Source organism: Momordica charantia (assembly GCF_013281855.1).
Source record: "Momordica charantia cultivar OHB3-1 chromosome 4 unlocalized genomic scaffold, Mcharantia_2.0 BLBB01000004.1, whole genome shotgun sequence".
Lineage (NCBI taxonomy): Eukaryota > Viridiplantae > Streptophyta > Magnoliopsida > Cucurbitales > Cucurbitaceae > Momordica > Momordica charantia.
The window spans coordinates 8515821-8587909 of record NW_028275162.1 but is presented as its reverse complement, the minus strand read 5'-3'; the positions used below and the strand labels follow the sequence as shown (position 1 = coordinate 8587909).

The window sequence follows — 72089 nt, the reverse complement described above, 5'->3', positions numbered from 1 at the left end:
CTATAAACAACTATGTCATCTAGATATTCCACCACAAACTTGTCGAGGTATTCGTGAGACACCTGGTTTATTAAGGTGTAGAAGGTGGCAGGAGTGTTCGTGAGACCAAAGGGCATGACAAGGAATTCAAAGACCCCATACCGAGTGACGCATGTAGTCTTCGGTTCGTCTCCTTCTGCAATGCACACTTGATAGTACCCAAATCATAGATCCAGTTTAGAGAAGTATTTGCCCCATGAAGCTGATAAAAAAGGTTTGTGATGATGGGTAAAGGGTACTTGTTGCAGACTGCGAGCTTGTTCAATGCTCGATAATCAATGCATAGACGGATGAATCCAGCGTTCAATAATTCATCGAGTTGTTTCCTTAGCTCAGCTAACTCAGGAGGAGCCATCCGATAGGCATTCTTGGTCGGCAATTTTGCCCCAGGTAACAGCTCAATCTCATGGTCTATCCCCCGTCTTAGAGGTAGGGCCTTGGACAGGCTATCTGGCATTACGATCTACAGATACATCTAAGACCTGTTGGATTTCTCGGGGAACTGGTTCTTTAGAGTTTCTGTCTTCCACTACAGGAATGGCCATGAATGTTGGTTCATCATTAGCAAGACCTTTATTTAGTTGGAGCGCTGATATCATCTTCACTCCACTTGGTTGTTTGATGCTTGTCGGAACAACCGTGGAGTCGGAACCCGTTTCAACTAGGCACTTGGCGAGAGGCATGGGGATGACTTTGTATTCTAGAAGAAATTCCATTTCCAATACTACGTCAAAGTCATCCACCTGCACTATCATAAAATCGACTTGTTCACTCCATGTCCCTAGTTTTACTAAGACTCTCTTAGCAACTCCCATGATGGGGAGGGCTGCCGAGTTGATAGCTTTCATCTTTTTTGTGTTCTTATCTCGTCACAAATTCAAACGCGCTTCAGTTTCGGTCATGAAATTGTGTGTGTTGTGTTAGAATCTACCATAGTGCTCTTTGCAGCTTTCTGGTTGACCCAAGCTTCAACATACACCGGTCCACGTTCCAATGGTTCCTTCACCCCCTCAACTTTCTTCTGAAGAGCCGACAAAAATTTGAGTGCCCCATGCGGGGGTTGTCATTGACGTCTTCGAGAGGTGTATTTGTTTCGGGGCCTTCCTGTTCCGTCTCCTGATTGTTCGTCAATGTGGCTTGGAAGGCCTTGAAGGCGGCTCAATTTGGACATTCGTACACTCTATGTGGTGCTTTGAAAATAAAGCAAGAGGGTCTCGTCCGGTTGTTATTGTTATGTGGGTTCGGCCCTCTCCACGTGGTTCCACCCCTCTACTGGAAGGGTCTACGGTCTCCCCCTCCGTTTCTGTCAGCTCCTCCACTCTTGGGGGACCCTGATCTAGCAAGTTTGTTTCCACCACTAGAAGAAGCTTGGGTCTTTCTCTGCTCTTGCGACGTATCGTTGCTAAGATCAAACAGTTGTTGGGCGGTGGCATAAACGATAGTGATATCTTGCACTTTCTGTTCATACAGCTTAGCCCGGGCCCATGGTTTCAAACCTTCCACAAAGGCAAAGACCTTATCTTTCTCGGACATATCACAGATGTCCAACATCAATCCTGAAAACTGCTTTATATAATCTCGAATATTTCCTGTGTGTCGCAATTCAGGCAGTTTACGGCGGGCAAGGATCTCTATATTTTCTGGAAAGAATTAAGATCTAAGTTCCTACTTTAGTTCTCCCAGGTGTCGATGGTACACCTGCCCTCTTCGCTCTCCACCACAACTTTGCATCATCAGCAAGATGCATTGCAGCTAGTGTGACTTTCGATTCCTCTGTAACTGTGTTTGTCGCCTTAAATACTGCTCAAGGTCAAAGATGAGGTTCTCGAAAGCTTTAACATCTCAGGCCTTACATAAGGGTTGGGCTCTGGAACTTTCACCTTGTTGAACTGAATAGGTCCCCCAGCTAGGGCTTGGTTTCCCACTACTTTCATGGTGAGATTTACTCCGGTACCTAATTCGGCAATCTCCACCCTCACATCGTCAATGACGACTTTGAAGTCGTCGGTCAGCTCGCTAACCATCTGAACAATAGTCTTTTAGGAGGTGTCTAGTTCTCCAATACACTTTTCCATGTGGGTGATTGAGTTCGATGAGCTTTCGCCACGTTCAAGGTTATCAATTCGCTTAACCTTGCCTTCAAGGGTCTCAACCCGAAGCATCAACTCACGTACAACAAGCCCATCTATACAGGCATTCACGGCGTCAATTCTGTTAGTCTTGGTGAAGATCTGATCCAGCCGAGATTCCACATATCTAAGATTGTCAGGGATTTCCCTCAAGAACAACAACTGTTCTTCGATCTCGATAAGTCTGTCAACATGGGACTTGCCCAACTGCTTTGTCGCGGACATGGCCATTGTTTTCCAACTCAAGGAGCTAACTAAGCTCCGATACCAACTGTCACAATCGCACTTTAACGGGACTCATAAAGCGATTGTGCGGAACTTGTTAGTTAGCCAAGACGAAATCAGATAGCCGGCGACACAACAGCTATATGTTGCAACCTCCACCCCCATTCTCGAGAAAACGGTTTTGGAAAACGGGGTTAGAGAAAAAGGTTTTGGAAGACGTTTGAAAGCATTTTGGAAAGTTATTGTAAGCTTGAATGCAAGAGAATAGATTAGCGGCAAGACAATAATACAACACAATGTACGGAGGATGACTAGGTGTACCCTCCTATAATACATTCTAAGGTATATTTGATCTAACATGCAAGTACAAGGAAAAGTAAATAACATACAAAACTAAATACATGACATAAAAGTATGTGGAAAGAAGTTGCTATGGACATGCCAGTTACAGGCAAATGGCCCTGGACGAGCATGACCATGACACGCGGCAGGGGACGTGAGACAGGGGGTGTGGGTGCGCGGCAGGGGCGTGCCGTGTGAGTGGCAGGCAGCATGCACATGGCAGGTTAGCGGGACATGGAGGCGCGTGCAGCAGGGAGAGCACTAGGAGGTTGGCACGACAGGGGCATGCATTAGCGTGCGCTTGGTTGGGCGTGCATGTAGGTGGCCTCTCGATGGACTTGTTCTTGGAATGTGGCCATTCGTTTGGCTTCTCCTCCACTCCTCGCTTCCTCTTGACCCTTGTAGGATATTAATTGGCCTTCAAAATGGTTAAAATTTGTTGTTGGGTCCAATGAAGTCTCCTTCGTTTTGTGGGTCTCTCTAATCCTATCGTCTTTGTTGAAGTAGGTTGAGTATTGGAGCTTAGGGTCCATTGTGATCACATCATCTCCTCCTTCTTGATTTGGATTCGTCATCAATTCAAGTGGTTTACCTACATCGAAATGAAGCAAGTTAGTCCAATGCTAAGCATCTATAGTAGGACTATTACCTTGATGAAGTTGAAAAACTTTATGATATGCTTCATGCAACACACATTATGCCATTAGGGCCAACCAATGAAGAAGGAGATCTTCGCTTCAACATGTAGACAATCAAGCTTCATGAGGAAAGAGAATACGTGGAGAAAGAAGCTTCAAGGGAACATGAAAACACAAAACATGAGATATCTAACTTTTAGGGGTTATTTAGGGTTTGATCATTAAAGAAGTGTTTTCATGTAATTAGAATTGTAACATTCGCATTTGGATTTAATGTAAAATTTATGTAATACTCTCTGATCCAACTATAGATTATGTAACTTAGTTAAGCCCATTTGTAACTATTTTAGTCTAGGTTTAGTCAAAGTCATTTTCCTTTTATTTTTATGCAAATTCAAGATGCCTATAAATAGACTTCTTCTTGTACATTTGAGAGGTTGGATTATTGATGGATGAATGAAAATAGCCATTGAGCTTTTCTCTTTGCTCCCAAAACCGTGAGCATTTGGTGCATATTGATCTAGTTGCTCAAAACCCTTGAAACATGCAAGTTTAGGTTGGTCATCAAACTTGTGGAGTGTTTTACTTTGGATCTAGAACAAGTTCTCTCTATCCAAAGCCTTGACCTTCAAGGTAAGTCACTTCTTCTTCCCATTGGGTGATTCTTTGTGTGTGTACTAGGCATTGCCGTGTGTGTTTAGGAGGTGCTTGTTCTTCCAAGGGTTGCCTAAGCCACTTGTGGTAGGGTTGAGTACATCACTTTATCTTCTCCCTTTTTTCTCAAAGATCTCTACTTGGTCTTCATGTTGGCTCTCCTCTTCTCCTCATGTGGCTCGGCCTCTTGAGGTGTTTGTGATCCTTGTGTGGGCGGTTCAAACGAACTTCCTTGTTGTTGTTGTTCTTCTTCTTTAATTTTTCTCTCAAGGGTGGTAACCTCCTTGGCATGGCCTCGGGTAGTATCTCCTCAATTTCTTGTAAAAACTCAATACAAATACTAGGCAAAATATTTCTTCTTTCTTGAGTTAGAAGATCATTACCTTCATGTAGATATAGAAGAAGCAATTGTGTAGCACATAGAGCTCGCTCTATGTCATCACTTCTAGCCAGGAGGGTCACGACTTTCTCATTATTTTTAGGAGCCTTCTCTTTCTTTTTATTTTGAAGTTCAACAACTTCTTTCTTTTCGGCTTCCAACCTTCTTTCTTCCAATTTCAATTGATCAATATGTACTTCTTTTGGAGAAAGGGGTGCAAGTGTGATTTTCTTTCATTGATGATCAAAAGTAGATTTGTTAAGAAAACCATCAAAACTTACTTTTTTGTCAAATTGTCACGGTCTCCTTAGCAAGAAATCACTAGCATGCATAGGCACAACATCACAAGTTACCTCATCTTTGTACCTACCTACGTTGAATGGAACTTGAGCTTGCTTTTGGATCTTCACATCCCCACTATCATTTAACCATTGTAGACTATAAGGTCGTGGGTGGTGTTTGGTGGCTAATTTCAATCTCTCCACTATATCCTTACTAGCAACATTAGTGCAAGTCCCACTATCAATGTAACACTACATAAGATGGAGTTCACTATGCACCTAGTATGGAATAGGTTCTCTCTTTGTGCCTCTAAGGGTTCTTCCCTATATTACATATTGAGGTTCCTCCTAGCCACTAAGGTCATATCACTGGAATCCTCTTCTACTTCCTCTTCTTGACCACTCTCTTCTTTTTTCTCCTTAACATCTCCTTTTTCTTTCTCATCATCCGTGACTAGTTCTCCCTCTCTAAGGATCATGGCTCTTTGGTTAGAGTAATTTCGGCTTATGTGGCCTACTCCATGACACTTAAAGTATTTAATCTCACTAGCTAAGTCTTAGGAATTTCAGGATGGGTTTTGGACTTGGATGACTCTCCCTTTTCATAATTAGCTTTCGGTTTTGACTCTAGAGATTTGCTTTCCACTTTGCTACTAGCAGTTTTAGAGGTAGATTTGACATACCTCTTAGCTCTTCTTTGGTTTTGCTCCTCTATTTTGACGGTGAGGTGTAGAAGTTCCTCCATGTCTTCATAGTGTTGCAAATCAATCTTATCGGCTATGTCCGGTTAAGACCATCTAAGAATCGGGCCATGGTGGTCTCCTCGTCTTCTTCTAGTTGCAAACAGCTCATCAACATGTCCATCTCTTTGTAGTAGTCTTCAACTCCTTTAGTGCCTTGATAAAGCTTGTTAAGTTTCCTTGAATTCGCTTTATGGTAGTGTGGTGACACAAACCTCCTCATCATGAGATCCTTGAATTTGATCCAAGAATTTATGGATCCTGCGTTGCTCCTCCTTCTATGAGACATGACTTTATCCTACCAAATTAGTGCATAATCTCTAAAGTGAGTGATTGTGAGAATTACCTTCTTGCCATCATCACAGTTATGACATGTGAACACTAACTCAATTTCCTTCTCCCATGATTCAAACTCCTCGGGTGTAGATTTTCCATGGAAGGTTAGGATTTTCAATTTGATGCTCCCTAAGTAGTTCTCCTTTCTTGGGTTGGAATCTCCCTCTTCCTTGGCCAATTTAAGCTCTTCTTGGAGGTCCTACATTAAAAGGATATTCGTTAGCAAAATATTCATCTAAAGTTCTTACTTCTTCTTCTTGGTAGTCCTAGAATGCCTCTCTTGGACTCATGAGTCTCCTTTGGTGTGGCACTCTTTGTGGCTTCTCCAATCCTTTCATCATTTGTAAGGATTCGGTAAGATCTTCAAGTCGTTGTGAGAATCTTGCAAATGCTTGGATTTGGGCTTTTATAAGTCTTTCATCGCTCACGTTGGTCTTGTCTCTTTCTTCTTGTGAGTCTTGAGACTTTCCTCTTGTTGTCATTACTACACAAGCATAGGGTTAAAAATAATAAAGAAAAATTCTCACTCATTTCCTTACTTAATCTCTTGCTTTCTCTCCTTTGGTAGGGTGGATGTTGGTATGGATACCCTCTTGGAGATGCTCACTTGGTTGCTTGTGGCGAATAAGCTCTTGAACAAGCAAGCACAAGCTTACAAGTAACTATGCAAAAATTTCTTTTTTTATTTTTATTTTTACTAAGGGTCAATGATATAGATGATACCAAAGACAAGAAACAAATGGTAGGAAAGAAATACCAAATGATACTACAAAGATGAATGAAACAACCAATCAATATAAACAAAGAAAGACAAAGGTGCAAACATTGAGCCTAATGTTCTTGGTACTAAAGACTTGACAACAATGTACAACTTAAAGTCAAAGCACAATAAAGAAAGAACTATGCAATAAAAATCAATGAAAACAAAAATAACTTTAACAGATGTACAATATCTTACTCATAGTGCAAACACACAAAAAAATTTCTTACCACAAAACAGTGAACTTTGCGGCAAGAGGGGTAACTTTAGGTGAGGGGTGTGTGCTGTATACGGCTCGGAATTGGCTAAAAACAGTGACAAAATAAAGTACAAGTGGTGTAATTAACATGTAAGGGCTGGCAAATGGTTTTGAATTTGTTGGAGGGGGGCTGCTCTCTCAAAAAGAATTCTGCGGCTCTACTAAGGGCATCTCTCTGGTAGCCCAGTGGGCTAGGCGGCTGTCCTCCCTCTTTTGGGCTATTCTAAGTTGACAAAATAATCGACAAATATTTTTAGTTTAAAATTAAACCAATAAAGGGACTACTTGCAAAAAATAATTTGATTTGGACCCGATTTGACTGCCCAAAGAAATTCTCCAAAATCGTTCAGCTCCAAATATGGAAAGTTTTATGCCTGAACATCTTCTTTTCAAATGCCGATAACTTTTGCTGCAGACCATGGATGATTATGATCTTTATGTCCCTGAAAATTTCTTTCAAAGACCTTCAATTTGGCATCTGATTTTACTATAAATAACAAAAAGATCAGAGAGATATAAATCGTCGAAGTTGGGACTATATTCTCTCGGCGGCTGTAGGATTTTTCCAGAAACAGTGCTCACTAAAAATTCGATAACTTCTAGACCACAGATCCAAAATTATCGATTTCTCTCTCTGAAAAGCTAAATTAGAGGTATCAATTTCATTCAATTTTAACGTTGGAACAAAAAGTTATGAATTTTTATAGTTTGCTCTCGAATTTCTGCTCTCTGTAGGTTTCTCACAATTTCTCGGGTTTGAAGAAAAATTGATAACTTCGGCTTCGGAGCTCGGATTAAAGTGAAATTTGGTTTGTTGGAAAGCTTTTGAAGTGCTAAACACAAACAAACAAGATTTATACACTTTAAAGAAATTTTCGAAATAAAAAATTATTATGTAAGAATGATAGATCAAAAGGCATGCAAAAGACAAGAATAAGGGATGATATTTTTTTTGTATGATTTTCGAATGAGGGAAAAGTAAAAACAAGACAAGAATCTAAATGCAAGAAAATAACATATATCCCGATCTAGAGCCTCAACTCTTATACCAAATGATTATGCGACAACTCAAGTATATTAGATTACTCGAGCCACAAGCCACTTGAACCCAATCGTATAGATGGTTTCAATTCGAAAGGCTAAGAGTTTGATGGATTACCTTTGCAGTCAGTAATATAGGGGTGGAAGCCTATAACTCATGACCTTTTGGTAAGAGATAGGTGCCATAACCATTTGAGCTATTCTCGGTTTGGCCTTCTAAGTATAAATTAAACCTTTTCTTTCATCATTTATTACAAAAGAATAAGAGATAGAAGAAATACAACGTATAATGACGTTATGTGTTGAAATTAGAGACAATTATTGCATTTTTTTTCTTTTTTTTCTTTTCTATTATTGAGAAAATACCAAACTTTCATGGAAGAATGAAATATAGAGACAAGAATTGTTATTTTAAGAAAGTCGCCTATAATGCACACAATTTACCCACATCACCTACGTCGCACTCGATTTACCCACATAACTCACTTACAACGTAGCAATTTACAAACGATATGCACATTGTATCTCTGGTAGCGATCTACACTACTGATCGAGCACCAATTTTAAATATTTATATGTGTTATCCAAAACTCTTGTGGGATGTATAGGAGTTTTGACTTTAACACAAAAAAAAAAAGGGAAAAAAAACTACACTATTTTTGCAGTTTGTTTGTTTACCCAATAATTTTTTTTTTATTTAATCTAAATATTTTTTATTGCTTAAAAAACAACTCTAGTTTTAGAATTTGTCATTTAAATTATATTATTCTTAAGATTTCCTGGATTGTCACTTGCAATTTTTTATCTTTTTTTAGTAGAACAAATATGGGGATCGGGAATTAAACCTCCAATATCTAGAGGAGAACAACATGTCTTATTTGCTGAGCTATATTCCTATTCGCACAAATTTTTATTAATTATAATTGGTTGGTAGTCAATTTCTACATTTCCAATTGCATCTTATTTCTTAACTACCACAAATCGTTTAAAGAAAAATATTTCATTTATGATTCAATCATAGGGAGGATGGTTGTTATAAAAACTTAAAAAAGAGAATTACTCGTCTGCTTCATTCCAATTGATTTCCTTCTTATGTGATCTTTCTTGTTATCAGATTTTTTATTTTGAGAACCTTTATTAGATTTTGTGATTCAAATAATGAAAATTTTAAAACAACATTTTTATAGTAACAATGTTTTCAAAAACTTTTAAATATGATTACATTAAAAAAAGATGAAAAGATAAAAACGTTGATAAATATACTATTTTATGTTATAAATTCATTTTATTTTTATTAAAATTACAACAAGTAAAATATAATCTATTATAAGTTATATAATATTGTAAAATCATAATTTTATCAAATTTATAACATATATGTTAATAAATTAAATAATAAGGTTTTAAATTGTGATAACTACTAGTTTATATATATATATATTTTATTTTATTGTTACACAACTTGAACAATTTTTTTTTTAACAATAAACCATTTTTAAAATTGATATTCAATTTTTAAATCATCTACCAAACACATTCAAAAAAAATGTAACTATGTTTTTTTTCTCTTTTTCTTTTTTCTTTTTACATCAAAAAGCCAAAGAGGGGTACAAGTGAGCCTATAAGCCGAAATTTCTTCATTCATTGCTTTTGTCGCTAGAGCGTGAGTCGCACGATTTGATCTCTTTGACAAGAAGAAGAGCTTCCTCAACTGATCATTTGATTTTCGTAAGGTCTAAATCTTGTCCCTTTAGAAGATCTATTATTGCTCGGAGGGAATTAGATTCTATATGAACGGGAAATGATTTTCCATGATGATAGCTTGTAATCTTTTACAAATTGCTTTCATTTCTACCACTTTTATCCCTAGGATTTTTGATATTGTTTTTATCTCGAATGTTCATCGTTCTAAATTTCGCTCAACATGTCGAGCAACATGTCGACATGTTGAGGGGCTCGACGTCGACACGACGGGGAAAATCGTTTTCTCCCTCGTCGTCGACCTTCTTCTTCTTTATTTATTTATTTTTTTAACTTATAATCTAGAAACTGATTTTTTTTAAATAATTTGAAAAGATAACATTTCAGTTAAATAATTTGAAAAGAACGAAAAAATGAAATTGGTTTGTTTGGGTGAGTTAATCAAGGAATTGGTGTTTCTTTTTTCTTTTTTACTAAAGTTGGTTTCCACCACAACCAGATGATTATGCAGACTTTTACCTTTATTTTTCATTTTGTATTTTTCTTGCTACTTTATTTTGCTGCTCCTTACAAATAATTTTATATGTTTACTCATTTTTTATTGAATGCAAAAAAAAAAAAAAAAAGTTTGATTTGTTCATCTCTTATAGAAAATACTAAGAATTGGCAAACATGCTTAAAAAAAATAATTGAACCGAACGGAGCTTGCCCATTCAAATTTGGGATTGGCAAATTTGGGATTTTCTATGTTTATTTGAATGAAAAGAAAACATCATCTTTTATATATATATATATATTAATTAAGTTATATTACCATCATTTGTACCTAACAAAGATATTTCACTCCATAATAAAAACTATATTAGATTATAAATTATCAATAAAACATAATCAAAGCAACAACTAGATTAATTTAGAAATTATCAATAAATCATAATCAAAGTAACAATAACTTTAATTTATTAATTTAAATAATTTTAATATATGTATACATGATTCTGTTCCAACGTTTTTATCACAACGACATTTCATAAGTATATTACTTATATATTTCAATATGATAGTTAAAAGTGATAAATTATAGACTAATTAAACTCCTATTTACTAATTCAAAAAATTTACATCAATATCCATAATTTTCATGATTTCTCCTAAAATATTTGTCTACATGACATGCCCGGGAAATTGGGACTTCGACATTTTCATCGACATTTTCTAATCTGTTTACAAATTTCTCTTCTTTACTTCCTAATCTCAATTTATTTGAAGAAATTTTCATTATTTATGAAAATTTAAAAAAATCCATAAAGAAAACCTCTGCTATAAATCATGAAGATTTATTTTTGTTTGATAATTTTTATGTATCCATGAAAAAAAAAAATCCAAAAGCCACTGTTCCTTCTCAAAATTGAATTTTGGTTTTTCAAAATGATTTCATGAATTCAAATTTTTTTTTTTTAAGTCCGTGTATCATATTGTAATGTAAATTGTAAACACTCCTAAACTTCAAAGCTATATTTCCAAGAAAACAGAGGCCTAAAAAAGCTAAAACGAGAGAAAACAACACAACACAACCAAATGAAATTATTTCATGTAAAACTAACATAAACAATACAACTAAATATACAATTTTCAATCAACTCAACTAAGATTTCATTTCCAAATCAATTTACATAACAATTAATTAAGTTACCTTCAACAAGTTCTGAGTTCTTGACAATCTTCAGCTCCAGATGAAATCATCATCTTCATCTTCATCTTCTTCCTCCACAATTCCTTTCCCTTCATTAATTAAAGCCAAGCTCTCAACAAATATATCCAGAAAGAAAGAATCTGCAGCCCCACGAATCCCAAGGCCCTTCACAGTTTGGTTCTCTGGTTTGTATGAAACCAGCTCCCCATTTCTAGATGTCATTAGCATCTCCCCATTTTCCCTACACCCCAGAGCCATTCCCAATCCCTGAGATGGATCAACACTCAGAATTCTTGTCCAAGATTCATGAACATCATATTTTCTCAGCATCCAAACAGAAGAAACGTATCGATTCCCAAAAGGATACCACCCACATTGAAGAACAGAGAGTTCCCCTCCAAGAACTGCAACTTTCAAATTCTGAGGAAACTCATTCACCAGACAATCTGGAAGAGGAATTGTGCTGAAAAATTCACCATCCATGTGAAATCTCAGAATTATGCAGCGAAACCCCCTGTGGCTTCGAGTGAACGCAATCCAATGGACAGCTTCGTTCATAAAAATCTGTGTCCATTGCGATTTAAGGATTTCGTAACGAGGGGCTGGATGGCTAATTTGTCGCCAAGAACCAGTGCTGAGCTGATACAATTCAACTTTAGGAGGAAGATCATAATCGTACATGGACTCACCTTCGAGATACACCAATCTTACCAATTTGAAGTCGTTTGCGCGAGAATCGAAGCCAAATCCGAGGGCGTACTTGTAGGGCGTGGCGTAAAGGGCGAAGATATCCCTGGGGCAAGGAACAGCGACGAATCGGTGAATCGATGGATTCCACAAGAAAATATTCGGACCTACCAAACACAACAATCCGTTGCAAAACCCTACGAGCTTGAAATTCTCGTTCCAATTCACATAAGGAAACTTCAATTCCTTGCAAATCCCCAAGGTTTCGGTGTCGAAATGTAGCGAGTAGCGCTCGCCTTTCTTGCTGCCGGTGCCGTAGCACCGCCGGAGGAGGAGGAGGCGATCGCCGCCGCGGCTGCTATTGGATTGATTGAGGTGGGAGAGGACAAAGGCCGGATCGGAGATAAGCGAACGCCATGATTTGGAGACGCATGTGCAGAGTATGAGGGTTTTGGAAGGAAGTTTCAAGAAGATGTAGAACAATACCTCCTGCGGAAGATAATCTAACATCTGATGGAGATTCCGATTGAAGAATTCCAGCGAGAAGTTCCAGAAGAGAGCAGAATCTCTCGGATTTTCTCCAGAAAAGTGGCTGAAATTTCGAGAGCTTGGAGAAGAAGGAAGAACAGAAATAGTCGGCGGCAAGAGAGAGAGAGAGATAATGAAAATTTTCCAGCTGGTTTTGTGATTTTTATTTTTATTTTGATTTTTCGTCGTACGAAAGATACAGCAATCGATTGCTTTTCTATCTTCAACAACTTTTTTCCTCTTGTTAATAAAAATTCATGAAAAATACATCAATCTTTTACCCGGGTCAAAAATAACTGTATTTGGTTGTATATATATTCGAGATTAAGAGACCAAGATGTCTGAAAATAAATTTTATATATATGTATTTTATGTGATTACTTAGAAAATATAATTTTATGTTATTGTATACATTGATTAATAAAAAATAAAAAATATAAGTTAAATTACTTTATATTAGCATTCTAAATTTTAAATTAACAATTTAGCTATATTTACATATTTAGAAAAATGATATAGGTGTATAAAGCATTAAAATCAATCAAAATTAACTCAAGTACATTAATTTATCTTTATTAAGTTAAAATTTTTAATTTAAGTTTCACTCTTAATAAATATATTATAAATAATATATCTAAATTTATGTGGTTGATTTTTTTAGCAATCAATTTTAATAATTATCATTCTAGGTGTTTAACAAAATTAATCATTTTCATCTCATTAATTGCATTAACTAATTATATTTTTTATTAAAAAAATTAAGTATACACTTTAATAAATTAATTTATTACAATAGAATAATTAACTTAATACATTATTGGTAAAATTTTAATTTTGTTTTATTAATTATAAATTTAATTTAAATATTTTAACTAATTTGAATAAAATAAATAAATAATTAAGTTTAAAAAATAATTTATTTAAAAGAAGAGAGATAATAGTTTGCCACAAAATCCATGACAAACCCATGAAACTGGGAGGAAGGAAAAGAAAGCCATTGTCCATAGGAATAAGAGCTTTCAAGAAAAAGTTTTCGAATGTGTGTATCAAACAAGGGCTTTACTTGTCCATGTCAATTACGATCCAAAAAACTCCCTAACCAAACGGCCCCTTAAATATTTGAAAAAAAGAGAAAAATATAAAAATATATAATCTTTTAAAAATAATGAACTAAATAAGTCGTGGCGGGTAAAAAATTAAGGGCCCGTTTTATAAACATTTTAGTTTTTGGTTTTTGGTTTTTGTCGTTTTTAGTTTTTGGTTTTTAGTTTTCTGTTTTTAAAAAACAAAATCATATATATTTGCGAACAATTTTTTGTTTTTTGTTTTTAAAAAACAAAAAACTAAAACATGTTTGGTAACAATTTTTAACTTTTTGTTTTTAAAAAGTTAGAAAATTGAAAATACATAATAAAAAATTTTATGTAGGGTAGAAATGACAATAGTGTGGGTGTGAGTGAGGATGCTCTCCCCCATTCTTGTGCTCTGTGAAGATTTTTAGTCTTTATCTCCACCTCGTTCTTGTGTCGAGAGATGTTATCGAGAAAAATTATCGGTTTTATAATTGTTTTTAATTATTTTTAGAATTTAAGTATAAAAAAGTGTAATAAATATATATTAATTATTTAAAAAAATGGAATCGGGGACGGGGTCAGGAAGCATTTCCTATTTTTGGGACTCGACCCTGCGGAAATTTTTTTAAAATACAAGTTTAGAGAGATGTAAATAAACTTTTGAAAGATAAATTTTAGAGAGATAAATAAAAATATTTAGAAAAAACAATGAGAGAAAAGTTAAAGACAAAAAGAGAAAATTTTTGGAGAAAAAAATAAAGTCGAGAGGAATGATATGTTAAAAGAAAAAAAAAAGAAATTATAAAGAAATAGAAAAACAGAGTGGAAACAAGTTTAGAGATAAAAACCAGATTCAAAATATAATTTTTATAAAAAATAAGTAAATACAAAGATAAATAAAAAGTTACAGTGAAAGAAAATTGAACGAGAAAATAAAATATAATTTTTAGAGGAAAAAATAGATTACGTAGAGAAAGAAAAGTTATAAAATATAAAATTTTAGAAAGAAAAAAGTTAGAAGAAATATTAAATTTTTAGAGAGAAATGATACTGGTCTGTTAGAAAAAAAAACAAAAATACAAAAAAATTTGGAGAGAGACAAATAACCATAATTATTCAAAATATGAAAATCTTAGAGAGAAAAAGATAAAGTTTGTGGAGAGAAATTTAGAAATAAAAAAATTAGAGAAAAATTTTTTTTAGAGATAAATATGAGAAAGAAAAAAATTCAAAATATAAAAGTTTTAGAGAGAGAAAAATAAAGTTTGTATTAAGAAATTTAGAAATAAAAAATTAGAATGAAAAATAAATTTTTTAGAGATAAATATGAGAAAGAAAAAAAAGTTGAGTATTAGAAAAAAAATTTTGGTAAAACAAAAACCTATTTTTGAAAACTAATTTTTTTTAATTTACATAGAATTTCAAAATGGTTTTTGAAAAACAAAATAGAGAAAATTGAATTGGTTATCAAACAACCCTCTTTTTTAAAAATTAGAAATAAAATTATTTTTCATAATTCGTCAAAAATAAAATATATTATGGGTTTTCATTTTATTTTCATACCTAATATTCTTTTTAATACGTGTGCATACCTAATATTTCAGATTTATTCTATTTTGATAACTTATTTTAAATCTTAATTTCATTTCTTTTACCTAGTTGTTAGGAAAGAAAAAAAAGAAAAAAACATTCAAATTTTACCCCTCAAATTTTATCCTAAACTTTCAAACGTTACAATTTTTATCTTCTGTTTGACTTTCGTTCCATTTGCCTACCAATTTCAAAAATAAACGAAGGAATAAATGAAAGTTATCACGCATCAATGCCACTGACCAAGATTTGGTAGATGCTAAAAATTTATTGTCAATGTCTAATAAATTATAAGAAGAGAAAACCATAGGAATATTTTTAAACTAATAATATTAGTATTGTGTTTGACAAGGTAACCATGAAGTTACATGCGTGATGACAAATATGAATTGAGAATTAAAGAGTCCTAGAGCTGATTAAACAAACATGTAGGCAATATTTACAAAGGTATTAGATGAAAGAAATTCCAATGACAAGGCCAAAAATGCCATGATAGAAAAAAATAAAAATCTTAGTGTAATTTAACTCGGTGAGGAACCTATTTTCGATTGAATAATCGTGAATGTGAATTTGAATTTTCATCGTACTAAAAAAAGTTGAGTGATTAATGAAAAAGATAAAAGCACGTTTTAAACCAAATGAGGTTTGTAGTGATTCCAAACGATGAATGAGAAGAAAAAAAGGAGAAGAAAGAAAAAAATGAAAGTTATCATCCAAGATTTAATTGTCGATATCGATGGAAACATTGAGATCTCAATTTCATAGAAATGTCAATGTCAATAAATTTTGGAAACATTATAAAAATAAAAATTCATAAAAATGATTTAAGTTAACAAATTAGTCTTTCAATTTTTCTAAATGGGTTAAAAATGATTAATATTAATTAATATTATATCTATATTAATGATATTTTGTTGATATTTTTATATTTTATCCTTTTTGGTAATACTATGGAAATGTCGATTTACCTTTTATATTTGTTAGAGTATATATTAGTATATTTTATATTCTTGTATTAATATTAATTTGTCATTTACCTTCTCCTTATAGGATTAAGTCAACTTTGTATATTTGTCTATATATATATAGACTTTAATAATGAGAATACATTACATTTGGATTCTCTCCAATCTTAGTCTCTACATGGTATCAGAGCTCTAGGTTTTGTGCCTATTAGAGTTTTGATGCCCATTAGGGTTTTGTGCCCATTAGGGTTTTGATGCCCATTAGGGTTTTGTGCCCATTAGGGTTTTGTCCCTTAGGGTTTTTGTTCATTGCTATTCAACGATCACGACCACCGCCGGTTGCCGCCGACCACCACTGCCACCGCCGTCGCCGCCGATCACGACCACCGTCGCCGCCGTTTGCTGATTTGCCAGTTGTTTTTCCAATTGCTATTCGTGGGTTTCGTCTCGCCGTCCTTCGCACCTTCGTCGCGGTGCGCTTCCGTGACCGCCAATCGCCTTTACCCCTCTGGTTGTCGTGGGGGAGCACTTAGGGTTTCTGGTTTCAGAAAACACCTCATCCGGTTTGGTTCCAACCGTTTGATTCATCTGTTTTGTTTGGTTCGGGTGGTTTGGTCTGGTTCTGTCGTTTTGTTCAAATAAGTTCGCTTGTTTGTTATGGCTGAGAAGAAATCAATCGTAACTTCTGAGGTGATCCCAATGATATCAAAAAATCACAGAACACAAGTTGAATGAAGCACGAATAGATTATTTGTCTAACAAGTTGGGCATGATTAACATATATGCACCAACTTGAGGGGGAGTGTTAGAGTATATATTAGTATATTTTATATTCTTGTATTAATATTAATTTGTCATTTAGCTTCTCTTTATAGGATTAGGTCAACTTTGTATATTTGTCTATATATATAAACTTTAATAATGAGAATACATTACATTTGGATTCTCTCCAACCTTAGTCTCTACAATATTGATATCGAATTCATGGATACATGGATATGTCGATGGACATGTCGACATATATTTAATACCACGGTTATCATACATTAATGCCATTAACCAAGATGGTCTCTCTCTCTACCCTACGAAGCCAATCTCTAGGTATCCCTTGTTGGATTTAAAGGTGGGAAAGAAAGTGAAATTTAAAGAAACTTATTCACATATACGTTGTGAATATGTTTATTTTTTTAGTGGTTTTATTTCTTTATTTATTAAACTTGAAGTTATGTATTTAAATGGAAAATTGTTTCTTTATTTTGTTAAAGTTATAAATACATGTATTAAAGTTATCTATGTAACATATGTAAAAATATTACATATGTGTTTAATTTTGAGTGAGATGTTACTTGTTTGTACAACTATATATAGTGTGGACTTCTTTATTTTGAGATATCCAAGCATACCACAATTGGGTATTCTTCTCCTCCCACAAGAATTCTCTCTTCTTTTGAGTTGTTCTTCTTGTTTTTGTTGAGAGCAAGTATCTAAGAGTTCTGCCAGATCCGAGTAGTTCGAGGTTGCAGTTCTACCGGAGTTAGTCGTTGTATCCTACTGAGACGATCGCTGTAGTCTGCTAGCAACTTGTGCAGAGCGAATAATTGTCTTCAGATCAGCGCTATTGAAGTGTGCCTCAACTATTTTTATCAAGTTTTGGTGTTCATCAAGTTGTTCAAATTTATATCGTTTGTAGCCAGTTACGTTTTAATCTGTTTGTCAGTACTACACAGTTCATATATACAACGTATATTTACCCAACATCCCTATCCTCTTGGTAGATGGGAAAAATTATTGTTAATGTTTAAGATAAGAAAACCATATGTGTTAGGTGATGAAAAGTGATGTGATACGTGGAACAATAAAAAGAGATTATAAGTTGGAAGCTAGTCTCAGACCATTTATAAAGTTGGAAGCTAGTCTCAGACCATTTTATTTATATTATATCTCGGTCAAAAGAATACCTTGAGCGCCTATAAATACAAGAGGTAGACTCCATACGCAGGTATGAAATTATGATTAGCTCATCTCAAGAGCGATACGTCATACTCTTACTAATTAACTGGAGCGTTAGAGTGTCTAGCTACTCTCTTTGTACACATCTCCTTCCAGACCTTGCTCCATCATAGATCAACATCATTCTATACGTCCGCTCGTTCAATCAGTAGGTCAGAATTTGACATCGAATATTTTTCATCTAATATTAAAATTGTTTGACAAGGCGACTTTGAAGCTAGGGCGTGATAACAAATATGAATTGATAATTCAAGAGTAATTTCTGGATATGAATAAATGAATATGTAGGCAATATTTTTAGAGGAAAGTTATGAATTATAATGAGGCAAGACCAAAAATCATATGCGTAATGGATCATAAGGTAGCGGTGAGCGAATACCACCTTGTCATGATAGAGGGATCTTGTGGTGAACAGAGTCGAACGGTTAACGAAACCTACGTTCTTTAACACTAAACTCAAGAGTGTTGTGCAGACAAACAATTATTAATAGTTATAAGATTGGTTTTCACCAAAAATTAGACTGAGCAATTTGAGGGAGTGAAAATTTAAGGAGAACCTGAACCAAAGTTCTTTTTTAGTAAACTTGAACATAGTTGAACGTACACTTATCTACAATGAAGAAATCATGAGTTCAAATTTCCACCTGTTGTATTAAAAAAAAATTCTGATTGGTGTTAAATTATACTGTCTTTAAATAAAAAAAGTAAAATGACTTATAACAACTATCTATACCTAACCAATATTATTAATTTATAAAAATTGCTCAATCAGATTCTACTATGGTAGCGTTAGGAACAATTAAACCTACCTACTAGAGTTTAGATTGTGAAATTTGAAAATTCAAAGATCAATAAATATAAAGAATTGGACCAAATAAATAGAAGAGATAGAAGGATTTTTTAATTTAATATTATTTAAACTATGGTCCTTTTTTTAAATATTTAGAAAAATGATTAGTATTTAGAAAAATTGATCTAATATTGCCAACTTGATCATAATTCAACGAGTTAAGACACCTATCTCCAACCAAGAGGTTGTGAGTTTGAATTCTCGCCCCTACATAGTTGTATTTAAAAAAACAATTATAGATCAACATCGATTTTGACTGATTTTGTGGATAAATCATATATATACCTTTTGCTTTGTTTTTTATTTCACCAAAAAGACTTTATATGAAGATAATTGTTGTCGCCTGTATACCATGAGTTAATGAATTCTCTAATCAACGTGAAATTTTATTTGCACTCGTTGCAGCTCCAACATGGAGTATTTAGAATGGTTCTAATGTGACCAAAAACATGCGGGTCATTGTCCAAAAGCACTTCTCCCTCGAAATCAATGTATTTAGACTAATAAAAAATATTTGAAAAAAAAAAAGTCATGCTTTCAGCCTTCTCTCGGAAGTACTTCTAGAAAGAATTTTACTTATTCCGAAAGAATTATCCCAAATTCAATCTGAAGTGACAAATTTGGTTCCAAATTTTTCTAAAATAATTTACAAATATTTTTAAAATATAAAGTTACCCACTCAAATTTTCCAAAAAAAGAAAGGCAATTTGATTAGAATGAGAATGATTGATATATTTTTCAAAGAAAGGATAGATTGTAATTGAAATCGTTCCCTTTGCCGTTTTACCTTTTTAATGCTTTTCCACTTGATAAAGGGCAAGAAAGAGAGTTATCTAATTTGACCATACACATTTTTGGCCTTAACATAATTGCAACTTTGAAAAATTAGAATCTTACCTAACAAATGTCTTATTTTTACCTAATTTATTAATTTCACAAATCTTTTAGACCTTTTTTTTTTTTTGTTGGTCTTGTGAAATTTCTACTTGAGAGAGAGATCGACTTGAAGTCACATTTCTATGTCATAATATTTCTTAAATTTAATTACAATTTTCTCTTTTATTTATTTTTTGTTTTTTATTTTTTAATTTTAAGAAAATGTTGTTTCAATGGAAAGACAACGATGGGTCATTTAGACCTACTAGTGTGCTACCACGTGCATTGCACGAAGTATTTTTAACTTAATTAATTTTATAAAAAAAAATATCACTAATAATTAAAAAAATAATAATAAACTACGAAAAAAATTAAAATGTGTATCTATACCGACCTCATAAATAAATAAATAAGTATATATATACATTGTTTTCTATTAAGGATTTCGCTCAATATTTTGTCCGTTTTTAATTTCAAGTTTTCTACGAATTTTAAAGTTATCACTTAGTTTTCATATCAAGGCTCAATCCAACTAAAGTCATAGTGTTTGATGATTTCACCATGTCCCCTCTTTTAAGATTAGTTAAGATTAGTATCTTATTATTGCAAGATAAACGTACCTAATTTCAAAATCAAATTGTAACATTTGAAATCTATAATTAATAATATAGATGGACTCATGTATCATATTCACTTGCACACACCATCGTAAATTGTTTTTAAGTTTATGGATACTGGAAAAATGAAGGAAATGAGAGATAATAAAAATAGACAAAATAAAACGGGACTCAAATCGTGAGTAGAGCAATGAGGAAGAACTCTTTTTCATAAAAGAGAAAAAAATAGTAACAAAAAAATTCAAATCCCAACTATACACTCATCTTTTAGGTACATCCAACTTCATAAAATTGTAAAACGGTAACGTCGCAAGCCTGGTATTCAAGATATATAGATTTGGCATGTGTATCCTTTTTGCAACTTGATGAATAATGCCACCAACATCTTGAGATATTTTCGAGATTGAATAATCTTTGAAAGATGTTTTGAGAAAACTAAAAATAACGAAGCAGTGAAAAGTGTCGTGGAAAAAATAGTGGAAGAAACCTATTTTTATAGTACTAGAGAATAAAAAGTTACAAAAACTTTTGAAATCCTTAAACTCTTCCAATTTTAGTATGAATTACAATTAAAGAAAAAATTAATTTTTTTGTGGTAGAAAACTTTTTGCATCCTGAACTTCTAAATCATATACATTTATTAGTATGGATAATTAAAGAAAAAAAATTAATTTTATGTCGTAGAAAAACTTTTTGCATTCTAACATTTTAAATTCTATAAATTTATTAGTATCAATAATTAATAATTAATAATTAATTTAATATTTATAATAATGTACTAATGACATAGTTTGTAAATTAATAAATTTAGTAAGGAATAAAAGTGTCCAAAAATATTTTTTCTACGTTGTCCCTCTTTTATATCTAATATAGTATAGATATAGATTTCTTAAAGTTTAAATCGTAAATGTTTAAGTATTAAAAAAAATGGTAAACTTTTAAAATTTAGAGATAAAAGTCTAAAATATTTTTTTAGTAGCAATTCGAATCATTATGATACTTTGTAATTAGTGTTAGTTTAATTATAATCTATTCTTATATCCACAACATTATCATAATTAAAGTTGTCAAAATCAATGAAAACTAATTATTTTTGCCAAGTATAAACCCAAAATTGTAAGTTCTAACAAAGACAAGAAGCACCTCTTTAAGTTTTATTACTCTGCATACTATGAACCATCCACTCGTGCGTGTGGAGAAAAAATAAGTTTTTTCTTTTTCTTTTTTATTTATATCAAATTTAAGAGGGTCAAAAAATAATTTTGTCCCTGTACTCTCACTGAAGCAATGTTTAGTCATTGAACTACAGTTTGTAATCATTTAGTCTTTATACTTTAAAATTGATAACAGTTTAGTGTATGAATTTTAGTATGTAATAATTTAGTTCATATAGTTTGAAATTTGCAATAATTTAAACCATACGGTGAAAAACTTGAGCAAAATTAAATGTCGATTTTTATCAGACAACGATTCAGTTTTTGTAATTTATAGACATCGGTTTATCGATCTACATATAAGAAATTTATTAAAATTTTGATAATAAAGACTAAATCGTTACAAACCTTAAACGACAATGACTAAATTATTACATGCTAAAGTTTAGAGATTAAATTGTTATAAATTTAAAAGTATAGAGACTGAATTGTTATAAACTAAAGTTCATAGATTAGATTGTTACTTCACTGAAATTACATGAACCAAAAATATTTTTTTAATTTATTTTAAGAAAAAAATGACGTGGATTATGTCAAAATCATATTAAAATTTAGAAAACATATAGAGGGGACTTTGTTTAGGCACAAAGGAAAGAGTTTTTAGAAGCAAAGAAAAAGCCACAAATACCCCAAGGAAGCTTACCAAGGTAAAGAGTTTTCTTAAGCAAGGAAAAAGCACAGATACACGTTTATACCTTATAGATGTTTTAATTATTGAGCTATGTTTGGGATATTATTATTATTATTCGATAGAAGGGGGAAATATTTTCCCTCGACCAAAATAGGGATGAATCTGTCTTCGTCCTATTTATTTTTAATTTTCTAATATATATATATTCATTTCTTTATTTAGACACATGTTATATTAGATTTTTAACCTGTGGGATGGAAATTCGAGCAGAACTTTGAACTTTTGTTAGATATTTAGATTGAAATAGAATATTATATTCATGTTTATTAATAAGTTTAATAATTTTTCCCTTAAATATAAATTCATCGTGGAAACTTACAAAACTAATTGAAATTTGTAAAATAAAAAATATGAAATGGAGAATAATCATGTGCAAAATTTTGTCCACCGAGAATGAAATAGCTAACTAGGAGAGAAACGCCTGCCCACCTCATCGTGATAGCATCTCTACCCATGATTAAGTTAACATTCTCTACATTTCTACAATAGTATAATATTGTCTATTTTGAGCACAGATCATCGTAGTTAATGTGCTTTTCAGTCAACAATATATATCTTATTGTAGCTATGTTCAGGTTGGTCGGGCATTGACTTTAAATGCACTCCTTTAAAAAAAATTCCAAGAATAAGTCATGGATCTTAGATACAAGTTTTTGGAATTATTTGAACATAAAGGTATTTTGTGATTTGTCTTTAGATTAGGGTTTCCGCAAGAAGAACTCATCCTTCCCACTCTATCAACTTGTTTTATTATTTTCGTTAATAAATTAATCACGTAATGAAGACTTAATTACGAAAAAATTATTAAAAGACTCAAATTGGTCAAGGTAATTCAATAATTTAATTCCAAATTACTTTGGCATCTTGGCCACGTGATTCGTTTTTTTAACTTTTATTTTTCATTTATTATTTTGAATTCATTAAATTAAATAAATATCAATTCTTTAAACTTTTTTTTTTTTTTTGACAATGCTGCAGAGGTAACCATTTTTAGTTTCGAATGAAGTTATCAATAATTGTGGAAGTGTGAGTGAAGTCTGTGTATGTGTGTGTCTTCCTTTGTTTCTGGAAAATATTATATAATTTACTTTTACTTTTAAAAAATTATAATGTCTTTTTATTTTTCAATTTTTAAAAATCTGAGAAGAAACTTGTAATTTTTTTAAAAATTCAAGAACTAAAATAGACGCCAAAATGAAGTAAAAATAAAAGTAATGAAATCACAATTGAAAGCTTAAAAACCGAAATCAGATTAAACCTTCTATTCTTTTAAGTTGGATGGAATAATTTTTAAACCTTACCATTTAAGACTATTTTTAAGCCTTACAAAACACATGCAAGGCCCGTGAGTACTACTTAGTACCTACAAAAGACAATAATATAAATTTATGTTCAACTATTACAATTCAACTTGTTTGATCAAGAAATTAACCAATTCTATGAAATTCGAACTTGAGTGTGGCTGACGTCAATAGAACATGCATAGAAGGAAGAAAAGGCTTCAATGGTCAAGTAAATTCAAGTCCCGTCAGAAAGAGAATAGTTTCGCGTACCTGAAAATGAACATAGTCTCTCTATCTATAGGTTTAGAGCCCCAACATCGCTTATTGAATTGTTACGACCGCTCCATGGATCGCAACATGTTGTTAGAAAAGCAGTTAGAAGGTAAGCAATTCAAAATGCTTCTAAACGTCGGCTAGTCCTTTACAAGGATAGACCATTCAGAGCTATATTGGTTGACTCGACTTTTACAAATTTCAAACGACCAATCGTATATACTTCGACTCAGCCTTTACGAAATACTGAACTGTTTAGTTTCTTTCAAAGTTCAATCTTCAATTGGAACAATTATGATAACTCGGTGCTTTCTGTCCAATGAAATATTGACACATGATAGTTGAAAAATCACCTCCAACACAACCTGTCTAATGTTTTTAATTTACTAAAAACTATTCCTAATATTATCCTAGAAATTATATCAAACTCAACCAAAAAAATAGGATATAAACTCAATTTGTGATGTAATGTTTGAAAGGAAAAAAAACATTATAATACATTGACCATGAAAAGCCAAATGGGGGAGAAAGTGGAGTTGAAAACAAAGGCAAGAAAATAATAAAGCATTGTTGTGCATCCAATCTTGTTGGGTTAAAGAGTCAAAATGGGTGTTCCTACCTAATATTGGTAGGCCACTCATATCTACAAGAAGTTGTGAACATATAACTTACCTCTCTCATTGGCTGCCTCTACATATAACATGAACTCCAAAACCCATCATCAATAAACAAGTTTTTAAAACTTCCTTGGTCTAATATTTAGGGATGTTCCTAAACGGTATAGATAAGATTCTATGTGGTATCAAATTCAATCCACTAAAGCAAATTTTTAAAGTCTACCTCGTCTAATATTTAGGAATGTTCGTAGATGGCGTAGATAAGATTTATATTGCATCAAATTCAATCCACGAAAGCAAGTTTTTAAGCCTACCTCGTCTAATATTTAGGGATGTTCGTAGATAGCTTAGATAAGATTTTGTGTTGCATTAAATTTAATCCACCAAAGCGCAAGCTTTTAAAGTCTATCCATTGAGTGAATAATTGATCCAGATGCTAAAACAACAACGTTTTTAAACAAGCATGAGTAAGAAAATTAAAAAATTGCTCGTATAACATTTAGGGATGTTTATGGATGGATTAGATAAGATTTTGTGTGGCATCAAATTCAATCCACTAAAGCAAGATTTTAAAACCTAACTTGTCCCATATTTATGAGTGTTTGAGGATAGGTTAGATAGCGTTTTGTGATGCTTTAGGCTCCATCTAATCGATCCTTTGGGTCGTAGATTTTCTCTAATTTAAACTCTATGAACTCAGATTAAGTTTAAGTTAACCTGAAAGAATGGGGTTGGTTTGGTTTGGTTTCTTTTGGTCTTTTCTATCATGAGATCAGCAAAGAAATTTAGTGATATGAAATGGAAAGGTAGAAGAGTATGATCACTTATGCTAAAGAAAAATCATGAGATGAAAAAGAAAATAATAATAATTCATTGCCAAATTAAATATGACTTTTCTATAACAAAAATACAAAACCAACTTAAATTCTTATCTCAAACTATCATAATAAATAAAGTAACACACACTTTTATGGCGAGGGAGGACCTGTGTTCGAAATCAAATTAAAAGTAAGAAATTAAAAAAGTCGCCTTTAAAGAACAGACCAACTGCAGAGACTTGAAATCTCTTGATCATGTTAATTTAGAGGTCTCAAACCCCAAAGTCAAATTTCTCATACTAAACATTCAAACTGCCACGACACACAATATCAATTGAAATAACTTCAGAACAACAGAAAATTTTCAACTAATTCCACTAATTTCTCCTCTTCTTCAATTTCTCGGTCTTTTTTATTACCATTTTGTTTTTGTTTTTGTTTTTGGTTTTTTATGTTTCAAAATTAAGTTTACAAAACGTCACTTCCCACCTATATGTTTCTGTACTTTGTTATCTACTGTTTAGAAACATTCTCAAAATCTAAGCTAATTTTTAAAAATTAAAGTCTCATTGATAATTATTTTGTTTTTTGTTTTATTTTTTTTAAATTAAGCTTAGAAATATTACTTTTACCTATATGTTACTTTATTTTATTACATTATTTTTATACTTATTTTCAAAATCTAGGCCAAATTTTGAAAAAAAAAAAAGTAATTTTTTGTTTTTTAAATTTGGCTAAGAATTCAAATATGATTTCAAGAGAGATGAAAAACTTACTACTGAAATTGTACAAAAGCAAGTATAATCTTTAAAAACAGAGAACAAAAAATGAAATGATTATCAAACAACACCTAAATAAATTGTTTCTAAAACTTCTTGTTTCTTATTTTCATTTTCAATTTATTCAAAAGCATAAATTAAAATATAGTTCTATGATTCTGGAATCCATAGGTGTCAGAGACATACAATTTACAAAAACACGCACACAACTTTTGAACAACTTGGACTTACCTTGTTCTCCATTGATTTTCTTCCAAATTTCCATCAATCCAAGCTTTCCTAATGGAAATCTAATGAAATCAAACTTTAACACAACCTTAAAACTGTAATTATCCACAGAAAAAAGAAGAATATAAAGGCTCCAAACCTGGACTACTGTTCTCCAAAATAAAGGGCTTCAAGTAATCAAACCTACTACTGCATCTGATTTTTATTTCTTTTTTCTTTTTCTTTCTATTCTAAAAACTCCACTTAGTATCAGTCTTTCTCACAGCTGTTATTTGATCAAATTATATCCCTTGAAGCCAAAGCCTACTATAAACATAAAGAGTCTAAATTTTAGTTAAAAAAAAAAAAGAAAAGAAAAAGAAACATCACGTTTCATTCGTTGTATGTGTGCTTTTTTAAACTTCCAAGTGTTCAAACTAGTTTATATACATATCCATCAATTTCATTGTGACAATTGTCTACAACTTTTTCCTCTTGGAAAATCATGACACAGGTGATGTGACCACCATGGTTTAAATCTATAACCTCAAAAACATCTTTGCTTTTTTTTTCTTTTTTTTTTTTTTTGGATAATAAAGCTCCCCTATATCTAGGGACACTCACACCCGAATCCAGGAGACATTAAAGAGTTTTTTGTATTAAGCTCACCGAAATGTTCAAACTTGAGACCTCTAAGCCAGTATGACCAAGAAGCACCAAGCTCTTGCACCAAAAATATATTCGTTTCTAGGATGCCTCTTTTAACTACTTAGGTAACCCAAGGTGGTTTATTGTGTTGCTTTTTGTTTCATCTCTACTTCAATAAATAAGTTAACGAGTGGTGAATGATCACATTTTGTTTCCACTAGCTTACTCAAATAATGTTTTGATAAAAGTTTTCTTTAAGTTCATAAAAGAAAAAACAAATGTAGGAGTTTTTCAATTCATCACTTGTAACGCCCCAGGCCCAGGATTCGATATCCGGATTTGACCCTAATAGCCCTGACATTCCCCTGCATCCCGGCCGCGCCACCGTTTAGTTTTGAGCTACTTAGAACGCTTAACTTTGAAGTTCTTATAATTGAGTTACCGAAAAGAAAGGTGCACATTGTCAGTATAGGTAGTGACTATTATTTCTTTTAAGCCTTTCTTGACCATTCTTCCATGATCTCAGGATCCCTCTCATTCGGATGTGGTATCGGTTCATTCATGTACCCATTTTCTCTACTTGGGTGTCACATCACCAGAGCAATTCTTCACTAGGAAATAACTTAAACCAGTAATATGCCTTAAGCCAGACCTTATGGAAATTTAGGGAAATAATATTAAAATATTATGCATCAAACATCACCTTCCAAATAATAATTCTCAGCATATCAACTTAGTACAACTGAGATCTTGACAATAATTCTTAGCTAAGTTGAAGTATCGAAATGCATATACTAAATTAGGAAGCTTCAATAATTCAAACAAAGGTCACCAACAAAATCCAGAAATATTTCTAATGCTATAAAATATCAAGGTGGACGATAGGCATGAAAAAGGAAAAAGAAAAAGAATAATAAGAGTGCCAAGTCTCTAGAAAAAGCATGCCAAGAAGCCTTTTCCCAACTCAAGGGTCAAAAATACTTTTTCTTTACACACTTTCACTTTCTACGTCATTACTATCTGTCCGTTCTATAACTGATCGGTGTAAGGTTGAGCTTTACAATGGCAGTGATTTCGTAGTATGGAGACAACTAAGTTGCTCAACTTTATCACTACCTCAAAGATTTAGACCTTTTATTTTATTTTCGTGTCAGTTTTGCCAAAAACAATGACCACGAAGAACCATACAACATATTCCAAATTAAACAGGAGGCCAACAAAACATATGCAAGTTTACAGCATACTGAACCTATTAGTGATAACATAATATACATTCCAAAAGGAGTAAGATCTAATATTCATTGAGAAATTTGTTACCATTGTTATCAATCAGCTTGTAGCACACTGAGGACTTAATCATAAACTTCAGCCTCTTTCTCCAAGACTCCTTTCCCTACATTCAGTAAAACCAAGCTCTCAGCATAAGTATCTAAACAGAAAGAATCTTCAGCACCATAAACTCCAAGACCCTTCATAAGCTGGTTTTCTAGTTTGTACAAAACTACTTCTCCACTTTTAGATGCCATTAGCATCTCTCCATTTTCCCTTAGTCCCAACACCATACCAACCTCCTGTGATGGATCAAAGCTGATTAATTCAGTCCAAGACTCGGTTATGTCCTATTTTTGCAGCAACCAAACAGAAGACACATAATTACTACCATAACGATACCAGACATACAACATGATTGAAAGTGCTCCTCCTAGCACAGCAACTTTCAAGTCACAGGGTGAGCAATTAACCAAACATTCTGGGAAATCTATTATACTGAAGCACTCCTCAACTATATCAAACCTCAAAATGAAACACCTATAACCTGTGCCATTTTCCCTGTAAGCAACCCAATGGACAACCCCATTCACAAATGCTTGCCTCCATTCCGACTTAACCATTTGGCAGCAAGGAGCTTCGTTGCCAGTCACTCTCCATGAACCTGTTCCAAGCTCATATAACTCAACTTTAGGAGATTTTTTATCATCGAAATACAACAATCTAACCACCTTGTAGTCGCTGGCACAAGAATCAAAGCCGAATCCAAGTGCACATTTACCTGGGGCGCAATACTTGGTGATAATATCGCTAGGAAGTGCTACAACTCTTCGAATTGATGGGTTCCACAAGAAAATGTTGAACCCCAACAAGCAAACCAATCCATTGCAAATACCAACCAACTTAAAATTTCCATTCCAACTGACGAACGGGAATCTGAATACCTGGTATAGATCCAATGTCTCTGTATCGAAATGAAGCGAATAGCTGCTCTTTTTTATTGCTTCCGGTAGCGTCACACCGCCGGAGAAGCAGGAATTTCTTGTTGTAGGTTGAAGTCCCGCCAAGGTGGGCGGTGATGAAAATTGGACAAGCGATGAGAGAGTGCCATGATTTTGAGACGCATGAACAGAAAAGAAGGGTTTTTGGAGAGAGTTTTAGAAAGATGTTAAATAGAACTTCCTCTGGAAGATAGCCTGCCATTGCAAAGATCCAAGGACCATTGAACAGAGATTCAATGAAAATAGTTGTTTAATCGAGAAGAAACCTGTAAATTTTCGAAGGGCAATTCGCGCCGATTTTGGAGAAGAAGATGAACAGGGATGCCAACGGTGGGAAGGGTTATTGAGCTTTTGATTACTTCAAAACGTCCCTTCATAAAATAGAATTACCAAGTTTAGTTTTTTTTTTTTTTTTTTTTGAAAAAGATTACCAAGTTTAGTTAGTCTTAATAAGTGTTTAAAATGTATATTAAAACTTTAAACTTTTCAAGTTTAAAATGATCAAAATAAACAAAATCTAAAAATACAATAATAAAAATAGTATTTTAATCTAAATTTAATGTAGTACATGCCATAAGGATCAAAATAAACAAAATCTAAAATTAGAGTAACAAAAATAGTATTTTAATCTAAATTTAATGTAGTAGATGCCATAAAATTAATGGAGGATATTGAAAAATGTTAAGTTATTAGTACATCTAACTCTGTTCTCTTTGACAAATTTTAACCTATTTTGAGAAATTAGAATAAGCATTATTCCGCCGCTAGGTTTGTAAAAATACACACAGAAGATGAAGGGACATTCGTAGGCTGCTCACTATCGATCATGTCGTCGACGTTCATGGGCTGCTTGCTGCTGATCGTTGATGGACGTCAATCGACGAGTTCATGGGCGGTTGTTTGTGGAGCATTGTCAAAGGTTGTAAATCTAGTTTGAGTGTCACAGGTTGTCTTCTTAAGCTGTGTTGACGTTGCTATAGAGTCGCCGAAGGAGGAAATAACCGCTGATTTGAGTCGTCAGGGAGATACGTTGTCATGGCACCATGGATCATCACTAGGGTCTTCTTGGTCAGCCGTTGAGATATTGCAGTCATTGAAGGTCATCGTTAGTCTAGTCTATATTATGTTGTTATCGAGTATATGTTGAGTTATATCATTATGGAAGGTCATCGTTGGCGAGGAGAGTCTATATTATATTGTTATTGGCGAGGAGAGTCTATATTATATTGTTATCGAGTATATGTTGAGTTATATTATTATGGAGTATATGTTGGATATATATTTTATATAGGTATATGACATCTATTTTGGATATATACAACATATCATATATTTTAAGATGTATATTATATAACCTAATATTTTTGTATCTAACATTAGACAAATATATGTTCATTATACTATAGAGCATATTAAAAAGCCAATGCCCACAATATTGTGACATTTGAATCTAGAGAAAAATTGAAAAAATTATGAAGAATTTGGGAAACTTTTTAATACCCATCATCCACAATAGTGGAAATTTTTTAATAGATAGTAAATCTATATTATTCAAATACAAAATAAAAGATTTAACCTTTAATATAAATTTTCTATATTAATTAATAATTATTGTTAATTAATATAGAATCTTAATTGTAAATACAATATTAATCGTAAATGGAAAATAATTATATTAAAAGTTATATAATAAATGTAACCGTTGGTATTAATTAAAGGTGATTTGAGGAACAAAAATTGTAATTCAAATCTCGAAATCTAGATTTGTAAATAATTACAATAATAGACATTTATGAAATATCATGTAGTCGCTAGAGACAATTTAATCTCAAACTATTATAATTCCTCCAAAAGACAAAGTGAAACTATTATAATCAATTTGGATTTGATTCAACATGTTCTCGTGTGAAAGTTGAATACCTAGAGCAATGGTGGAATAGGATTTCAAGGTGAGCGTAAGACCTGCACAAGAGAAGAAGCAAGCTCTGATGCTCAAGTTAGTAGAATTTGTTCTCTAAACCAGCAATCAAGAATTGCATACCTACCTTTGAAGGATGCTTCTATATTTAATTTCAGATTAAGTTACGAAAAAGTTCTAATTTATGGGTAAATAACCCTATTCATCCCGTCTAGTGAAGTCATATGATTCTATAATTGGTATTAGAGTCCAATGATATATCGCTATGTAACAGAAACAAACATATAACTTAAATTCTTTTCTCTAACCACATGAAGTAAAATGCAAAAAGCAAGATTTATAAGTTATAACCATCTAAATAAAAGTTTAAGATATCAAGCACCTGATTTATAAGTTATAACCATCTAAATAAAAGGTTACATTTTCAAAACTCAAACTAAAAAGCAAGATTCATCCATCAAAGCACATTAGAAATTTATGTAGACATAGTTCATCCAAAAAAGAAAACAAACAAACAAGAGAATCCAACCACTTTCAGTAAATTAGTCAACAGGTTCGATTCGGATAAACTTTGTTGGAGATTTGAAACAACAAACACCTAATTCAGAAACAAGGTCTCGAGTCTCATGACTTGATTTTTACACTAATCTGAAACTTTTAATCACAAACACAGTCCACTCTAATCTTACCTATATTTCTTGATTGAACTATCCAAAAAAAGTTCAAATTAAGATGGCTTACACAAGCTCCATTGATTCAGGCAAGGTCAAATTCTGGGTTCAAAGCTATTACATGAGTGTGTAGTTTCAGATCTTCAAAAGGCTTTTTCTATGGTTCTTAACTTCAACTTACACAAGCTCAATTGATTCATTTCACTACAAAATTTCCAGATTCAGACCAAGAATAAGGTTATACCCTTTGTCCTTTCCTTCCTGTAGAATTTGTGCCTGCTTCCAACCTCATGTCTTTTGAAATGCCAATCCAAATGAAATGATTTCTTTTTCAAGATTCATGTTTTCTAGTCTATTTTGATCTTCCAGAACCCGCCATCCCCAGAAACAGCATAAGAATCGCAAAAATTAACACAAGTCAGACTTCTCAAACTGAACCTCAAAACTGCCATTTTTAAGAATATACATCATCAGATAAAACTTCTCAACTACAGATGCTTTTTAAGTACTTTCACTAAATTCTTAATTTTAACTGCTCATCAATTTCCTAGTGTTTTTGGTTCAAATACTGATGGAATTCCTGGTTTAGATGAAAACCAGGTTGCTACATGAGCATAATAGAAATGATAGAATCCAAATAACTAAAATAGATTGAAACATAAAAGGATAGAAGGATTGTAATAATCTCCAAGTCGTTCGAGATACTTGGACCCTCCCTCTTGAGATCACTCAAGCCTAAACCACATTCACTAATTACCTACCTTCATCATTTCTCCCTCACTCTGTTGAACTAGAACCTTACACAACTTTTAGTCCATAAATCCAGATTAAGAACTTCTTTTTTTGCTACACTCTTTTATTTAAATAACAAAAATAATAAATATTTATTTCCAGTATTAGGTAATTAAGGAATACTCAGAATAATCACAGCAATGCCTGCTTTACAGAACGCTCACAGAATTGCAATTTTTTAACTTGGATTTACCTTGTTCTCCTTTGATTTTCTTCCAAATTTACGGTTGATCCAAGCTTTCCTAATAGAATCAAATCTAATTAAACATGAATACAACCTTAGACGTGTAACTACCCACAGAAAAGAGAAAAAAAAAAGAATAATATAAGCTTTGGCTTTCAAGTAATCAAACCTACTTTTGCTTCTTATTTCTATTTTTCTGTTCAAGTCATAAAACCAGCACGAACGGCCTCCCATAGCTCTTAGGAAGCAATGAAAACTAGAAGTTGTAGTGTGAAGAGTCTTAAGTTCGAGACAAAGTAGAGAGAGCTTGCATATCCTTGGGAATTTAGTTCCTTTCCATACTAAAACTCCACCTAGTATCAGTCTTTTCACACTTGTTATTTGATCAAAGGGTAAAATACACTTTTAGTCCCCAAGTTTGAAGATAAGTTTCTATTTGGTCCTTATGTTTCAAAAAGTGACAGTTTGGTCCCTGACCTTTGAGAAATAGTTCTAAAAGGTCCTTAGAATTAAATTTCCATTTGTTACACTAACGGAATGCTGATGTGACATGGTAAATTGTATATTTATTATTTATAAACTATATGATAATTTTTTTTTGTATTTTTATCTCCTTTCTCTCTCTTCCTCTTCTTTGCCCCTCTCTTCCCACTCCCTTTCCAAACCGTGACCCCTTCATTTCCCTCTCTCTTCCGCCACTTCCGACTCCGATTCATCCTCTCTTATTTCTCTTCCACCTCTCGCCACCGTGAGCGGCGGCGCTATAAGGTTTTTAATTTCTTTGAGAATAGACGCGAAACAGGGGAATGAAAATTACGAGGAAGAGTATACGATGCCAACACGATGGGAGTGCCGGATCTCGGTGGCGCTAAAATGTCCACCGCAGCCGAAGAAGAAAAGCAGGAGTAATGAGAGAGGGGAAGGAGATGACCATTTGAGCCCCTGATCTTGAGGCTCTGTTTTATGTTCCTTCCAGAAGGGAAGCTTGTGTTCAGCTTTGATTTTTCTCTTTAATTTTGAGTTCTTTGTTGGAGTTCTTGAGGAATTTGGTAGTTTGGTTAGCTTGTTCTATTTGTTCTTTCCCTCTCTTCACTATCATCTTCTAACTCCACAATAAACAAGGTTTCTCTACGAGTAGAGGAAGAGAGGGGATAGAAGGGGTCACGGTCTCGACAAGAGGATGGAAGAGAGAGAAAAAAGGAGATGAATATGGAAAAGAATTTGTTTTATAATTTTAAGATAATAAATATATAATTTACCATGCCACATCAACATTCCGTTAGTGTAACTAACGGAAATTTAACTTCAGGGACCTTTTAGAACTATTTCTCAAAGGTTAGGGACCAAACTGTCACTTCTTGAAACACAGGGACCAAATAGAAACCTATCTTCAAACTGAGGGACTAAAAGTGTATTTTACCCTTGATCAAATTATGTCCCTCGAGCAGCCAAAATCTACCATAAAGAGTCTAAAATTTAGTTCCAAAAATAGAAAAAAGAAAACATATCATGTTTCCCTTTGTTACATGCATTTTCTTTTTTATTTCCAACATTCAAACCGGCTTATATGCACCTCAATGAATCTCATTGCAACAATTGTCTAACCTACAACTATTTTCTTTCGAAAACACATGATATTTAATATTATTCTAGATGGGTGACCACCATGATTTAAACCTAGGATCTCAGAAGCCACCTTCATTTGTGTCTCTTCAACCACTTAGCCAAACCAAGGTGGATTATTGAGTTGATTTTTGTTGCATCTTTCAACAAAGCTATTGAGTGGAGAATGACCTTTTTCTTTTTCTTTTTTTAATATCTCTGAGTATTCAAGCCAACTTATGCGCACCTCGACTATTTTTACAGGACAACTACCTAACCCTAATAAATTTGGTTGCCAAAGTAACTCAGGTAGGTGCCCATGGTTTGAACTCATTCTCTCTAAGCTCTTTTTACTAACTCGGTTCTTATTTTTAACACTAATTCACTCGAATAATTATTTGATAAAATATTTCTTTAGTTCTTAAAAGTAAAATCAAATGTAAGAGTAGTTCAATTCATCACCAAGGAATCTCCTGACTATTGAATAAGCTTCAATCAGTAATATTCCTTAAGCCCGACGTTTAGGAAGTTTAGGGAAAAAATATTAAGCATCAAACATCACCTTCCAAATAATAATTCTCATCATGTCAACTTGAATAAATTGTCTTAATGTAATAGCAAGGAGTATAACCGAGGTCTTCGCAATAAAGCTTTACCTAAGTTTAAGTATCAATGAACGTGCTAAATTAGGAAGCTTCAAGAATGCAAACAAAGGTCATCATCAACAATCCAGAGAAATTTTTAATGCTATATAAGATCAAGGTGGAAAGGAAGAAAAAAAGAATAGGAAAAGAGAGAGATAAGACCACCAAATCTCCAGACAACCTTCAAATGTTACACTTAAATACTCTTTTCACTTTCTACATCCTCATTATCTTTCCCTTCTATAACTGATACAGCATAAGCTTGAGCTTTACAGAGGCAGTGATTTCATAGATGGAAACAACGAAATCCTTCGACTTTATCATTGCCTCAGAAATTTAGACCTTTTATTTTATTTTCATGTCATTTTGCCAAAAACGTTGACTGAAATGAGGAACCAATCAACATATTTCAAATTAAACAGGAGGCCAACATAACATATGCAAGCTCACAAAATACAGAACCTATTATTAACAACATAGATATACATGCCAAATGAGTGTCGTGAGATCTAATATTCATTGAGAAACGAATAGTTACCGTTATTATCAATCAGCTTCCACCACAATAAGGACTTAATTGTAAACTTCAGCCTCTTCCAATATTCCTTTCCCTTCATTCAGTAAAGCCAAGCTCTCGACATAAGTATCTAAACAGAAGGAATCTTCAGCACCATAAATTCCAAGACCCTTCATAAGCTTGTTTTCTGGTTCGTACAACACTACTTCTCCTCTTTTAGATGCCATTAGCATCTCTCCATTCTCCCCAAGTCCCAACACCATTCCCAACTCCTGTGATGGATCAAGAATGATTAATCTAGTCCAAGACTCCGGCACGTTATATTTTTGCAGCACCCAAACAGAAGACACATATGTATCAAAACAATGCCAGCCACACACCATGATGGAAAGTGCTCCTCCTAACATAGCAACTTTCAAATCAGATGGTGAGTGATTAACCAGACACTCTGGCAAAGCTATTATACTGAAGCCCTCCTCAACTGTATCAAACCTCAAAATGAAACACCTATAACCTGTGCTATTTTCCCTGTAAGCAACCCAATGGACTGCCCCATTGACAAAAGCTTGCCTCCATTCTGATTGAACTATTTCACAGCGAGGAGCTTTGTTGCCAATTACTCTCCATGAACCTGTTCTAACCTCATATAACTCAACTTTAGGAGATCTTTTATAATTAAAAAGGGTCTTATCTTCGAAATATAACAATCTAACCACCTTATAATCGTTGGCACGAGAATCAAAGCCGAATCCAAGTGCATAATTGTCCGGGGCACCACAGATGGTGGTAATATCGCTGGTCCGAGGAAGAGCTACAACTCTTTGAATTGATGGATTCCACAAGAGAATGTCGAGACCTGACAAGCAAACCAATCCATTGCAAATACCCACTAACTTAAAATTCTCATTCCAATTGATGAACGGGAACTTCAATTCCAGGTATAGATCCAATGTCTGTGTATCGAAATGAAGCGAATAGCGCTCTTTCTTCGTGCTTCCGGTACCGTAACACCGCCTGAGAAGCAGGCATTTCTTGTCGAGAGTTGAAGTCCGGCTGAGGTGGGCGGCGATGAAAATTGGACTAGTGACGACAGATTGCCATGATTTTGAGACGCAAGAACAAAGTAGAAGGGTTTTGGGAGAAAGTTTCAGAAAGATGTTGAATAAAACTTCCTGTGGAAGACAGCCTGACATTGCAAAGGACCATCGAAGAAAGATTCTATGAAAAGACTTCTGTGATTGAGAAAAAAAAACCTGTAAATTTTTCGGAGGGGAATTCGAGTCGATTTTTGAGAAGATGAACCGGGACGCCGGTGGGAACGAAGAACGAGCGGCAAAACAGAGTTTTTTCTCTTTGGGGTGGGCAAAAGAACAGAGTAAAGGATATTCGGAAATCTGAACCGGCAAATTTGCAAGGGTAGTTTTGGGAAAAAGTTCTAAAATAATTTAGTTTTAAAAATAGATTACAAAAATAATGTTAATTTAAAAATAACTACAAATAAATGTAATTTAAATAAATAAATTCAAATCTAATTTAGGTTTTCAAACAAAAATAGATTGGGTCAAAATTAAAGTCAAAACTACCGTGCAATCGTGTATATTTGACGTAACGGGTGACTAGGCAGACATTGCACGCGACTTCAACCTTGTTTCTGTTTTATTTCTATTTCAATTTTTTATATTATTATTTTATTAATATTGCGAAATTTAATTAAGATGTGATTAAATTTTTTATTTTTTATTATTATATTTTAAATTTGGATTAAAATGTCATTTAAAGTCTAAAAGTTTAAATTAAAACAATTCGATGATTAAAATGTTATTTAGTTTTTGGTGCTTCATCTTCATATGCTCTATAAACTAACATTTAAATTTAATGTAAACTAAATCGATAAAAATTATTAAATTAATAAAATCATAAAAATCAAGGTAAGTTTTGTCAATTGTTTTTAAAAAATAATCATTTAAAAAAATCCTCATTCACAAGGTTTTTTTATAATAAAAATGGCTTTACTATTTCTTTGTTCTTCATTAAAAATTCATTAAAAAAACAACCGGTTTCCTTTGGAATCTTGATGATGCTACATCGCCAAATAGATGGCTTTAAAACAAAGAGATAATATCTTCGGAGGGGTGTTTTAGAAACTTATTTACATAAATGTCTAAATTTTTATAATTTTACACTTTTAGATTTCTGCTAGGATTTTAGTTTAATTCCAAATTTACCCCTACTGATTGCATGTTCATTTATTATAGTTTTTTGATTTTTTGAAATATAAAATAGTTATTTCCATAACTTAATATCACAATCATTTAATTAATGTGGACTCATGTTAATTTTCAATTCAAATTCCTTAATTCACTCCTCGAAATCGTTCAAAAAGATTGATTTTCTTTATTTACCAATATTATTAATTAAAAAAATATCAAAATCTCATCATCCCCATTTCTTCCGATTTCTGCTACTTGTAACATTTTTTTTCTTCCGATTCATGCATCTTTGTTCACTGCTACAGTGCTACGTTGCTTAATTCACCACAGTGCTTCTCTTTGTTAATATTTGATTGCTTCAATATTTCAGGTTGGTACAGTTGTCATACCCATATTTCAATACCCGTATTGGTCTGCACGCCTCTCACATTCTGCTGTTTGCACTTGTTAAAAACAAAAAAGAAGAAGTATGTTGTTTGCATGCCACTGTCATTCACAGTCTCTTATTGTGTTATTGACATCAATTTTTTCCACTGCCATTCAAGTCATAAGCAATTACATAGTTTTATGATTTCTTATGATTACAATTTATTATATATCTAGTTTTATGATTTGTTATGATTACTGCACTTCTTATTTTGTTTTTCCAAATGTGTATCTTTTTTTTTTGGTGTTGTTTATCCTTTAACAGAAGATAATTAAAGGGAGCATGTATTGATTTACGTCAATATTGAAGGAAAACACCGTTTATATATACATTGAAGGAAATATGGGTATGAATGAATTTTATTTTCTTGTTTTAAATTACAGTTTAGCTATTCATATATATGGGTATAAATTATGTTCATATTGTATGCACTTGACCATGTTAACGTTATTAAACTAATATATATCTACATAAAACATCTAAACTAATAAAGGCTCATTTCAGGGCAAACAATCCTAACTGAAAGCCAATATGAAATTCTATAAGACATGGTATAAAGTATAACATATTGAATATACAATATATCCGATATAACATAGACTGAACTTTGTGAGATATAAAATTTATCCGGATGTATTGATGTAAATCAGTAACGGTATATATCCACTAGATTCTTAACTTTAAATCACCATCAGTATATATCGAGATACATAAAACTTGAGATATAATATATATCCTACTCTAAACACTATGTATCCTCACATATACATTATTCAGAACCAACGAAATTAGAAAAATATACTTGTATAAACTCTAGCTAAAATTCTTCCAGTTAGCAAGAACAATGTAATGCTGAAAATCCTCTGTGATTACTAAAAAACCAAATACCTTTTCCATGGAAACTAGTCCGTATGCTCGGGTTATAATTCTTAAAATTTTGGTTACAATAAATGATAGATTCACTGGTATATATCAAGATACTTAAAATTAGAGATATATTATATATCCTACTCTAAACACTATATATATTATATATACTCAAATATACACTATTATAAATGATAGAACCAGATAGTAAGAGATTCTATCAAAAGTTGAAACCTAAATATAGCATAAACAATCAGAACTACATACCTCGATTTTGTCCAAAATTGAAAACCTAAATATAGCATAAACTAAGATATAATGGGAACTGACTGAAATGGTTATGCGACGAAGCCGCCAGAGACGAATGAACAGCGACGATGTTACCGTATAATGGTAACCAACGGAATGAGATGCGACGAAGGTCGACAGTGAAATGTTCTGTAAACAAAGGAGAAAAAGCCGCCGGAGACAGCGACGGGAATGATATGCGTCGGAGAAATGCGTCGAAGATTCTGTTCGGGAATGAGATGCTGCAGAGGAGAAGAAGCGGAACGGTGAAAGAAAATCGAGGGAGAAGAAGGAGGTTACGAAATTTTGGGGTTTTTAGGATTTTCAGTTTTGGAAGGTTGAACTAGCACGATTTTAAGGATTTAATATATTTTAATAATGATTTACCAATTTGATATTTTAATAATGATTTAATTTTGAGATTGATATATTAGTAATTTTTGTTATGAGTACTATCTAATTTGGGAATTATTTTAGACAAAAGTGTAAATTCTATACTTTTCCATCCTTTTACGTAATTAGGACTCCTAAATAGACCATCTATGTACTAATCCCTAAAACAAAACCCAGATTTTGGTTTGGGATTTAGAGTCCGTTTCTAACTCTGGGGTATGGATAATTAGAGTTTTTATTTTGTTTTATAATTATTTTGTTTTAAATTATTGCATTATAGGGAGATTTCCATCATGTTATAGGTAATGATCTATTTTCTAAATACGGAGAAAATTAAGATTATACAATTTAGTTTTCTTCTTACATTCTAGTTTTTTAAAATAAAATTAAAAAAAAAAAAGAACAAAGTGATATTGGTGAGCTTCCAAAATCAAAATAAAAATAAAAATAAAAAGAACAAATTCCAAATTCAAAATAAAGAAAACAAGAAAACAAACTTCACAGCCAAACAAATTCCAATTTCAAAATAAAGAGGAAAAAAAAGAACAAAAGAGTTGCAGCCTTCCGTTAGTGGCTCCACCTAGGGCCACGTCAAGGAGAAGTCGCAGTCAATGGCTGCAACTTTAGTGTAGTGGTGGGTAATGACTGCGATTTACGATGAAATCGCAACCTACGCCTATGACTTTGGTCAAATAACAGCCCAGCGATTTATCTATCCTATTTTTGTAATTACTTTGAAACCTACATTAATTTTGTCATTTATTTTTAAAAAATAATTATTTAAAGAAAAAAATTCATAGTTTTTGTTTTTGTTTGTTTTTTTTTTTATGAAAAGAAATTTTCAATGGTGGTTAACAATTGACGTGAGCAAAAATAAATATGTCAATATGAACGAAAATATGGTTAAGATTAAGAAGGTTTGTGCAATAGAATCAATCAAGGTCAAACTTGATCAAATTTGGTTGACTAAAAAGAGTTGAGTGTCGGAAAGAGCTTTGGTGTCACTTGGCAAGAAAGGACCTACACAAGAGAAGCAAATACTCCGACCGCAAGTCAATTTAAGTTCAACCTTAATATGGAGACCAAGCTAGAATGTTATACTTGATGTGTGAGTGAAGTGCTCTATTTATAGGTTGGTGAATTCAACAATGGATTCGACCAACAGTTAGGCATGTCGGGAGACATTTATCAAGTATGAACGGTCGTTCTTCCCTTAAATGATCTTCAGGGAAGACTTTCAGATGGTTTCAGGAGACTTTCTCAGTTGGTCCTTTCCCTGTTCTCTACACGACAAGACTATTTTTATCGTCCAACAAAGAATATGATAAAGTTATTAGATTTTTTTTAGTACAACATCTCGGGGAAATTTTCACATTTCTTAAATAATTTATAAATACTTAGGTCACATTTACTTATCTGCAATCGTAATGCAAATCAACCGTAATGAAAATCAATCGTAATGAAATCAATCGGAATCGTAATGTTATTCCATTGATGTTGTTTACCAGAAATTTTCTGAAATCGTAATTAGAAGTCATTTGATGTTGTTTACTAAAACTGTCTGGAATCGGAATCGGAATCAGATATATGACAATTACTAATATACAAATATATTATTGTATTAATCTTTTTTAAATTACAATAATAATACATTTTAATTTAATTTATTATTATATTATTGATAGTAAATATTTTTTATTATAACAATTTATCTAATATTAATACATAATGAATAATTAAAATAAAATAAAATTACATCAAATAAAATATTTTTTATCAGAACAACCAAACTTTAATATAACAGTTTTATTATTCTAATATTTAAAAGTAATAATATCTATTTAAAAAATTTATTAATATTAATAAATATTAATTTATCATATATATAATAAAATCACATCAACTAAATTGGAGTATAAATGAAGAAGACATTATAAAAGTATAAAAAAATCTAATTAAAAATTATATGGATCTAATCCATAGATGAGAAAGAAAGAATAAAAGTGATACATTAATTATAATATATATACAGGTCCACAGAATCAGGAATGAGAATGAGATTGAGATTGATGGGGTTGTAGGAGTGTAATGGGATTACACCTTTTTATGTAATAGGTTTACAAAGTTTGAGGTGAGTTCCACCATTTGATTACATTCTTACAATATGGTAAACACCATCAAAGGGAATCAAAATTTTCATTCATTGATTACGATTGCGGGTAAGTAAACGGGACCTTATTGTATTGGTATTAATAATATAAATGATAAGAAATCGTGTCTATATGTTTGGCATGAGTTGCATGACGAATTCTTTTTCTTAAGTCTTTTGTTTACAATATATTTTCTATCATATGTTGGGAATGATTAATTTGTTCTTAGACTTAGTCTTATAGCTATTTTTAAAGTTAATAAATTTAGAGTATGCTATTTTTAACTTTACTATTTTTTAAAACAACAAAAAATAGCATACTGTTTCTATATAAATAAAGTCTTGTTTTTGTTTATAAATATATAAAGAAAACTTTTCTCAGCACGTTTATCGATTCCATTCAGCCTCGCACGTCTGGATTCGAAGTTGTGTTAACCTTGGGAAGCAACCAGCAAGTATACGATATAGCACCAAGGTCGTGCCGAAATTGCTTTTCAAGGCAGTGGCTTCGTCCACGGCACAACAATCTTTTTATTTGATCTTAAAATTTTTCCAACAATTTGAAAGCAATTTCCTTCCATAGCTACGATCCAGAAAGTCACGTTCAAATCTCTAATCTCTATTCTGATGTGATCACTAGATCCAATCTCGAGATGAACATGAACCACATGAAATAGAGAAAGATAAGTTCTAACTTTCATATTTTTCAATCATATTATTTTACATTCCAACATTTTCATGTCATGAGGTCTTCCTAGTTCTGGAGGATTGGTGTTGGCGACTTATTGTATTAAACATTTCCAGATTTGCTGATGTTTGAAGGGTGTGGACCTGGTTGAGTAAAGCAAAAAGCCAACGCAGATCTGATTGATGCCCGAATGAAGATCGACCGATGAGATGGTGAGTGCGCGCTGTTCGTGCAGATCGGACTGATACATGCAGTTTGAAATGGTCATGATCGTGAAGATCAAACGACGCCGTGGGTTCAAGATGCAGCGCCTCCGACTGCAGATTTGTTTGTGAAGCCGTGGAGGGATACAATGTCGCCATGCGTTCGGATATGAGCTCGGGTCACCATCTGCAGCTCCGATCTGCACGTCGCCGTGAGCTCTAGATGTGCCACCGCCGTCGATGATTCACACTATGTTGTAAATCCGGACGGTGGAGGAACTACTGAACATCGGTTCTGTAGATCGAGACGCCGGACGTAATGCGCCAGATTTAGTCGGTTTGCCTGTTGATCTGTCTGCCGGCGATCGTGTATCCCAGCTGCCCAATACCCTAGCACCGGTTTGTCGTGCAACTTGTAGTAGGCTGCTGCTGCAACAAGACACCGGCCGCCGATGAGATTGAAAGAAGAAAAAGAAAAAAAAAAGAAAAGAAAGGAAAAATGGGTACATGCGGCTGGGACACGGAAAAGAAAAATGGAAAGGAGAAGATGTGGGGAAAGGTTCTTCTCCAGAAGAGAGAGAAAGAGGAAAAAGAAAAAGAAAAAAAAACACAGAACAAGAAAAAAGAGAAAAGAATAATGATGGGCCGAAGAAAGAGAAAGAGAAAGAAAGGAAAAAATGGAAGAGGGAAAATAAAGTAGGTTATACAAGTCCATGTTATTTACACATGCTTTGCTTTGAAACAACCCGCAAACCTGACCAACGTACCATGATTCAGTGGTTTATATGTGTGAGTTTTTCTTTGCGATTTTATAATCTCCTCAGTATGACCCCTATTCTAATCACTACAATTATGGATGGAGACATCACCCGAATTTGACATATGGAAATCAAAACTTCATTAAACCACCTCCACCTCCTACACAAGACTCACTAATGTCTTTAGAAGATCTTGTTAAGAGTATTGATAACAATAATCTCTAAATTCAACGGGAAAGAAGAGATTTCATGCAAAGAATGGAAACAAATGCTCTTCTATTTCAAAAAGAAACAAAAGCAGAATGGCGGAGTTTGGAGAACTAAAATACTCAATTGGCTACCCCAATTAGTAAATTGGAAGATTCTGGAAAGGATAATCAGTTGGAGAATGTTAGCATGCTTACGCTGAGGAATGAAGAGGATATTCCTCCGGAAACAGTTAGAATGAGCATAATGAAGAACATGAGGAAATTTCTCCTAAAGAATGTGGGATAAAATTCAATCCTCCTCTATCTTTTTCATCTTACACTCCATTACCTCCCTTTCCCGGTAGGTTGACTAATTCAAAAGAAGAAAACGAGGAAAAAGAGAAAATAAAGGTAAGTGATAATTTATTAGCTATCTTGGAAATAAATCTACCGGAGAAATACGAAGGTCCAAAACAACCATCCATAGAAACAACCAATACAAAGATCAATGAAGATGAAAATGTTATCCCCTTAAAGTCTGATAGAGAGACTAAAAGATTTAATACTTTTGATATAATAAATGATAAACATTATCTCTATCAAAATAACATGAATGATCTAGTCGTGTAGGATATTAATACAGATGAAAACATTGATCACGAGCAAGAGCGAGATGAAAAGTCTAGTCTAAACGAAATTGATGATGATATTGGTGTCAAAGGGTTGACAGAACCATTAAATACTGAAATTTCTGCCTCCATTAATAAAATGACACCTTTAATTGTATAGTAAGACTTTGGATGATTGAAATATTTATGCACACCGTCAAGCAAACTGACGTTAAATAGTTGCATTATTGGGAGGCAGCCCACATGTTTTCTTTATTTTATTTTTTTATTTATATTTTTGTCTTTCTATTTTCTTTCACTTGGTTTATTTGGTTTTTGTTTAGTTATTAAAAGAAGAAGTCCAACTTTAGAGCATGCTTACAATTTTCCCACCAGCAACATTATAAACTATTCGGTCCAAGTAGCTCTAAAATCAGGGAAGTTTCTCTTTTCCCTCTGTGAGGGATTTACATAGTTATACGTTGAGGACATCGTATAGTTTAGGTGTGGGGGAGATGTTTGTCATCTTTCAAAAACTTTTGCATATTTTTCATGCTTTAGATTTAGTATGTCTTAATTCATATACACAGTTTTCTCCTTTTGAAACCTTGATATTTTGATCAATATCCTTGAATGCTTTATATGTTAAGAATGCATCTTTGGTTTGAATTTTTTATGCATGAAAGTTGATGAGCATGATTAGTGTTTTTCTTTGAAAATTATATGATAGTATCTCATTGATTTTTTTGATTGAAAAATGCACTAGACTTGATATAATTTACACACCCAAGTGAGCTTTTTGAGCCTTTGAGCAACATATTACATCTTGCTCTATTTATTTTTCTTGATGAATGTGATCAAACTTAGCATGATTATTCTAGAACTTGCTTATGAATACATTTTGTGACCACATATTTGAAGTGATGGTTTAATATGACAAGGGCAATTTAGGCTTACCCAAATTTCAGACTTCTAAAAGGCCAACCTTTTTACATTTTCCTTTAGAAAGCCACATTTGAGCTTAATTTTTTAGTTTTTTCCCTCTTGCTCTGCACACAATACTTAAACCTTGGGCCTTTTTCATTTATTATCTTCAATATTTCTACCTTTGTCAAGACAACAATTAAAAAAAAAAACAATTATTATGGCAGGACGCTTCAATTATGAATTTTTAGGATATTTTGTAAATAAAGAGATATAATCAAAGTAGGAAACATAATCTTAAATTGATTAGGAACTCTTTTAATTTGTTTTCTTTTAAAAATGACCTTCCCAATTAGTTAGGAATTTCTTATTAGAGATAATTCATCTTTAAAAGAGGATAAAGTTAATCTCTATAAGAAGTCTTATTGATCCATCATTCAAGTTCCAACGAAAAGCTCTCTTCTCCCAAATTCAAGTTCTCTCCCTCTACCATGAGTGGCTAGACTTTAATTCTTCCAACTCAAGGGTGATTCAAGTCCGATTGTAAGTTTGGGAGGCTCAAGTTAGATAGAGATTTCTTCTTTTTCAAGTATTTTTTGTTTCTTGTTTTTATTATTTATGAACAATTTATATTAATTAAATTGACGCCTTAATTTATATTAATTGTTCTACTGCTATCCATGAGTTTGTGATCCGTAATTGTCATGAATAGGTGAGTTCTCCACTATTTTCGGGCTGCTATTGAAATAAGTAGCAAGGGGTTGGCTTATGTGTGTGTATTTATGACTTTTCTATGTTTACATAGCTGACATAATAGATTCTAGGAAAACAAATGGATAAAATTAATTAAGTTGTAGCTATCTCAAATTAATTAATTTTGGTTTAGTAATTCTCATTATCCTTAATGCTATTCTTTGATTAATATGGAACACTATCGTACCCAGTTGATTAATTAATAAGATTTACTTTTGATGCTCGTTCTAAATTAATTAAATTAGGAGAATTAAAACTTACCACAGCTGTCCCGAGTAAGTAGACTAAGTTGTTGAATTAAGAAACCAATTTTGTGTAAAGCCTATGATCAAGATTACAATTGGATGAAAGTCACACCGGAAAAATTTGACTTTGTTTTCCTTTGTCTATTTAAATTTTAAAATTTAAATTCAAAACCCCCCATTTTTTAACTTTGAGAAATTAATTTCTTTGGTTTTCTTGGGATTCGACCTAGTCTCACTACTTCTACAAGTTAGATTTAGTAAAATCAGTAATTATTTTGAAGGGTCTCGACAACCCTCACCAATCTACTTATAATTAATGATGGGATTTTAAAAATCAGAGTATTTTAATAATTAAATAATGTTTAAAGAAATAAAAATATAAAAATATATTGAAACTAATAATTAGATGCATTCATAAATTTGTCATTACTAAATCAATCTCTATATTATTTATTCAAAATATTGACTTTTAAAATTTATGATTTATGATTTTTTTTACTTTTAATAATGTCCTAAATTTTAAAATTTTATAGCTTTATCTCTAATTATAATTAATAATAAAATTTGAAAAATTATAGGACTCTAATAGTTAAACATTGTTTGGGGAAAAAAGAATACATGATTTTTCATTTTTTTTTTACTTTTAAGAATTAAACCAATTTTAAAATAAAAGTTGAAATGCACATTGAAACTAATAATTTAAAATTAACCAAGAAAAGAATATGAAAAGTTCGAATATAAAATTTTTTGTCAATTTATTTCTAAAATTAGTTCTAAAATTTATGATTTTATATTTCATTATAAAACATTGTAACCTTTAAAAGTATAGTGAAGTTAATTATTACATAAAATTGAAATGACAAAAAAGGCAAAAGTCTGAATATAAAAATTTTGTCAATTTATTCCTAAAATTAATTCTAAAATTTATGATTTTCTCTTCGATTATAATTAATAATGAAATTTAAACAACTATAGTATTTTAATAGTAAAGTAATAAGATTGTATTTACTTACTAGGAATTAAAATGAAAATCAATCGGAATCAAATCGATTTGAATGAGAATGTCATTCCTTTGATTTTATTTACTATAAATTTTCTGGAATCAGAATTAGAATTCATTTGTTAAGATTGTCGGGAACCGGAATCGAAATCAGAATTGGAATAAGATATATAACAATTACTAATATGCACATTTCTTCTTTTTAGCTAATTACAAATACATTATCGTACTAATATTTTTATAATTAAAATGGTAATATATTTTAATTTATTTTATTACTATATTATTGATGTAAATATTTTTTATTATAACAATCTATTTAATATTAATAAATAATGAATAATTAAAATAAAATTTCATCAACTAAAATACTTTTTTTTTATTAGAACAATTATCATTTAATATAAAATATTCTTATTCTAATATTTGATATTAGTTAATAATAAAAAAGTAATACTAAAAAGTTAAATATAAATTCATAATATTTTAATAATAAAATCATATAAACTAATAAAAGTTGTATAACCATTTATTATAAGAAAAATTGTTAGTAGCATTGTAACGTCGAGAGAAGGAGTACATAGATGAACTAGTACTATATTTAAATGAGAATGATGCTGAGATCCTAGAAACATGGTTAAGACTGACTTAATTGATAGTCATTACTTATACTAATAATTCCAAGATACCCGGGAATGTAAGATACCCGAGAATCTTGAGATGTCTGAGTATCCTAGGATGCCCATACGGGAGGCATCTTACAGGTTTTGGATGCCATTTTGAAACACGGGTTTCCAAGATTCCCATATTGAGGGACATTCACTTTTTACATTTTTGCACCTCATTTTTTCTCCATATATTTTCTTTCATCAATTTTTTTTTAATTTTAATATTTTAACCTTCTTTATTTTAATATTTTAAATTTATAATTAAAATAAATTAACGTGCTCATGACTGATAAACAACTTTATGCTATTAAATATATTTGTACATTAGATTTACATGAAAAATAAATTGCAATTGAATTATATAATATCTCCATTTATTTTTAATACTTTGAAGGAATTACATTATTAATAATATTTATTATCATAAATATATAATTTTAAAGCAACATTTTTTCTACGACCAACATACATGTGGTATTTTTCCTCTTAAAAAAATATAATGTGATGATAGGATAAATAAATTTCGCCAATTATAGCATAAATTATATGATTGCCTTTTTGGAAAACTATTAAAGTTGAAAATGAAATATATATTAAGTTAAACTGAATTAATTTGTTCTACAAAATAGTATATAAAAAATTTTAAAAATTAAATTATTTCGAATAAATCTATTATATTAAATGAACTTGTAAATTATATAAATATTCGTAAGGGCATTTTTGGAACATTCTATAAATTTAACACATTCCCAAGAATAAATCCCGTAAAACAAACGTGACTATCCAAATATTCGAGAATATCCTTATAAATTTACCTACGAAACAAACATGGTTATCTGAAGATATTTGAAATCTAAAATTCTGGGCATCTGAAATTCTAGACATCTACATTCGCGAAAAACAAACGACTCCTTAGTGGAATCAATGATACTTCTAGTTGTGTCCATTATCAACATATCATCTACATATAAGCAAACATTGACACAATCTTGATCTATTATTTTAACGTAGACACATTTTTGTCACTCTCATTTATCTTAAATCCATTGGATAACATAGTGTAATTAAGCTTCCCAAGTCATTGTTTAGGTGTTTATTTCAACCCAAAAGAGATTTGACAAGTTTACAAAATTTGTTTTGAAAGTCAATGGGGCTTCAAAATGTAGTAACTAATACGCTGCTATTCAAGTTTCGACATCAACAAAATATCGTTCGAAAACTCATGGTTGCTGAAAAAGTGAAATAAAATATTGCAAAAATTAATGGATTGTCGAGAAATAAAATTAAGCCACTAGAAAAATTAATGGGTCGCCAGAAAAGGATGGGTCATTGGAAACTAAAAAGTTGCCCCAAAAATAGTGAAATAAAATGGCCGGAAAAATTGGAGATTGAAGGAAAACGCTGCCGGAGTGATTGAAAAATAGATTGTTTCAGAGAAAATGGGGATGGAGAATTCGTGAGCTATCAGTGCATCTTGAAAACAAATTTTGGGGTAATTAAAATCCAATAATGAAATTTAATATACTTTCTATGTTTGTTGAATATTTTATTAAAATATAACCATTTAATAATAATTACAAAAGTTACATTAAATGACAATTAATTCATTTATAAAATAATATATTTCAATAACATTAAATAAATATAATAAGATGGTATTAATTGAGGATAATTTGTACAAAAAAAAATCTTAATTCAAATCTCAAAATCTATATTTATAAATATTAAAAATAATTAACATTGGTAAAATATCATGTATTAAGTGAGCCATTAGGGATCATTCCTAAAGAAGAAACGAGAAACTAAAAATAAAAACAAAAACAAAAAATAAGAAATAAGAAATAGAAAGTTGGGTAGCTACTTAGCTATCACTAGTAGAAAGTTGGCCTTCAATGACAGTTAAATTCTGTCATTAACATAATTCATGACAATTATCTAATTGTCATCTATTAAGGCATCAAGAAAGAGGAGAAGATGACAAATTTGAAAAATTGTCATTAATGAATTTACAACTACAGTTATACTTTGTCATAAATAGATTTTCCATCACAATTAATAAATGTCACAGAAAGTCATTTAATTACAATTTATAAGTGTCACTAAAACAATCAAATATTTTTGTCATCCTGTCAATAAATACCTAAAGACGACAGTTTATAAATTGTCATGAACTAGTATTTAACGACAGTTAAAGATTGACATGAATTTTTTTTTAACGATTATTTATAACTGTCATGAAAACTTTTATAGTGATAGTTTTAATAGTCAATATTGCTAGTTTTAACTATCACGAAAAATTGTATAATGACAACTTAAAAGTGTCATGCAACATTAAATAATGACATTCGATATATGTCATGTAAAGGTTTACAACGAAAATTTAAAACTATCATAATATACTTAATAATGTCAACATTTAATTGTCAAGAAACGGTTTTGAATTTTTTTTTGTCACGAAACCAATTTTTTTGACATTTATAAATATAACTTTTCATATAAACTTGTTTTGAAATGTTTTTAAAAATCGCTTTCCATAGTTGTACCTGTACATATCAATTGTGACGTATTTTACATACAGAAACATATATATCCATTAGTACACCAACCCACCTACAAATATAAAGTGTATACATATGGTAAATTATATATACATCAACGAAGGTTTTTCATGTCCATCAACCCTGTACATAAACAAACTATACCAAGTAACTGCTTACCCAACAAAAAATGGCCCAACAGCCATCTTTTAAATATTCCAAGTAGCTACCCACCATGGTTCTCCAGGCTCTTCTTGGAAGACCTAAGCAATGGACAAAAACGTCAAATATTTCACAATAGAATATGCAAAAGGCCAAACTACAACAAATGTAGCTAACATATTACTATTATATGTTGTTAGAGTTCATACCGAGTAAACGTGAAAGGTCAAACTACAAAATGTAGCTAACATATTACAGAAACTCTCGGCCCTGCTTCCTTCAACCCTCGCTCCCACATGCTGAACAACATATTCAAAACAAACAATTAAGAAAACACGAATCTAACTTCAGCAAATATACACAAAAGTGGATAACCTAAACTTTCAAATATTTTACACTGAGTTTACTTCCTTTTTCTACTCATTGTAAAGGTTAACATAGTAGAAAAGAAAATTATATTTCAGACCTTTGAGTAAACTTCATGAAAAAACAACAAACACATTTTGAGGTATTTTCCACACTGTCAACAAACACATTTTCGAAAATCATAAGCTTGTCTACAATTGATAAGAATGGGACACTTATCTATAAGAAACTACACATAGACACAAATTTTTGGATATCATAGATACAAATTTTTTGTTCAATCCATAAAGAATCTACATTCATTTTAGGTCATCCACTATGTAATCAGTTTTAACAATTACAAAATATAAACAGAGGACCAGCAAACTTTATTTTTGGAATCAACACACTTTCATAGCCTTTATGTAGTGCCAGAGAGCTAACAATCACAATACGCACCTAAGATCTTTTTCTTCCCTTCAAATCACTCACACAAAACCCTTCTTTCACAAAAACAAAGACGCAAAAAGACAATATCAAACGGTTTTTGAAATTCTCAAAATACTAAAGACTTTACCCAAATAAAACTGATCTAAACCTTAATTGACTATCTTTGCTGCAGGATAGCCAGAAAATTATCCAACTAGACTTTCAACTATATGCATGACACAAATAAAAACAATAAGTCTTAATTGGCTATCTTTGCTGTAGGATAGCCACACAATTATTCAACTAAACTTTAAACCACACAATTATCCAACGAGACATTATACTATATGCATGACACATATAATCACTAAGTCTTAATTGGCTACTTGCACAATCTTACATAAGCAAGTCAAGCCTAAAATCAAGGCACAATATTCACAAAAGAGACCACAGAAGCAGCCAGAACGGGAGAGAACGACAACCAGAAACAAGATATGAACACACAAATCTAAACAACATAGCTTTAACAAACACAAACGGAAACGAAAATTGGCTATCTTTGCTGTAGGATAGCCAACAAATTATCCAACTAGACTTTATACTATATGTACGACACATATAAAAACTAAGTCTTAATTGGCTATCTTTGCTGCAGGATAGCCACACAATTATCCAACTAGATTTTAAATTATATGCATGACACAAATATAAACATTAAGTCTTAATTGGCTATCTTTGCTGTAGGATAGCCACACAATTATTCAACTAAACTTTAAACCATACAATTATCCAACTAGACTTTATACTATATGCATGACAAATAAAAATGTTAAGACTTGAGAATTCATACTTCAACAATTTGTAAGCAAATCAAAATTTTCACCAACCTAGCAACGAAGTTAATTGATTTTAATATAGTTGGAAGACTAATTCCATAAAACTTCGAGGTGAGGTGGCTATCTCATTTTACCTCAGGGGCTAGTGCGACTTGTTTATATTCTTCACCTTTGTAGTTCTATTCACCTACATAAAAGTATTCGAGAGTAAGTCTACGCATTATTTGAGTATGAAATTAACATATTTCATCTAAAAGGGAGCATAATTCCTACATTTGATAAATATAAAGATGAGGATATGGGTAAATAGGCCATGTTACTGGGTAGTTGACATGTAAAACTACAAAGGAGGCGTTGTTGGTACAAAAAAGTATGCCCTTCTTAGGTGTCTATTATTTGTGATGGGTACACCATGCATGTTCAATAAGCACAAAAACTAGATCTATATCTAGCCTTAGCCAAGTGGCAAGTCCTCGTCATTGATACAAAATTAATTCATTTTTTTTACTATTCACAACTGTCATGAAAGGCCATTTTTCTACTAGAATTTCTTCTTTAAAAGGAAATATATCCACAAAGAATTCAGCTTCAATAGATTCCATAATAGTATTATCATTAATATCATATATTTCTGATTTAACTTCTAGGAATCTATAAGCAGCATTATTCATTGCATAACCTATAAGGACACAATCAATTGTCTTAGGTCTAAGTTTTGTCCTTTTTGGTAAAGGAACTTGTACCTTTGTCAAACATCCCACACTTTTAGTAGTTTAGATGAGAGAAACTTCCTTTTCCACACTTCATAAGGCGACTTATTAGTCTTCTTATGTGGAATTGTATTTAAGATAAAGTTTGTTGTAAGAAAAGCTTGCCCCCGCAAATTATGGGGTAAACATGTACATTTAACATTCAATTTACCGTGTCCTTCAAAAGTTTGGTTCTTTCTTTCAGCTACATCATTTTGTTGTGGTGTATAAGGTGTTGTAGTTTGATGAATTATACCATTAACTTCACAAAATTCAAAAAGTGATAAATTGTACATAGGTAATATTGATTAAGAGTATTCTGCGTTTTAATGTGCAAAAGAAAGTGAATTTTGAATGAATTGAGAAATTTAATTACATGACAATTTCTTTTTTACTCCATTTATCTTTTTTGTTTCTTTTTGTGTTAAAGTTACAAAGTTACACATTTGTAACTTTGTATGTGTTAAAGTTACGTTATGTTACATATGTGTTAAAGTTACTAGTGAGAGGTAATATATTTGGATAACTATCACTACAAGAATTAAATGCTTTGCCGACTTTTTTCTCTCCGACGTATAAATAGTCGTCGGGCAAAGACCTCTTACCCGACGAAAGGTAAAATAGTCGGTAGTATTACCGACGATTTGTAAAAATAGTTGGGAAAGATCTAATTTTCCCCACGGTATATATAAATCGTCTGGAGATGTAGATCTTATCCCGACTATTTTAAGAAAATGTCGGGAGATATTGTTTTTTTATTTCTTTAGATAATATAACACCAGACTATTTTAAAATATGGTCGAGAAAGATTGTTATTCCCGACGGTTTTAAATTATAGTCGGGGTAAGTTGAATTATTTTGGTAAAGCACCGTGTATATTGTTTTTCAATTGTTTTACATGTCCAGACTATTCTAAAAATAGTCGGCAATTATTAATATGTTCGACGGTTTTTAATAATGGTCTGTAGAAGTTTACTTTATGCAACTATTTCAATTTATCGTCGTACATAATTTTTTGTTAATTTTTTAAATATTACTTCTACCTGCTATGTTTAAATATAGTCAGGAATACTATCTTTTTAATTTTGCCTTAAATATTAAGTCTTCCGACTATTTTTAATAATAGTGGGGAATTATAATTTTAGGCCAATGTTTTAAATAAATCTGCATATATTTTCATATAATTTTTTAAATAATAATTATCCCGACTGATTTTGAAACTAGTCGAGAGATAGAAGTTTTTCCGACTTTTTTTTTCTTATAGTCGGGAAAAGGTAAAATTTCCCAATGCTTTTTAATATACCGTCGGGTACCATATTTTAAAAAGCCCTATTTCACTGTTAAAAAAATAACAAAAAGCCCTATTTCCCTTCATTTGCGATAAACCCACCCCTCACCTTGCGTTCGTTCGTTGCTACAGTAGCTGTTGTCATCGCCGCCGTTCGCCATTGCTCCCTCCCGCCGATCTCCCTCTCCCTTTGCCACTGACTCCTCGTCTCCGGTGGTAAGATTATTATTGTTTATTCGACCTCATCCTTCTTCTTTAAACCTCTTAATTGTTTTGTTCCTTTTGCACTTGATTGAAAATTTCCAAGTCGAAACAACATTAGAGGGGGAGATGAAGAGGGCAATGATTTAACAGGAAGGAGTATTTGGTATTTGGTTAATGGGAAAACAACATAAGAAACAACATAGTGTAACTTCATGATATCATTTGGGCAATTTGACAATTTGAAGAGGGCGGTAAGAAATTAGGGATTGCTTGTTTTGGTAGAAATTATTTGATTGACGCAATATATGTGACATATGGGGTTTCATGGACACAAATTTGGCAGTGGGGAGACAAAGGTAAGGAGGAGGACATGGGTAGAAATATGCCAAATTTCTTGATTAGAAAATCCGATCAAATTCTGTATTATATCTCTCTGCCTTAGACAATAACATTAACCAACTAGCAGTACTTAATTCTGGATAATGTTAATTTTTTGTGAGTTTTGAGTTGAGGGTAGTTTCTAATTGGAAATCGAGGAGTTAAGTGAATAATTGATGTGGGCATTTGCCTTTTTTAGTTAACGTTAGTTCTCGTCGCCTTTTTGTTATTAAAATTAGAGGTCAAAGGGAGGTTGCTGATGAGCATCATACTTCATAGTAGTTTAGTAGTTTATTTGCTTGTTAGAAAGATATTCTTTAGTTTCCTTAACAGCTACTCGTTTTATTTTGTCTGCTAAGTGCGTTGGAAAACTTATTGTTCATATTTTACTTTTAGCTAGAGTTTCTGATGTGATTCTTCAATTATTTTATCTTTTAATGTATCAATTTATTTCAATTACATCCTTGATGTGAAATTTCAAGTGAATTGAAAAATAAGATGGTTGTTCTCAAGTTTACCTTTGACGTGTCAAAAAAAAAAAGAAAAAAGTAAAACATGAATCTCCCAAACTTTTAAAACTTACTTAACTACCAAAAACTTATCTCCCTTCTTCTATCAATCAAACTCTCACCTCCCATTTCTCTCTTTTACTCTCTCGATCTCTCAAAATCACTGCCCTTCACAAGTATTTCGAACTTAAACGCAAGTGTTTCGAACTTAATCACAGGTGTTTCGAATTTAAACGCAGGTTTCGAACTTATCTCCCTCCTTCAATCAATCAAACTCTTTTACAAGTGTTTCGAACTTAATCGCAAGTCATTTTGAAACGTTTAGTTGGAAAATAAATAGAGATTGGATTAAGCTAAGAGATAGGTTTTCAAGAGACTATGTAAAAGGAGCTTCACAATTTATGGAAGTCGCCAAACGTCATGCTAACGAGTTGGGAAAGACGAGATGTCCATGCAAAAAATGTCAGAATGTAATGTGGCATCTATTGGACGTAGTGGAACAACACTTATTCACGAATGGGATATCTCCTAACTACAGTCCGTGGGTACATCACGGAGAACCACCTAACTATGACCAATATGTAACAGACACTCGTCCGTCCCAAGAGAACATAAGTAGAGAGTGTAATGTTACCAGAGAACAAGATGAGATGTCTGAGTTTCTAAATGATTTGAGAGGTCCGATGGTAGAAGATGATGAAGATGAAGAAGACTTTGCCTCTGGGATGCCGACACAAGGTTTTGAAAGGGACAATTCGAACGAGTTTGAGGACTTGATGAAGGAAGCAACTAAAGAATTGTACCCTGGTTGTACAAAAATAAACTCGTTAAATTTTTTGATTAAGTTGATGCACATCAAGGTGCTAAATAAGTGGAGTAATAAATCATTTGATATGTTACTCGAATTATTGAAGGTAGCATTTCCAGACAGTACGAACATATCTAGTTCATTCTATGAAGCGAAAAGGAAACTGCGTGTGTTAGGATTAGGATACGAGTCCATCCACGCTTGCAAGTAGGATTGTGTATTGTTTTGGAAAGAATTTGCAAACTTCGAAGTGTGTCCAAAATGTGGTGAGTCACGGTACAAAGATACTGGTGATAGTAGTAAAAAGATCCCTCATAAGATATTGCGCCATTTCCCATTGATACCCAGGTTGAAGCGATTGTACTCATCGAAACATACAGCATCTGAAATGAGATGGCATAAGGAAAAGCGGGTTGATACAGAGGGTGTGCTACGACATCCAGCTGATGCTGCTGGGTGGAAGCATTTGGATACTGAATTCCCTCATTTTGCATCAGATCTTAGAAACGTTCGACTAGCTCTAGCTTCGGATGGATTCAACCCATCAAGTAACATGAACCATTCGTATAGTATGTGGTCGGTTATACTTGTACCGTATAATTTGCCACCCTGGAAATGCATGAAAGAACCATATTTTTTTATGTCCTTGCTCATACCCGGACCTAAGTCGCCTGGAAAAGATATTGATGTATATTTGCAACCGTTGATTGAGGAGCTGAAGGAGTTATGGACCAATGGTGTGCGCACGTATGATTGTTTCAGTGGAGAATATTTTAAAATGCATGCAGCTTTGCTATGGACCATTAATGACTTTCCTGCATATGGCGATTTGTCTGGATGGAGTACCAAAGGCTATCAAGCATGTCCTATTTGTAAAGAAGATACATCATCGTTTAGAATACGTGGTAAAATATCATTCATGGGTCATCGCTGTTATCTTCCAGAAATGCATAGTTGGCGTAGGAGTAAATGTCATGATGGAAAGATTGAACGTAGGCTTCCTCCAGCCATAATGGATGGAGATGAGATTCTTCATGAAGTGACCTATTTGAAATTTCCCCCATTTGGTAAGCATCCATCAAATGCTAAAAAGAAGCGAAAGCGTGATTCTAGGACAAAAAGGAGTATATTTTTTGAACTTCCTTATTGGTCGAAACTCTTGTTAAGGCATAAGGTTGATGTGATGCACATTGAGAAAAATGTGTGTGATAGCTTAGTCGGCACTTTGTTGAGTATTGAAGGTAAATCTAAGGATACATCAAACGCTCGTTTGGATTTACAAGATTTAAAAATACGCAAAGAGTTACACTTACAGAAACAAGGTAATAAGTATCTGAAACCTCAAGCTACATACACTCTTACAAGAAGGGATCAGATAGAATTTTGTAAGTTCCTTAAATCTATCAAATTTCCTGATGGATTTGTTTCAAATATATCTCGATGTGTTAGCGTTGAAGATGGTAGAATATGGGGATTGAAAACTCATGATTGTCATGTGTTACTCCAACGAATTCTTCCTATCGGTATTCGAGCATACGTACAAAAAAATGTGAGTACATCTATTGTTGAACTATGTAAATTCTTTCGTGATTTATGCGTGAAGATAATATCCACCAGTGATTTAGATCGTTTAGAAGCTGATATAGTACTCATACTTTGTAAGTTGGAGAAGGTATTTCCCCCAGCATTTTTTGACGTCATGGTACACCTTGCTGTTCATTTACCTTACGAAGCAAAAGTAGTTGGTCCTGTTAGTTACAGTTGGATGTATCCTATCGAGAGAAGCTTGTGGACTTTGAAACAATACGTTACAAACAAGGCTCGTCCAGAGGGTTCAATAGCAAAAGCCTTTGTCATGAATGAAGCGTTGACTTTCTGTTCATTGTATTTAACAGGCATTGAGACTATGATATATTATCTGATAATGAGATTTGTGGGAAGTTTGACATATTTAGACAGAGCGCACGACCATTAGGGTGCCCAACATTGCGTAGACTGTTTGATGATGAGAAAAGAATAGTTCACTGGTATGTACTGAACAATTGCGCAGAAATAGAGTCTTATCGCAGGTACATTTCCATTGCATTTATTAATGAAGCATGCATACTCCATAATGTATTGAATTTATGTTTTGCTTCTAACAAAAGGCAACATTTGAGAATGCTTCGACCTTGGGCGGTAAGCGCGACCGACTTATATAGAAATCACCAATTACAGTTTTCCGATTGGTTTAAATCTCAAGTAAGTGTGCTTTTTTAGCGTCCCAAAGTTCATACTACATTATGTGTAAACAATAATTACCAAAAATGTTTATTACATGAGTAGGTTTTAGAACTACGAAAAGATGGAAATATATCTGATGATCACTACTCTTTAGCTATGGGACCGGCTTCTCACGCACCCAGTTATAGTGGTTGCATTGTGAATCGTACACGTTTTCACAATACTGAGCGGGATACGCGTCGAGTAACACAAAATAGTGGAGTCATGGTGTCAGGAGATACTGAAGGAGATGATAAGAATTTCTACGGTGTCTTGAGCGAGGTTTTAGACTTGGACTTGTCATGACATTTAAATGTAACTGGTTCGACACGGATGTGAAAAAAAAAACGATCAGTAGTAGATTTAGGATTTAGAACGATCGATACGTCTCACTACTGGTATGTGGATGACCCATTTATCCTTGCTAGTCAGGCCCAACAGGTTTTCTACTTATACAATCCTAAATTGGGAAAAAATTGGAAGGTAGTGCAGATAGTTCAAAATAAACATTTATGGGACGTCCCAGAACTAGATGATGTGGATAATGATGAAGTTAATCTGTTAGAGATAGAAAGTGGTATTACCATCGATCAAACTATTGCAGATAGTTCTTACTATAGAGATGACGTTACTCCAACTGTTGTTGATCTACAAATCATTGAAGAAAGAGTTAACACGGGTCCACCATTGAACATAGACGATAGTTTTATAAATGACGAAGAGCAGAATGTTGAAGTATCTCATTCTAAAAGTTCAGAGACTTTAGAATCAAATGAATTTGAAAGTGATTAAGTATGTAATTTTACTGCATACCTACTTTTGCAATGTGTTCATGTTGATAATGTTTGTAATTAAAGCTTCATTATTTATTGTTTTATTTGACAATGTTTTGAATAATTTTTTTAGGTATGGCTCGAAACACACAAGGGGAGGTCGACGATATATTCGAGGAAGGGCAACGGGAGGAAGCTTTGGGAGACGACTCCGAAGACATCCCTTCCAGTTAGTATAGTTAAAAGTTTTTTTTTTGTTAAGATTTCAATAATACTTGATAAAATGTGTAATGATTTAAGGTAGTGCTACTCAGTCTCGTAAGGGACGGGGAGTAACTCGGTGTGTACAATTGGACAAGGAGGTGGGAAAAGATGGGCCTGTCTCTATTGTAATGGACGAGTTCTCATAGAAGCCAATATGCAAGAATGCCACACGCATGTCAAATGCCATAGGATCCATTGTTCGAGAGAATTTCGACCCAGCACTGTACTCCCGTTGGTTGGACGTATCGATGGAAGTTAGGGATGCAGCAAAACAACGCATAGTGGTAAGTTATTTATTTTCATATATTTAAATACAATGACATGAAATTACATCCCACTCATTTATTGCTGCAGAATTTGTTCAAGGTGAACATGTTGAAGGGATGTGAATCCCGGAGCGGAAGCGGACTTTCGTTGCTGTTTTTCGGGATACAAAATCGAATTTTACAGAGAAAAATACAGAGAAAACATTACCTTTGAAGAACGTTTCTTCAACTAGTTTTCCTCGAACACCACCACTATTTCTTCCTCGCTATCCTCTTGGGTCTCGGGATCGTGCTGGTGGGAGCAAAAATTTGGAACGAGACGGAGAGATTGAGATTCTTGAGAGAGATCTGTGGGAGTTCCTTTTCTGTTCTGTTCTCTTCTTCTTTCGTTTTGCAGAACTGCAAAGGAAGAAGAACAAAAAACAGTACCCCACGTCACTTAAGCCCACTCCCCTGCAATTTTGCAGGGGAGTTAATTATTAATTTATATATTACTTAATAATAATAATTAATATATATATAATAATTAATATTATATATTAATTTATTAATTAATAATTATTAATCCAATTAATAATTAATTAATAAATATATATATATATATCAAATAAATAATTAACACTTAATTATTTATTATAAAATTAGAATCATATTCTAAAACATTTCTCTCGCATAACCTGTAATGTACATCTTATGCACATTATTTTTAACCTATAGTTTTAATATGAATGATATTCATTTTAATTTTATTTGAATCTCATTCAAATAATTTCTCTCATAATATATAGTTTTTAATTTATAATTAACTATATATTATAATGTATCAATATACATATAATCTCTTAAGTAATTTGAACAATTCAAATTCTTTCAAAAACTTGATCCTCGTTTTACCCGTTATGAGCTAGCAAGGGGACCTAATGGACCTACAGATCCGAAGTTTCAACGACGCAAGATTAATCAATCAAACTCATTGACCGAGTTAATCTAGATTCGTTAACTACGGGTCATTCCACTAAAGACCCGCAGTTGCACTTTTCTCACTGCAGAATGTTTTCGTGTCCATGGATATACGACCATTAATGACGAGTCAATCCTTCACGAGTGTTCGTAACTCAAGTTGGGTCAAATTACCGTTTTACCCCTGAGTTATATCTTACTCCTTAAACACCACTGCTCCTCTAATGAACAACCCGGTTATGGTCCAACCAATAACAGGAAGTCCCTTTCGGCCAATGAGAGGTGGGGCCCCTTGTTCAAGTCCCGGAGTCAGCATTTAAGAGAACACTCATCTACTCCCCTAAAGTCGGGGAGGAGTGAATTTCATCTTGTGAAGTTATGTTCCCAGCTCCCCACTCAGTCTCGTCCCCAAAATGATAGGAATGTTGAGTCGGCGACTCGGGCCACTCTCACCCATACAGATCAAAGGACGAGCCCTCATGGGCAGGAGTCCATAACTCACTCAAGATTGATAATGAGTTGTCTGGTCATCCTAAGAAATAGCAACCTATTAGTTAACGGTGTTACATCTAAAGATTGCCTATTTCGCGGTCTGGTCTTATACAAACTCATTGTACAGGATACCCCCACTCGCATGTCTCCACACGAACGACCTGGATCGAGTCGTCTGTAACCTTTACAGAGTGGTCTGTATCCATAGTGTTGCCAGGATAAGGTACCCAACCTTATCCATATACTATAGACCCTTTAGGTTATTCACGGGATATTATCCATTCATATATCAGGGGTATATCAAATATATACCTCGTATATCAACTATATACCCAGTATATATACTGTCCCGATTACATAAAAAATAACCTTGGATGTTTAATTTATTGGATTTTGGACAATGCAAAGCTATGATTCAACAACAAATTTATTGAATAAAAACTTTATTAAATAGACATTTGTTTTTACAAAATACAAACTACGAGTTTAGGGCAACACACCCAACACATGTCAGAGGCGACAATAAGGAAGTATGTACACACAATACTACGAACAACATTTAAGAAGTTTAGGGCAGAATTGCATGCCCACTACAAAGAAAATGGACCTCCCAATGTAGCTCGGGAGAAACCTCATGCTAGAATCACGAAGTTGTAGGATTGGCACAAGTTGTGCGACAGATGGGAGACTCCCGATTGGAAGATGTGTAAATCTATCTCCTACCTTACACCATTGTGAGATACGATGCTAATCTCATGTTGCTAACTTCAATTAGGAAAAATCAGGAAAAGCCAAGAGAAGTAGAGCGAAGTTACCATACAACCATCGGGCTGGGTCAAAATCTTTCGGTCGCCTGCAACACGAATTGGTTTGTATATATAGTTCATAATTACACGTACCATTATGCACTGTGTAAATTGAAATGTGCAATTAATGTCAAATGTAGAAAGAACGGAGGGGTGTCGAGATCGGCCTCATAGAAATTTTTAAAGAGACCAGGTATCATCCAGACAAAGGGTGGGTCTCTAGAGGGGAATCGACATATGTAAAGGTTAAGTCATCGTATTCGTTATGGGAGTACATGATATTAAAATAGTATGTTACATGTAACTCACCTTTCGTTTGCAGGACGAATGGATGGCCATGAAGAACGCACCTGTACCCGAAGGTGCAGACTCACCCACAGACAAAGATTGTTGTCTCGCGGTTTTTGGTTCTCAATCTGGATTCGTTGCGAATATGGGGTTATGCCCACCGCCATTAGCACGCGGTGGACGAAGCTCGTCGCAACTGGACGAATTGAGGGAGACTAGAGACCAGTTGAGGCAAACAAACGAATAGCTGAAAGAGACAAACGAAGAGTTGAAAGAGTCAAAAGAGGAGCTGAGGCAAACAAAAGAAGAGTTGAGAGAGACGAGAGATCGACAAAATGTCTCAGATGAACGATGAACAAGAATGAAGAAATTCTAAATAAAATGCAAAAGCATGAAGCAGAAATGCGTAACGAGTTGAACATCTTCAGGCGTGAAATGGCACAAATCATGAGTCAACAAAGCTTAGAACTCGATTCGCCGTTTGGATAGGTATGAATCACATCCGTAAGTAGTCCTTTGAACATGTATATGTAGTTTTGCTCATGAAAATGAAGAGAGAGACATTGGGGAAGAAGAGAGTCATGGGAGGAAGAAAAACCATGTAGTCAGGGGTCAGTTGATGGAGATTTATAATTTTGAAGGGCGAATGGTTAAGAACTTGTGGGGCTTTTGATTGCAAAGTTGATCGATCTACCTAACTGTTACTGTTTGATGGCAAAGTTGAAGAATGTACTGCACCAAGTGCGTAATGATTGATTGTTTTAATTGTTGATTTCCTGAGTCACACTTGCTCATTGGAAATCTTCCATTGATTTTGCTCCTTTTAAGTTGAACAACCTAGTTCTTCTACTTGACTGGTTGCTTGTCGCTTTCCAGTGATAGCCTAGGGGGAATTTGTATGGAAAAGTTCATGAGTTGGGAGAAAACAGTTCTCATTTCAGTTTGATTTTTAAAAGAGGTCGGATGTTTTTGCCTGGATAGTGTCAACAGCATGAAAATCCTAGGTTGTAGAGGAGTGTTGGTAATTAATGGTTTAGTGCTTGATGGTTGGTTGGGGAACTTAGCTGGCTAGATATGAATGCACTGCAACTCTGTTTTCTATTCCAATTTATATCTAGTTTGGATTTTCTCGAACTGGGTTTAGTCAAAAGGTTGGATCTTTTGATCTATAGATTGGCCTGACCTGTGTTTTGAACTAAAACATATCTTTATTGTGAGTTGGTGAGTTGAGGATGGATACTTATTTTGATCAGTAATGGATTCGTTCTTTACTGTGATTTGTTTCTTTATGGAACTTGCAATGTGATGGAGTTTGCTTTGATTGAATTTATGCTTGATTTGTCTTGTAAATGATAATGGTAGTATTGAATAGATTGAGTTTAGTTTTAAGGAATTGCACAACTCCAACATTTTGTAGAAAAGGAGTCATTGCATACAGGTTGATTGAATTGCACAACATAGGGTTGCTAAAATAGGAATTGCACAACTCCAACATTTTCATTGAATTGAGTTTAGTTATGTTGTTTTTAGATTCAAGACTCCATTTCTTTACTTAAGTAGTCCTTTGATTGAATTTATGCTTCGTTTGAGAAATGTTTTGACTTCTCATTGTTTGTTTCCTATTATGAAAAGAGAGGAATTTTTTGTGTTTGATATCTCTTTAAGATTCTTTGTATTGTATTAAAGACTTGTGATAGAATCAAATTTTACTTTTCATTCTTTACCTAGTTCGAATTACTAAACATTCATAATGGTTTTGTTTTGTTTTTTCAGGTACTTTTGGGAGTTACTATTCTGCAAGGCTTCACGTGTTAGAAGATTAGATAGGTGAAACTTTTTTGGATAGGTGCAACTTTTGTAGACGGGTGCAACTTTTGTAGAGATGAAGTTTTTGCGTACAGGTGCAACTTTTGTGGATAGGTGCAACTCTTGTAGAAATACAGTATTTGCATACCGGTGCAACTTTTGTTGTGATGTAATATTTTATTATTATATCCTCAACGATTGTAACGTACATAAATTAGGGATACAAATTTTGTAACATACATCCTGAACTCATATTAATTGATATTTTGATAATGTGAATTTAAATATCATAAATTAGGTTTCTAAAATAGGGATACAATTCAAATTAGGATTGAAAAAGAAAACTCTCGACGTTTTTCAAAAAATGTGGGGAAAAAGTCAACTTTTCCCGACGTTTTGTACTCCGTCCGGAAAAGTTGACTTTTCCTAACGTTTTGTACCCCGTCGGGAAAAATCAACTTTTCCCGACTTTTTGTACTTCGTCGGGAAAAGTCATTTTTTCTCGACTATCGTATTTCGTCGGAAAAGGTCAATTTTTCCCTACGTTTTGTCATAAGCGTCGGGAGTTACCTCTCCCGACGCGCCTCTCCCGACTCTATTGCCGACACAAAAAATTCGTCGGTGTTTATGCAAGGATATGCACAACAGTGTATTTCAGATTGCAGCTCGAACTCGGCCTCCGGACCGATCTGAATACTTGGGCGGACCTGCACAAAAAGGTGAGCACTCCGACGATCAAGTCAGTATAGGTCGGATTCCCAGTTTAGTTCGAGGTCAGAAAATCATCGTACCTGATCGTGGAGTGAGGTCCTCTACTTATGGGTGGTAGTCCCGCTAATCTCGCGACGGTTACACCCGGTAATCTCGAGACCGACGGTTACACCCGATAATCACGCCGGTGACAGTAGCTCACCTCGGCCCCCACCGAGCTTCCCGGTAGAACGGACCTCGGCCAGGTTCACCTCGGACCTCATACTTAGCATCTGTCAACGCTGGTGGTGGTGATCTCGGCGGCCCGAGCTGGGCATGACTCATGAGTCATCTTGGAGCACCAATAGGGGTCCTCCACGTGTCCAGGGTATTCTCTTCCCCAAACATTGACCCCCTCTCTGTCTGGTCCGATCTCGACCTGGCAGAGAAGTTCATTCGACTTGCTTTGGACGCGTGACGACTTCCTATTCGTGGGAAAATATAACTGCTGCGGTGGATTTATCGTCGGAATATTCAAATATTCCGACGCTTCGGATCTTCGGGAGGATCCTAGCCGCTCGTTGATTACACGTGTACGGTGGGGAAATTTTTCCGACGAGCTATAAATACCCCCAATCCTTCAGGTCATACCTTACGTTTCCTGAATTCTTGGAGTTCGATCTGAAGGCAGCTCGAACCCTTGGTAGGTCGGTCTCTTCCCTCACTTTCTCTTTCGAACGTAGTTGCCATGTCGTCCTCTTTTAGCAGCAACTTAGGATCCGATGAGGATTTAGCTCGTAGGTTAGAGTCCGAGCTCGAGGAGATATAAAACTTTAGGTTCTCCGATGACGGGGAGGATAGTGATGCCTCCACCTCGGGTCAGAGTTTGGAATACCCTTCTAGGATACTTGAGCACTACCTCGGATCCCTTCGTAGGGGGTTCGCTATCCCTGAGAACATCCTCCTTAGGATTCCGGAGGAGGGGGAGAGAGCTGACAATCCTCCAGAGGGATGGGTCACTCTCTACTTCAAAATGTTTGAGTACGGCCTCAGACTTCCCCTTCACCCTTTCGTCCAAGAGTTTCTTTTCCGAACTGGGCTGGCTCCGGCTCAAGTGGCCCCCAATGGGTGAGATGTCATTTTCGCTTTGGCCATCCTTTTTTGGCTACGAGCTCGGGATAGTGAAGAGGCCGAGCTGCTGAACGTAGACCAGCTCCTCACGTGCTTCGAAGCGAAAATGATAGCTAAGAAGCCTGGTCGGTTCTATATGTGCGCAAGGAAAGGCGCAGGCGGGATAGTTAAGGGGCCGACCTCCATCAAGGAATGGGTGAGGAAGTGGTTCTACGCTTCTGGGGAATGGCTCGCAAAGGACGAGTCAGGTCGTTCCTTCTTTGACGTTCCCACTAGGTTTGGGAACCTAGGTACGGAGTAGTTCTTACTTTTTGTGATTTTCTTTCCTGTCATTCAGGTCTAACTCGGATTTTGTCTTCGTGCAGTTTCAATCCGACCAGTCTCCGAGCTTACGCAAGCCTCCTTCGACACGTTGAAATATTATAAGGAGCATTTTCCGAGGGGTAGAAAGGTCGGAACCTTGGTGACCGACAAGCTGCTGCTTGAGTCCGGGCTGCTAGATTACAACCCTGCAGTTCGTCCCATTGAATCCTCAAGGCCGGACTCCGAACTTGGTATGCCAAGCGTGTTCCCCCCCTTTTTCCTCTAACTTTGTGTTGACTCTTGTTTTTGTTTTGCAGCCATGGTTTGCGGATTTGCAAGCAACGTGAAGCGCAAGTCCAAGGGCCGAGTTCATGCTCTTGAGGCCGCCCAGAGTTCGAAACCTGCCACTCCTGCTGTGGTAGGGCCAGCCTCGGAAGATCCAGCCCAAGTGATCGAGCTGGAGTCTTCTGGGGGTCCTTCGAGGGAGAAGCGCCCCAGGGATCAGACCGAGGCGGTGGACATCTCGCCCTTGGGCGAGGAGGTGAGGGAGGAGGCCCCCCTGAAGCGAAGGAGGAAGAAGAAGAAGACCACCTCCCCCTTGGAGGTCGGAGCTCGTGGGGCCCTGCCTGCGAGCTTCGCAGATCGGGTGGACGATCCTGAGGCCAGGATGGGCGGGACGTCCGACGTGACAGTACGGTTTAGAGTCGAGCCGTCAAGTTCTGGGGTGAGGGATCAGGTGTCCCGCATCTCGGCTGCAAGTTTGGACCGCTGCCTAAGCAGGGCGTCCAAATTTGTAAGTGACCCAGGGTTCGTTCTGTAGAGGACCATCAACTACACCGTGAGGTAAGATTGGTGTCTCCATTTTTGCTCAATTTACCTAACAGGTAGCTCGGTCTAATTTTCTTCTTGGTGTTTTTTCTCAGACGTTTGTTGCTTCCATTCAATCGGCTCTGGCCGTGAAGGCCGAGCTGGATGGAAGGGAAGCTCTGGCAGCGAGGGAGAAAGAGGAGTTCTCTGCTGCCTTGGAGGCTGCTTCTTCCACCATGAAGGATGAGCTGCTGAAAGCTCACTCTGAGGTGGAAGTTTTGAAGGCCGAGGTAGAGGCCAAGGCCGAGCTGCTGAAGAAAGAAGAGGACAGACGCAAGGCCCAGCTCCGAGCTGCCCATGCTATCACCAAGGGCTTGGAGAAGGAGAAGTTCCAACTCCTCAAGGAGAAGGACGACATGCTCCAGGCGCTTGAAGCGAAGGAGGAGGAGCTGAAGCATGTGACTGCCGAGCTGGAGACGGTGAAGGAGCGTCTCAGCAATGAAGTCCTATTGGAGGAATCGTTTAGGCAACATCTTGACTTCGATGGATTTGCCAAAGACTTCTCTGACGCGGGCTTCAAGTTTCTCATGAAGGGCATTGCTTTCGACATGCCTGACCTTCAGATCGATCTCGGTGGTCTTAAGAAGAGGTATGCTGAGCAGTGGGCGTCTGGGCCTGGCGGCACCCCTGGCCCCCAAGCGTTGGTGGATAAGTATGTCAGATATCTGGACTCTGACTACTCCGATCTCGAAGAGGACCAGGTCGGCACCACTCAGGAGGGCGCTCCTCAGGCAGGCTCTTAGGCGATCATCCTTCATGAGGCCTTTCTCTGTCTTTCTTCTCTTCTCCTTTGTTTGTAAGTGTCAGGGCAGAGCTGCAAGGTCTATAAGCCTTGGCTCTGCTTTTCATTCAATAAAGAGGCTTCTCGTTTGTTTTTACTTTGTTGCCTTCCTTTCTTTGCTTTTTCTTTAAGCTAAAACCAATGTCACCTCGCACCTCGTACTTTTGAGGTCGCGCCTTAAAAAATACTTGAAATTTTGAACTCGGATCGCTGTCTAGTATTCAATGCATTGCACCAACTCTGTACTTTTTAACATCACACCTTTAACTTAAAAACGTTAAAAGGCTAAAATCCTAAGTCCATAACTGTTCTTCATATCGCATCTCGTACCCTCAGGTTCAAAGGCTTGATCATTCTGAACTTTTCACATCGCCCCTTTACCTTGAAGGTTTGAATTTTAAGTTCGTCAGTGGTTTTGGCATCGCACCTCGTACCCTTAGGTTTTGAAGGATTGGATTTTAACCGACTGCTGGAATGTGATTGTGTGGGAGTCCGTGGCCTCCATTTAATTTCTGGTCGAACTCGGAATCATGAAATTAAATCATCACATTTATTCCGATCATAATTCTTTTGAAACAGTTTTTACAGATCCATTGAAAACCATTTTGGCATTTCAAGGATAATAACGCTTCAGGTGCTCCGCGTTCCACGGGTGCGCGAGGACGTCTCCTTTCAGATCGGCCAATATGTACGTCCCAGGTCGGACTATTCCCTTGACCTCAAACGGCCCCTCCCAGGTCGGGTCAATGGCACCCACATGGGTTTGGACCCTCCTTAAGACCAGATGTCCGACCTGGAAGGTCCGAGGTCGAACTCGGGCGTTGTAATGTCTGGCCATTCTGCCCTGATATTCCGTCAGGCGTAGCTGGGCCATTGCTCTTCTTTCGTCCAACAAGTCGAGGTTGAGGAGCAGCTCTTCCTCATTTGCTGTAGGCTCGTAATGCTCTACTCTGTCAGATGGCATGCCGATCTCAACCGGGACTACAGCTTCGGAGCCGAAGGCCAGAGAAAACGGGGTCTCACCCGTCGATTCTCTTTGGGTGGTCCGGTACGACCATAGAACCTCTGGTAGCTCCTCGGCCCACCTGCCTTTCTTGGAGTCCAGTCTAAGTTTGATGCCTCGCTTGATGATCTTGTTGACTGCCTCCACTTGCCAATTTGCTTGCGGATGTGCGGGGGACGAGCTAAGGTAACTTATGCCAAGCTTGCTGCAAAAGTCTTTGAACTTGGCGTTGTCAAACTGCTTCCCATTGTCTGTCACAATGGCCTGCGGTATACCAAAGCGACATATGATATTTGTCCATACGAAGGACGTGACTCTGGATTCCGTTATGTGGGAGAGTGCCTCGGCCTCGGCCCACTTTGTGAAGTAATCCACAGCCACTACAGCGAACTTTGTCTGGCCTTTGCCTAGAGGGAAAGGACCAATAATATCTACCCCCCACTGCGCGAATGGCCATGGGGCCGTGATGGGGGTAAGCAGCTCGAGGGGTTGGTGGATTACGTTTCCGTAGCGTTGGCAATTGTTGCAAGTTCTAACGAACTTCTTGGCGTCCTGGCTGAGGGTCGGCTAATACTATCCTTGTCGGATCACTTTGGCTGACAGCGACCGGGCGCCTGAGTGATTGCTGCACACTCCTTCGTGGATTTCTCTGAGGAGGTATAGGCCCTCTTCAGGGGTTAGGCATCTCAATAGAGTAGGGAAAAGCCGCGTCGGTACAATGCTCCACCTCGGACCACGAACCGAGCTGCTTGCCTTGCCAACTTTCTGCGCTCCTTGGGGTCTTGTGGTGAAATTTCCCTAATGAAGTCCACAATCGGGTCCATCCATGAGGGCTCTGGAGCGTTGATCTCCATCAGATCTGGCTCCGAGATCGAGGGATTATCTAAGATGTCGACGGGGACCGACCTGGCTAGGTCGGTCTCGTACGCTGATGCTAACTTGGCCAAGGCGTCGGCATTAGAATTTTCTACTCGGGAAACCTGGCTTACTTCGTAAGTTCGAAATTGGGCGAGGTACGATCTGACTTTGCCCAAATACTTCTCCATTCGGGGTTCCCTGGCTTGGTACTCTTCCGTGATCTGGCTCACAACCAGCTGGGAGTCGCTGAAGACCTTAACACAAGAGGCCCCCAATGCTCTGGCGATTCGTAGACCGGCAATAAATGCTTCATATTCAGCCTCGTTATTGGAAGTCCGGAAGTCGAACCTCAAGGCATACTCAAATCGCTCGCCTCCTGGTCCGAGCAAGAGGACCCCGGCCCCGCACCCCTTCTCATTGGAAGATCCGTCGACATAGATTGTCCACGGTAGGTCGGACTCGCCAGGCTCGGAAGGTGGTGTGAGCTCGGCTATGAAGTCTGCCACTGCTTGCCCTTTCAACGCAGCTCTAGGTTCGAACTGGATGTCGTACTCACTTAGCTCCATTGCCCACTTCATCAGGCGTCCAGAAGCTTCTGGCTTATGGAAGATGTTTTTTAGGGGCAAGTTAGTGAGCACCACCACAGTATGGGCTTGGAAGTATGTCTAAGCCGTCGGGCCGAGGTGACTAAAGCGAGAGCCAACTTTTCCATCTGAGGGTATCTAGTCTCGGCTTCGGTCATAGCCTTGCTTGTGTAGTAGACCGGGTTTTGCCGCGCTTCCTCTTGCCTGATTAGGGCCGAGCTGACGGCACTGTCAGACACTGCTAAGTACAATTGGAGCTTGTCCCCTGGCAGGGGCTTGGCGAGCAAAGGTGCCGAACAGAGGTAGTTCTTCAATTGCTGAAATGCTTGTTCGCACTCTGCTGTCCATTCAAACGGCTCTTTCTTTCGTAGGACTTTGAAGAAAGGAAGGCACTTATCTGTCGATCTTGAAACAAACCGGTTCAGAGCCGCAATCCTACCATTGAGGCACTGAAGCTGCTTCAGCGTCTTAGGTGCCTCCATCTCGAGCACGACCTTAATCTTTTCGGGGTTGGCCTCGATCCCCCGGTTGTTCACCATGAAGCCAAAGAATTTTCCCGAAGAGACTTCAAAGGCACATTTAGCTGGGTTGAGCTTCATTTGATATGTCCTCAGAACCTCGAAGGCCTCGGTCAGATCGGAGAGATGCGACTTAGACTGCTTGCTCTTGACAAGCATGTCGTCCACATACACTTCCATATTCCGGCCGATCTGCTTAGCGAACATTTTGTTCACCATTCTCTGGTAGGTCGCTCCTGCGTTCTTTAAACCGAAGGGCATGACCTTGTAACAGTACAGACCTTGGTCTGTTATGAATGCGGTATGATCTTGATCTGGGACATGCATCTTGATTTGGTTGTACCCAGAGTAGGCGTCCATGAAGGTGAGCAGTTTGTGTCCGGCTATGGCGTCCACGAGCTGATCAATCCTCGGCAGTGGGAAGCAATCTTTCGGGCATGCCTTATTTAAGTTCGTAAAATCTACGCACATTCTCCACTTTCCGTTAGATTTTTTAACTAATACAACATTGGAGAGCCACTCGGGATACGAAATTTCTCTTATGTATGTAGCTTTCAAAAGTTTGCTAACTTCCTCAACAATTACGTCACTCATCTCCTTGTTTATAGGTCTTCTTTTTTGTTTTACAGGTCGGAATGACGGATCTATGCTGAGGCGATACGTCATAATTTTCGAGTCAATGCCAGGCATGTCCTCATGGGACCACGCAAAGACGTCCGAGTTGGATCTGAGGAAGTGGATTAGCTCCTCTCTGTCGGTGGCCCCCAGCTTGGTTCCTATGCTTACTTGCTTCTCGGGACTAAGCAGAGGAACAAGCTCGAGCTCCTCAGTGGGTGCGACAAACTCCCTCCTCAGCAGGTCGGCCTTGAACTCGAGCGTCCCATCCCTACTGGCGAGAGTTTCAAGGGCGCAGACCGATGAGCCTTTAAGTGCGCAGGCATAGCACTCCCTCGAAGCGGTCTGTTCTCCTCGGACCGTGCCCACGCCATTGGGGGTGGAATACTTCAAAACTTGATGGAGTGTCGAGGGAATGGCCCGAAATGAGTGGATGATGGGTCTCCCAAAGATGGCGTTATAGGCCGAATGATAAGCGCCAAGGTTGCTCGGGTTTACAAAGCTAGAGGTCCTTCTAGGATCCTTGCAAACATTCACAAAAACGACTAACTTACCGAATGATTCCAACCAAGAGTAAGGTTAGAAGATGAATCACTCTTAGATTGGACTTAGAATCTACGATGGTCACTCCTAGATCCTAAGACGACTCACTCCAGAATTAGCTTGA

General features: G+C 34.7%; 3 protein-coding genes and 2 pseudogenes across 8 annotated transcripts; 2 read left to right on the top strand and 3 right to left on the bottom strand.

The window, feature by feature from the left end:
* Window positions 1–11095: 11095 nt before the first annotated feature.
* On the bottom strand, window positions 11096–12587 carry LOC111025353 (F-box protein CPR1). The gene has a single exon (XM_022303203.2). It carries the CDS (start codon window positions 12412–12414, stop codon window positions 11248–11250), a length of 1167 nt encoding a protein of 388 aa, XP_022158895.1. The 5' UTR covers window positions 12415–12587; the 3' UTR covers window positions 11096–11247.
* Window positions 12588–28056: 15469 nt separating this feature from the next.
* Window positions 28057–29572, bottom strand: LOC111025357 (F-box protein CPR1-like; annotated as a pseudogene).
* Window positions 29573–30900: 1328 nt separating this feature from the next.
* Window positions 30901–36924, bottom strand: LOC111025356 (F-box protein CPR1). Of its 5 annotated transcripts, XR_015790399.1 has the most exons (3): window positions 35563–36924; window positions 32788–32836; window positions 30901–32164 (listed from the first exon to the last, which is right to left on the bottom strand). XR_015790399.1 is itself a non-coding variant. In XM_088123231.1 (2 exons), exon 1 carries the CDS (start codon window positions 36732–36734, stop codon window positions 35598–35600), a length of 1137 nt encoding a protein of 378 aa, XP_087979357.1. In that variant the 5' UTR covers window positions 36735–36924; the 3' UTR covers window positions 30901–32836; window positions 35563–35597. The 5 variants fall into 5 exon arrangements, 4 of the variants coding, with proteins under 4 accessions (XP_087979357.1, XP_022158900.1, XP_087979359.1 ...); XM_088123231.1 differs by having other exon boundaries at window positions 30901–32836; XM_022303208.2 differs by lacking the exon at window positions 32788–32836 and having other exon boundaries at window positions 30901–32247.
* Window positions 36925–54482: 17558 nt separating this feature from the next.
* On the top strand, window positions 54483–64351 carry LOC111025358 (uncharacterized; annotated as a pseudogene). Its single transcript, XR_015790261.1, has 6 exons — window positions 54483–58396; window positions 58481–59209; window positions 59324–59419; window positions 59491–59738; window positions 59809–62755; window positions 64040–64351. The product of XR_015790261.1 is annotated as an uncharacterized LOC111025358 (transcript).
* Window positions 64352–66249: 1898 nt separating this feature from the next.
* LOC148211731 (uncharacterized) lies at window positions 66250–68605 on the top strand. Its single transcript, XM_088122693.1, has 3 exons — window positions 66250–66447; window positions 66514–67039; window positions 67120–68605. The coding sequence occupies exon 2, from the start codon at window positions 66516–66518 to the stop codon at window positions 67014–67016; it is 501 nt and encodes a 166-aa protein (XP_087978819.1). The 5' UTR covers window positions 66250–66447; window positions 66514–66515; the 3' UTR covers window positions 67017–67039; window positions 67120–68605.
* The last annotated feature ends 3484 nt before the right edge of the window (window positions 68606–72089 follow it).

Coding starts and splice junctions, on each gene's coding strand:
- LOC111025353 (XM_022303203.2), bottom strand. CDS start 12,414: ATGTTAGATTATCTTCCGCAGGAGGTATTGTTCTACATCTTCTTGAAA.
- LOC148211731 (XM_088122693.1), top strand. CDS start 66,516: ATGGTTTGCGGATTTGCAAGCAACGTGAAGCGCAAGTCCAAGGGCCGA.
- LOC111025356 (XM_088123231.1), bottom strand. CDS start 36,734: ATGTCAGGCTGTCTTCCACAGGAAGTTTTATTCAACATCTTTCTGAAA.